Consider the following 72,089-nt stretch of genomic DNA (forward strand, 5'->3'; position numbering starts at 1 on the left):
GCCAACATAAAAAAGGAGTTGATGGATGTGATTACAGAGCAGCTACAGACACTGAAAGTGAATACCGCTAGCATATCCAACGTTGCAGGAGCAGGAAGAGATGTGATGCAGTCAAATACTTGGTGTGGTAAGTGTCATCAAGCAAGCCATTTAGCCACTGAATGTACACGAAAACCAACTATTCCTGGGGCCTTCTGTTCCTACTGTTTACGGAAGAACCATACAGAGGACATTTGCTCTCTGAAGGAGATGCATGATAGGAGAAGGAAGGAAGAAGATGCAAGATTTAACTTGCTGGAATCCAAAATGACAACACAAGATATTGGACCCAAGCCTAGAGAGTTTGGTCCTAATTTCGGACCCAGAAGATTTCCCTCTCAAAGTTACAGAGGAAGACAGTCTGGCGGTGGTCAAAGATCAGAAGTGGAGTGTTACAGATGTGGAGAAAAGAGACATATCTCACCAAATTGCCCAAATCCCAGAAGGTCAGTGGATTACAAGCCCTTATGCAGTCGATGCAAAGGAGAAGGCCACACTGCAAAAGACTGTCCAAGCCCAGCCCTAGTGGAAAACAGTGCTACTGATAGTCCGGCCAAGACTCAAAAGCCTACCTCCAATTTAGTGGAATTGAAAGTTGCTGCCATCACACGTGCAAATAAGAATGAACCACCTATCCAGAAAGAAAATAACCCTCCTACCAGAATAGTGAAGTTCAATCTTCCACCAGAAGAACAGAACAGAACAGAGCCTGACAGTGCCGTACAGAGCACTACAGTGCCACAGAGAGTTACAGAGACAGGACCAGAGGTCCAGGATACAGAAGAGGAGGAAGTGCCACAACTGGCAAAAGAAGTTCCTGTAATTCCTCTATTGGAAGAAAGAGGGAAAATGAAAATGGGTGTTGTCCCATTCCCTAACCGATTAGAGAAGCCAGTGGATCCTATTAAGGAATACGATCTAGTCAGAGATCTAGATACCTTTAAACCAAACCTCACATTCCGACAATTATTGATATTGTCTCCCAGTTGCCGGAAAAGGTTCAAAAGTATACTGACAAGAAGACGGGGTTTAAGGATTGCTCCCTCAACAGCAACAAAGTCCAACAAGGCTCCAGAGCCTGTAAAAGAAGTGGATGTGGCTAATGCTTTCCTAGATCCGGGTACTCCAGAGACTGGCGTGTGGATAGAAGGCTGCTTCATTGCAAATGCACTGATTGATAGTGGTTCATCAGTGAACATTATGACAGATGTGACAATGAAGGATCTAGGCCTACAAGGTGTGCAACCCACCCAATGGCTCATCAGACTGGCGGATCAGAGTAGAATCAAGCCTTTGGGCATTCTCCCATATGTGAAGACTACAATGGCTAGAAAAGATTATTGGCTAACCTATCTGGTGGTGAAGCCAAACTCTTATGGTACATCCTATCCTCTGCTACTGGGCAGACCATGGCTTTTTGAAGCCCGAGCAAGGACGGATTGGTTCAAAGGAACCTTGACCTTGGATAGAGGACCCAATAAAGTGGTGCTGAAACTGTATGGTTCTCAAAAAGGATATGGATCCACCTCCTTGGAATTATCTTCTAACTCCCTTAATGAGGCTACACATGGAACATCAGCCGACGAAGATGCTGTCAAACAGATCCTCCCCAAGAAAATAGTCGCACATTCCTTAACAGTGGATACTGTAAGTCGACTTCCAAAAGATGCAAAGCCATTATCAATGGGTGAATACTTCCTGCATGAACCAGGAATGACTTCTGAAATCACTTCTGACAGTGAGATAGAAGCATGGATGTACTGCTTGTCAAGATTGTGGGAGAGAAGGAAGGAGTCTCGCTTGAAGCTTTCTTGCTTGCACAATGGGGGAAGACACACAAGGGTGGAGGCTGAAAACAGTTTTCCTCTTCTTAGTTGTGTAAGCCAAAAGAACTCAAGTACAAAGAAATAGAAGAACCCTCTATATGGGTCTCAAACCAAACTCAACTAACTAAGGTGGCATACTAACTGAGCCACGAACTAGAGTAGATAAGGATAGCTATCATGTAGCTATTATTCATGGGCGGTGTACCAACCGCGTCTGCAACTGACAAGTCGGTGACATAAATACACAACGGTCACCCTGGCGTATCACGAGTGGAGCTCGATATCTCAACACTCCCCCTTGAGCTCAATCCCAATTCCTGCACACCAAGCAGGTCTCTGAACTTGCGCAGCTTCTCTGCACCCAATGCCTTCGTGAATATGTCAGCTACCTGATCCTCTGTGCTGACATAAACTAGATCAATAAGACCTAGTAAAACCCTCTCTCGCACATAGTGATAATGCACCTCAATGTGCTTTGTTCTAGTATGATAGACTGGGTTATTTGCCAAGTGTATACTACTCATGTTGTCACAATAAATGACAACTGGTCCATCTGTAGACTGATGCATATCATAAAGTAGCTTATGCAACCAAGCTACCTCACATGCAGCCATTGCTGCACCTCTGTACTCAGCCTCTGTGCTCGACAAGGCAATTGTAGGCTGTTTCTTGCTACTCCAAGTGACTGCAGCACTCCCAAAAGAGAACACATATCCACTGGTAGATCGTCTATCATAGATACTACCAGCCCAATCAACATCAGTGTATCCATGCAACTGTATCTGAACCCCAGTCTCATAAAATAGTCCATACTGCAATGTGGACTTCACATACCTGAGTATGCGTCTAGCCACATCCAAATGTGGTTTCCTTGGAGCCTGCATAAACTGACTTACCAATCCAACAGCATAGCTCAAATCTGGCCTGGTAATAGTCATATAAATCAAACTTCCTACTATGCGTCTGTACATAGTAGGGTCTTCTAGAAGCTCACCTGCATCTGTGCTCAGCTTCACATTCTGCTCCAAAGGAACTGAAATAGGATTACAGCCTGTCATCCCATATTTGGACAGCATGTCCAATCCATACTACCTCTGCAAGAGCTGTATCCCACTTGGTGATCTAATCACCTCAATGCCCAAGAAATAACGCAGCTCTCCCAAATCCTTCATCTCAAACTTCTGCTTCAATAGCATTTTCACATGAAGGATATCTTCATCACTGTCACCTGTCATAATCAAATCATCAACATAAATGACAAGTAGCATAATACCTTTCTCTGTTTTTCTCACATAAAGTGAGAAATCTGCCTTGGAAATCTGAAAGCCAATAGTGACAAGATACTGTCCTATCTTGTCAGACCATGCTCTAGGTGCTTGCTTCAAACCATACAAGGCTTTCTTCAACCTGCAAAAAAACTCAGGATGAACAGCATGCACATAACCTGGTGGCTGCTCCATATAGTCCTCTTCTTGCAAATCACCATGCAAGAAGGCATTCTTTACATCCATCTGATGTAAAGACCATCCCTTTGATGCAGCCATAGCAATGACTGCTCTTACGGTTGCCATCCTTGCAACCGGACTGAATGTTTCTTCATAGTCAATGCCATATGTTTGTGCATACCCCTTGACTACAAATCTTGCCTTGTATCTGTTCACAGAACCATCTGCATTGTGCTTCACCTTATAAACCCACTTACAGTCAATTGCATTCTTACCTTTAGGCAAAGGTACTAACTCCCATGTAGCATTTGCTTCCAAGGCATCCATTTCTTCATCCATGGCTTTCTCCCATTTTTCTTTTCCCATGGCTTGCTCAAAAGAAGTGGGTTCTGGTTCCTGTATCACTTTGACCATATATGCATAGTGAATGGCTGTAAATCCATCATATTTCAGCCTATCCACAGGATACCTAGCTCTCGTAGACCTGCGCAAAGTAGGTTCACTCCCAGGTGCTCTCAAAACATCCCTGGTCTTCCTTACTCCAGGTGTAACAATAGAAGGAATACCCAACTCATCACCAATGCTCTGTTCTGAGCCACTGGATTCACCATCCACATAAGAGTGACCTGCATTCACATCAAACATGGACTGATCAACCTTCTCTTTTCCTTTTCGTGATACCTGCATACCACTATCTACATTACTTTGAGAAGATTCTCCTGATCTCAATCTGCCTGTCCATGGTGAAGAATGTGAACCACTACTAGAGGACGCTCCAGGTCCACTAATATTTTGTGACTGCTGCTGTGAATTTTGTGCAGCATTACCATTTTGTGCATCTACATCATCAATCACATTTACTGGTTTATACCAGCTACTCATCTCATCAAAAACAACATCTCTGCTCACTGTAAACTTACGAGTAGAAGGGTTATAGCATCTATACCCTTTTTGCTGCAGAGAGTAACCAATAAAGATGCACTTCTCAGCTTTTGGATCCAACTTGGATCTCAACTCATCTGGCACATGTACATAGGCAATGCAACCAAAAATTTTCAAATGAGAAATATCTGGTTTCCTACCAGTATACCTCTCCTCTGGAGTCATTCCATGTATTGCTGCAGTGGGAGTCCTGTTCATTATGTAGACTGCTGTAGCAACTGCTTCAGCCCAATAAAAATCTAGCAAGTCTTTTTCATTGAGCATGGCATGAGATACCTCTCCAATATGCCTGTTTTTTCTTTCTGCAATTCCATTTTGTTGTGGGGTATAACTGCATGAATATTGCTGCTTTATGCCATGCTCCTGCAATAACTTTGCAAACTCATTTGAGAGGTACTCTCCCCCTCCATCTGACCTTAGGCATTTTATTTTCAGACCTGTTTCTTTTTCAGCCATAACTTTAAGGGTTTTGAAATGCCCAAAAACTTCACTTTTCTTTTTCATAAAATACACCCAAACTTTTCTGCTATAGTCATCAATAAAAGTGACAAAATAATGACAGCCTCCAAGAGATGCAGCTTTAGTAGTCCACACATCAGAGTGGATTAATTCCAATGGCTTCTCACTCTCTTGAACATGTCTAGGAAATGGTTTCCTTGCCTGTTTTCCAAACTGACAGGCTTCACATACCTTATGCATTCCTGCAACCTTGAATTTCGGCAAACCTGCAACAATATTTTGGGCCTTCATTGATTTAAGTCGATGTACATTAACATGACCAATGCGTTTATGCCAGATATCAATATCTGCAACTACACCGGTCCCATGTGCAAACATTGCTGCACTCAATTCAGACATGTCTGCATCCAATGTAAACATTCTGCCCTTCTTCTTTCCTTTTGCTATCAAGCGACCTTTATTTTTCATATCCTCAACAAAGCATCCATGAGGATTAAATCTGACCTGCAAGCCCTGCTCAACCATTTGACCAACAGAAACCAGATTCTTGGTGATATTGGGAACATGAAATACATCGGAGAGGTATTTCTTTTTCCCATCCTGCATAGACAAAGGAATTTTTCCAATCTGCACAATAGGATGTGCAGTATCATCACCAGTCTCCACAAATCCTGGTTTTTCCATTTTTCTTGTATCCTCCATCCATTCTGCATGACCTGTCATGTGGTTTGATGCACCTGAGTCAGCATACCATACATCATTGCTTTCTTCTGCACTTGTCACAGAATTGTTCATGTGCTGCACCATAAACAGATGCTCATTTCTGTCATCACCCTGTCTACTAGAGGATGCATAATTTCCTTGTTGCAGTTTTCCATTCATGATGTCATTCTGCTTTTTATAGTAGTCTTTAGCCATATGACCCATTTTACCACAATAGTAGCATTCAACATTACTGTTTGCATTTTGGCCTCTTTGCCATCCACCACGACCTCTTTGGCTCCCCCTGCCTCTAGAGTTACCACGTCCTCCTCCATAGGACTGGTTTTCTTGAGTTTGCTGCATATTCTAATTTCTACCACGGCCTCCAAATCGGCCTCCTCTACCTCTGCCTCTATCTCTTCCAGCATTTGAGTAGAAGACAGCTTCTTTTGAAGTTCCTCCTGAAGAAGATGCACCACCATTTCTTTGCTCCTCAGAAATTAGAAGAGCAATCAGCTCCTCAAAATCAGGAAATCTTTCACGAACTGAAATGGATGTTTGAAACTGTGCATAATCCTTTCCTAGACCATTCAAGGTCACGGAAACTAAATCATCATCTTCCACTGGTGACCCAATGGAAGCAAGTGCATCTGCAATCTTCTTCACCTTCATGTGGTAGTCGTTGATGCTCATATTTTCTCTTTGCACATTGTGCAACTCTTGCTTGAGCTGCATTTTCTTGGCTTGCGTATTTGTGCTATACATTTTTGACAAAGTATCCCATGCCTCCTTTGGCGTACTTGCATCCTGAATATGCACAATCATAGAGTCTGAAATACTGATAGACAGCCAATACATAACTTTCCTGGCTCTCTCATGCCATGTTTTGAATGCCTGCATTTGCTGTTGATTGGGAATATCAGGAAGAACTGGTTCTTCTTCATTTCCTGCAACAAATTTCCAATATCCTTTTCCCATAAGGAAATTTGTCATTCTAAACTTCCATGCTTGGAAGTTGTTCTTGTCAAGCTTTTCAGTGACAATCTGTGAAAGAGAATCAGACGCCATTACAGAACACTGCAAAAAATTATGTCACTGCAAAGAACACAGCTTCACCCTCACAAGGGAAAATTTGCAAAACTGACGAAAGTGGTATTTGACTACACAGTCACTTCCTAGTGACGATTTTGCATCAACAGGCAACAGGGATGATTCTGTAACTCCCAATGTCTCTGCGCACAGGCATACAATGCAATTTCTACAGTAACTTTTCACCGACCTGTAGAACAATGGTCGCACAGCATAAAACTGGGCCTTTTCTTGAGTGCGTGCAGAAAACTTCCGCCTCCAAAACAGGCCCCGAAATGGCCTCAAATAAAAAAAACAAGGTCGCCAAGGGCTAAAGCCCTTACCCATAGCATATATTGCCCTCTTTCTTCACCGCGAAGGGCGTCTCAACCTGAGACAATGCACTCCTGCACTTTCCGGCTGTGCTACCTGCAGAGATCTGCTCCCAAAATAGAAAATGAAAGCAACACTACTCCTCTTACCAGAACACCGCGAGCTTGGCTTGCTTTCTTGAGCTCCTTACCACGAACAAGGCTCTGATACCATGTCAAGATTGTGGGAGAGAAGGAAGGAGTCTCGCTTGAAGCTTTCTTGCTTGCACAATGGGGGAAGACACACAAGGGTGGAGGCTGAAAACAGTTTTCCTCTTCTTAGTTGTGTAAGCCAAAAGAACTCAAGTACAAAGAAATAGAAGAACCCTCTATATGGGTCTCAAACCAAACTCAACTAACTAAGGTGGCATACTAACTGAGCCATGAACTAGAGTAGATAAGGATAGCTATCATGTAGCTATTATTCATGGGCGGTGTACCAACCGCGTCTGCAACTGACAAGTCGGTGACATAAATACACAACGGTCACCCTGGCGTATCACGAGTGGAGCTCGATATCTCAACACTGCTCTCCCTATTACATGGCCACAGCAGAGACAGAGGCAGGAGAGGAAACAGAGAATCTGTTCTTCTGTTACAGAGCGCCTACAGAGACAGAAGCAGAAGCAGAAGCAGAAGCGGAGACAGAGACAGAAGCAGAATCAGAGACAGAGACAGAAGAGGATGGATATGATATGGACGAAGAAGGTTATGAACATGAGCCAGTAGAATCTGTCCCATCCGAAGAGGATATATATGAAGAAGAAGTTCCAGAAGCTTCAAGCAGACGAGCTCATGCTATGGGACAAAATGGTGATGGTACCATTTGGTCTGGTAAATGGATCTTCTTATATGCAAAATTCTTATAAGACGTGGGTTAAGAAGAACAAGCCATCTTTTAGCAGTGGCTCATGCCGTCCTAACCCATCCTTGCTGAAGAAAGATGATGATGATGCACCGTGCCAATGGGCACCAGTCCAACAAACCCAACAGGCATCAGAGGGTCCCTGTTATGTGACGTTCTTGGATGTGTCATCTTCAGAAGAGGAGTCTTCAAGCCAAGAGGTAATTAATTTTGAAACCAAACCTGAAACAACTCTAATCCCATTTCAACATCTCAAGGAGCAACCTAAGTCTCCACCAAAAGAAGAAGTTGGTTCTAGTGGGACCTCAGAAGAGGACACCACTCCCTTGAAGGAGGCGGATCTGTATCCAGAAGCAGTTCGTGGGACCTTCATCCGTGAAGTAGAAGGTGAAAGGCAGTTAACCTTTGTGGATGCAGATGGCATTGAACGCCACTTGAAGGTGGGTAGCAGTCTCCCAGAAGAGGAGTTGTCAACCTTGTACAACTTGTTGAAAGAAAATTTGGACGTGTTTGCGTGGTCCTACAAAGACCTAAAAGGGATTGACCCCACAATATGTCAACATCATATTGACTTGGAGCCTGATGCCAAGTCAGTACGGCAACGACAAAGGCGAATGAACCCGAATTATTCCACATTGGTGAAAGCGGAGTTGCTGAAGCTTCTGGAAGCAGAGTTCATCTATCCGGTGGCAAATAGTGAATGGGTTTCACCCATTGTGGCTGTACCCAAGAAGAATGGCAAATTGCGAATATGTGTGGATTTTCGAAAGCTTAATTCCAAGACAAACAAGGATCACTTTCCTATCCCTTTTATAGACCAACTGTTGGACACAGTGGCAGGACATGAGCTTTATTCCCTTCTGGATGTATTCAGCGGATACAACCAAGTGCAGATAGCAGAAGAAGACCAGTCCAAAACAACCTTCACCACAGAATGGGGGACCTATGCTTACCGAGTGATGCCATTTGGACTCTGCAATGCCCCTGCTACTTTCCAACGAGTCATGATGGCCGCATTTCAAAATCATCTGCATGACTTTATTGAAGTATATTTGGATGACTTCTGTGTCTATAGTTTAATACGTGAACACTGGGAACACCTGGAACAATGCTTTGACCGATGCCGGGAGTATGGGATTTCCCTCAACCTCGACAAATGCATCTTTGGGGTCTCTTCTAGAGTTCTGTTGGGCCACATTGTCTCTGCACAAGGGATATCAACAGACCCTGCAAAGATCGAAAAGATTGCAGCTCTGACAGCACCCACCAACCTCAAACAGTTGAGGGGATTCCTAGGCCATGTGGGTTACTACAGAAGGTTCATAGCCCATTTTGCAACAAAGGCAACCTCCTTGCACAAACTTCTGAGGAAAGATGCAGAGTTTACTTGGACGGAAGAATGTGACAAAGCCTTCAACACTCTGAAGCAGTGTCTGATTGAGGCACCCATTTTGCAACCTCCTGATTGGACGAAAGAGTTCCATGTACACACTGATGCATCTATTGAAGGCTTAGGCGCAGTCCTATGCCAAAAGGGCTCCTCCAAATTGGATCAACCGATCTATTATGCAAGCCGAAAAGTCACTGATAGGGAACGGAACTACACAATGACCGAGCTGGAGTGCTTGGCAATGGTGTTTGCCCTAGAGAAGTTTCGCCACTATCTCCTATCCACCCACTTTAAATTTAATGTGGATCATGAGGCCCTATCCTTCCTGATGTAGAAGAACACATTCATTCATACCACCAAGGTGTGCTAGAAATTTAGGCGTAGACACAATGCATGCACCTAGGCTGATAGTTGAGTTAGCTGATGGAGAAGAAGTTTCTTCAACACAGTAGACAAGTAAGATGGAGTTTAATCTGGGTGGCAATCGGACCAACATGAAATTAAAAGTGATGAACCTAGGAACCTATGTGAAAGGACGAATGATGAGATGGCTCCTTTTATTCCAGGAGTTCAACTTTGAGGTGATTACTAAGCCTGGTCGTTCCCATGTTCTGGCTGATCATCTGTCGCGTATCCCACAAACTGCAGATGAGGAGCAGGATGATCCAGACCTCCCTGATGCTTCCCTATTCTTGGTAGAAACTGTAACTCCCTGGTATGCAGACATTGCCAATCTGCTGGCAACCCAACAGTATCCTCTTGGTATTTCTAGTCGGGAAAGGAAGAAGCTTATGCTAGAATCAGCCCCCTACACCCTGCTAGGTGGCGCACTGTACAAGAAAGGCAAAGATGAAGTGCTCAGAAGATGTATTGCAGGAAATGAGATTGGGATTGTTCTAAAGGCTTGCCGTGACGAGCCATGTGGAGGTCACTTTGTAGGAGAAGCTACAGCCAGGAAGGCTCTGCTAGCAGGTTACTGGTGGCCTACCATCCACAAGGATGCCTATGATTACTGTAAAAGATGTGATGCTTGTCAAAGAATGGGGAAACCCATGAAGACAAGTGCCATGCCACTGCAACTTATCCTTCCTTTAAAGCCGTTTGAGAAGTGGAGCATCGACTTCGTAGGCCCAAATCGATCCTCCTACCAAAAGAAAACAGAACAGATACATCCTCGTATGTACGGATTATGTCACAAAGTGGTGTGAAGCTAAAGCCCTAAAGTGAGACGATGGTAATAGCGTGGCCCTGTTCATGTAGGAGAATATCATCACCCGTTTTGGCAATCCCTTAAAGCTGGTAAGTGACAGAGGCACTCATTTCCTCAATAAAGTCATGGAAGAATTGACAGAGTTGTATAAGATCCGCCATCGCAAGTCCACTCCTTATTACCCCAGAGCCAACGGCCAAGTTGAAGTCACCAATCGCATCCTCTGCTCGATTCTGACAAGAACAATTGCCGCACATCGTCGTGATTGGGATGATCGACTTACAGAGGCCCTCTGGGCATACACAACCTCCCATAAAGCAGCAACAGGACAGACATCTTTCCAGTTGGTGTATGGTACAGAAGCTGTTTTCCCTGTTGAACTGGAACTACAGAGTGGCTATCAAAGAGCATTTGGGGGACGATGATTCGCTGCAACGCCGTCTCCTGCACCTGGAATGTTTGGACGAAATTCGTAGGATGGCTCTACAGTGCATGGAAGCCACGCAAGCTCGACGCAAGGCTTACCATGATAGCTTCATCAAGCACAAGGAGTTCAAAGAAGGTGATTTGGTCCTAGCCTATAATTCATGATTTGGCAAGTTTCCTGGCAAGCTCCAACAGCGGTAGATGGGCCCCTATAAGGTACTTGCCGTCAACCCTAATGGCTCTGTCCAAGTGCAGACCATTGATGCCTCTGATGATCCCTTTCTGATTAATGGATATCGCCTGAAGAAGTACTTCCCTCCTTGGGGATCTTGACAATTACGGTCACTTGATCCTTTCCCTCATTGGCGCGGCACTGTACTTCTTATGCTGTTACTTCTGATAGCCGTTCTTCATTCACTCCTGATGAAGTGGACGTAACCCTCTGTCCCCTCAAATCCCCCCTCCAGCCTTGATCTCTTATCCTCTATTTTCCACCAGCGACAGTGGCGAGGTTGGTTCTGACAAATGGTCTTTCTACCATTCCCTTGCTCAATTCGAAAAAAAAAAGAAAAAAAAGAAAGAAAGAAAAAGAAAAAAAAAACAAAACATATCGGTTATGGGAGAAAAGAACTTAGGTCCCTGTCATGCCGACCTATTCTTCGAGAAAAGGTGGAAACACCCTCGGGAATAGGGAAAAATAAAAGAAAAGAAAAATAAAAATAAATAAGAAAAACAAATCTGTTATGAGAGAAAAGGAAGAAATTCCCTGTCATAGCAGGCCTCGTTCCGAGAAAAGGTGGTAAACACCCTTGGGCGGGAAGCTGGCTGTGGAAAAGGTGGCAACACCCAGCAGTCCAGAAAGTGGATTCATCAATTGATATCTCCAGGATCCAATTCCGAAGCTGCCTCCCTTGGTACGATGTGTCCTGGGTCTTTTTGCAGAGTGTCTACCTGTCCTCTGGCAGACGACATGTTCCTCTCTAACACAACGTTCGATTTGAGGGCTACCTCCCTGGGTAAGCCTCTTCAACAACTGATGATGGGATCTTCATCGACAAACAATCAAGTGACGTGAGCTTTCATTCTAACCGGATGGGGGACATGAGTATGGTTGCCCTCTGTATCTATCAACAGAGCGTGAGACAGAGGGTGGGGCGAGAGACCAGTCTTTCCCCTTCAAATCAAATGAGAGGTGAGAAGTGTGAATGAAGTGTTGCACGCACGGGATGGGCCTCTCAATGCACAAAGCACAATTTGTTCTGTGCACTGCACCATAAGGCTCCGTGGCCTTCCTTCTCGCACCGTATGCCGGCACAGGGCGGGATGCACAGTTGCACCATTAAATGCGCACAAGGCATGCAACCTTTGCACAAGTGACCATGAGGATTACCTCAATGGGTTTCAGGAAAAGGCTGCCCTCCTGTATCTATCAACAGAGAGTGAGACAGAGGGTGGGTTGAGTGTGACTGGAGTGTCTTCATTCAATTATAGAGAGGTGAGATTGAGGGACGTTACGACAATTGGAGTCAAGTATGTTCCGTTTCCCTATGCACCCACGGGTTGGGTCTTTACCGTCAACACAAGACACGTCACCCTGTTCTGTACACTACACTGTAAGGCTCCCTTGCCTTCCTCCTTGCACTTATGCCAGACGGGTTGGACGCACTAATGCACCATCAACTGTGCACCCTGGCATACTCCTTCTGCACCATTCCCCCTTGTCAATTCCTCAACCGGGTATGAGATATGGGTTTTAATCATTTTTCCTCGAGTGATATTAGTCATGGGGCGAGTGACTGTTCTTTCATTCCCTATGAGTGACTGTGAGTTGAGTGCACTATCCCTCATCATCGACAACGCATTTCCTGCGATTCCTTCCATCAGTTACCTCCCTGGGTGCTTCCGCATGGTCCCTTCCATGATGGACGTGTGCCGAGAAGATGCCTTGGTACCTCCAGAAGCCGACTACAACACTGGACGTGCCATCGACACTCAACCTTGCTTCTTGACGAAATGGGCCAAGTTTTTCTAACCCTCCCACTTTTGTTTCTTCGTGACGGTCATGTTTTAAGTGTGGGGATGTTAGTGGATGGTCTGTGGCATGGTCCTAGGTCCCTGTTGCTCAGTTAACCTTATCCATTAAGGTCTGAAGTGTGGGGACGCGTCCCTACGCGTCTACATTGCCTACCCTTCTGCGTATGCCTTAACCTGCTCATGCATGTATGCCATGACTTGCTTTTACCCTGATGGGATCCCTTCCCACCCACCCTTGGGACTGTTCCCTTGCAGTTTTCCTTCATTCCCTGATTTTGAGGTCCTGCCATGTGAATGCACCCTACGTTCACCGAAGTCCCAATCCAACCTTATAGCCCTATTCCTCCCTTTGACCTAACCATTTTTCCTTTTTACCTACCCCTCTTCCGGTGCACGGTTTTTGCGTTATTAATTTTTAAAGCATTTTCCGTAAATTAGCCGGTTTTCCATGTGCACGCGCTTTTCTTGCTTCGGAACCGTGATCTGCTGTCATAGCCCTGCCAACCACTTTTCCCCGGACATTTTTCATTTTTAGTCCGAGTCATTCCGATACACGGTTTGTCCATTATTCATTTTTCGGTTTTTTTACGACTTTTTCGTGTGCTATTTTGACATTTTTCCATGTGAACCTGCCCTGTTTGCATCGGAATTCCAATTTGATTTGACACCTGTGTCCGCTATGCCTTCCCCCACCTTTTTCCTTTTTCCTCCAACCTCTTTCGACTTCCGGATTTTTACTTATTAATTTTTCAGTGAGTTTTCGGACGTCTTTTTGGAGTTTTTCACATGTGAACCCCTCCTACTTCCACCGGAACTGCAGTTTCACATGATAAACCTGTGCCACTCCTTCTTGCGGAGATTTTTCCTTCTTACTGCATGACATTCCGGCGAATGGTTCGTCCAATATTAATTTCCGATCCCATTTTCGGGTTTGTTTTTTGGGTTTTTCCCATGTGAACGCGTCTTATCTCAGTCAGAATTAGGTTTTGATGTGATAGGCTTGTTGGGCACGTCTTTCTGCACCTCGTTCCGATGCACGGATTTTCCAATATTAATTTTTAATTGCATTTTTTGGTTCATTTTTTGTGTTTTTTGCATGTGACCGCCCTTTACCCCTCCCGGAACCTCAGTCGCATCTTTTCCCTATCTTCCCCCTGTTGTCCTGCCCACTTTCGGTTTTTATGCCATTTCGTTTTGACGATCTGATTGGGAGTTATTAATTTTTCTTTATTTTTACGTGTATTCGCGCGCCCGTCTTGCGCGTGAACGCGCCCTTTTTCGATTTTACGCGTCTTAACGCGCCCCGGTCGCATCCGTGTGTCTCGTCCTCGTATCCGGGTGTCTATTCAATCCCGTCACGGCAAATTTTTTTACCCTCGCCGCGCGCACGCGCGCGGGACGAGGGGGTATGCCCCTTGCATGGGCCCCTGCCCATTAACCCTTCCCTCTTCCCCTTGGGCAACCCCCCTATACCCTACCCACCCCTCCCCCTACCCTTCCCCTTGGGCACCCCCCCTACCCACCCCCACCCTACCCCGACCCCTCCCTACCCTAACCGCCTCCTCCCCTTCCTCTCTCTCTTCCTTCCCCCACCTCCCCTCCTCCCTCTCCCCACGCCGTCTTCTCTCTCTTCTCCTTCCTTTCTTCTCCCTCTCCTCCCCTCCTCCTTCTCTGCTCCTCCCTTCTCTCCTGCCTCCCGCCTGCGTGTCGCCTTCGTCGAGCGACGCCCGTCATCCGCCGCATCCGCCAGGGCATTCACTAGCCCCCTGCAGCCGTTGCCCGGGGGTCGCCAACACCGCCCGTCGCCTTCGTCGAGCGCCGCCCGTCGCCCGCCACATCCGCCAGGGCGTTCGCCAGCCCCCTGTCGCCGTCGCCAAGGGGACGTCAGTCGTCACCGCCCCTCGTCAGGCTGTCGGCGCCCGCCTGCTTCCCCGTGAGGCCGCCGCCACCTGCCGCGCCCGTCGCCGCCAATGACGCCTACTTCGCCGTCGCCCCCGGCCTCGGACACCGCCTGCGTTGCCGATTGATCGCAGCCTCGGGCGCTGCCTGCTCTGCCGTCCTCGCGCCACCTCCCGCCACGAGCCGCCCTCCCGCCTTTCTCCCGCCAGATCGCCGCCACGCGCCGCCCGATTCCTCCTCCTCCCTAACTAACCTAAGGTTAGTTTCCCTAACCTCACATTTGATTAACTAACTTTACCACCTGAAGAAGCTTCTTGGAGACCTAATTCTATATTGGATGAGTATCCTTACTTGAGGGATACATTGGTGGCTGAAGCCTATTGCTTATGGAGCTAATAATGATACAGATTGGTTCAGGACAACACACTGTTTTAGAACAGTTTTTATCGTGCCTGATTTTCAGAATTAAGCTATCTACATGGGCTTAAAGTACTCTTCAAGAGCTTCGTTTTGATAAATGGTACGTCCCATTTGGACACTTCTGCTAGAAGTTATGGCAGATTTGGTCCAATGGGTCTGTTTACACACCAAGCTGTCTACTTTGTTTCGAGATTATTTGTTGAAGACTTTATGGCTTCATATGTTTCTGAAGTATTCCAAATCATGTTTATAGTTGGGGCTTACTTCCGTTCTTTAATTTTAGCTCATGTAGTTGGTCATACTTCATTCATTTCCCATTTGTAAAGCTGTAAAAATAGAGTAGTACTCTGTTCTATCCATCTTTTTCTAGTTGTTTCCAGGTTTGTTTTTTACGACAAAAACTTTTGGGAAGGGATGGATTGTAAGAAGCTGGGAATAACAAATTAGTGTAAATAACATTGATACTATGCCATGTCATACTGACATTGGTATAAAAGGAGGAATAACAAATTAGTGTAAATAACATTGATACTATGCCATGTCATACTGACATTGGTATAAAAGGAGAGGAGATGTAAATTTTCACATCTTTTTGACACATTAATACAATTACAGTCTTTCTCTCCCTTCTTGCTCATAGCTTCTATGGCTTCTCCCTCTTTCCTGCCTTTCTCTCTCTAAATCTAGTCTTTCTCTCCTCGTCACTCTTCTTATCTCTCTTCCTGCAGTCTTTCTCTCTCTTCTGCAGTCTTCTCTCTCCTCTTTCTCTCTCCCTAGTTCTCTCTCTGACACCTGCAGTTTAGGAATAGACTTTCCACAGATCAGGAATAGTCTTCTTGCAGTTCATGAGCAGGCTTTCTACAGTTCAGAAACAATCTTCCTGCAGTTCAGGAGTAGTCTTCTTGACAACCTACTTGTTGTAAACTGTATTCCAACAATAAAAAAACACATTCAACAACTGAGCATAAACCAAGCTCAAATCGGTTCAAAACATTCTATGGTGGTGGCAAAACATACTAACAACAAACTATGTCTATACAAGCATCAATAGATGCATAGAACTGATGCTGACATTTACCAGACTTTCCCATAGTTTATGATAGGCAAGTAGCCTATTATGACCAGCAGCATAAAATCTACAATAATTAGGGTATTCTTAGCTCAAAAATATCCTTAAACCACCATAGACATGTCCTATACATTGGGGATTTAATATGTAACCAAACAAGCATCAATGTTTGCTCTTCCCACAGGTTGTTTATAGCCAGTCCACTACTATAACCAGTAGTATTTCAGCCCAAATTTGAGCATTTGATACTCATTTACATCCACAAAAAATCTTATATTCATGGACCAACATGCAAGCATTTATGGGTATCAAATAGGTGTCAAGATACTCCAGAACTTCATATGTAAGCTATCATATATTCAGGACAGCAACTAGCTCATTGTTTCCAACTTGCAAACAAGCTCAAAAACTGAGCATTTAACACTCCAATATCATGCCCATGTATATATAAGTGTTGATATAACACTTTCAGAGCATCTAGGATGATTGTCTACATCATTCTCAAGCCTTTCTTGATCAAACAATGCCATGTTTTAGTGCTGGAAATTCCATGATAGATTTTAGCCCGCATTCCAGATAGATTTCAGCTTGCTATTACCATTTAAATCTAAGTGTTGAACTCTTCAAATCCATGCCAAAATGCATGAGAGTAAAGGCATATACATTTCCAAGCATTAGTAGATATCATTAGAGGTCAATATAGCTCCTAATGAGCTAAAACCAAGTAGATGTATGTTGTCCTGTATGCCAATGTTTGATTCGAATATCCCACAAACAAGTTGAGAACCAAGATACCAATGCTATGAAGCTTTCTTCAATCCGTGACAAGTTGTTTATGGCTGTCAATGTTTGAGTTGGAGCAGGAGAAGATGACCAACAACAATTGGTGCAATTTGTGCGAGTCACATTTTTGACTGTGCTATTGTTTTTTTCCCTCAATGATTGCTTCTTGAAAGTTGATGGGTTTGTTTTAGTTATCTAATTAAGCAAGGAAAGTTACCATACTATGTGAACATATAAAAATATTAATCCATTATACATGGCCTATATAGTACAATCTTTAAGCATATAGCAAATATTTCAAAAATTAATCATTCATATTCATGGAAATTTTTTTACAAAACCATCATTCTCATGAGTAGCTAAAAATTGTTCTATCTAGGATGGGGCTGTGTGAGCTCTCACTTGACCGCCAAGACCCATGGACCACTTATTTATTTAAGCGTTTCACGTTGAATGCTATGGCTACCTCTCACATAGCCGTATGCACTCTCAACCCTATGAGTGTAGTGAGCTTAGCTTGATACCCAATTGAGTAGCCTCCTCCCTTAAGCACTCTAGTAGCTCCATGATCCAAGATGCAAGCTCAATCCTCTACCTCCAAGCTCCATCCTCCATAGCCATGTGTGCAAGACAAGACAAGAGAATAGAAAAGAATAAGAGAGGAGAACATGGGGAGCTTCTCCACCATGGTCCCTCGCCCTCACACTCACTCCCTCACACTCTCACACACTCTCTCTCAAACACAAGCACAAGCACAAGCAAGGATAAGAGAAGAAGAGAGCCACTTTAGCCACACACCAAGAATGAGCTTCTCTATTCACTTTTTGACTTTTATACATGTCCTCATCCCTTTGGGCACCCATTTCCTTTTTTACATTACTAGCCATTTTAGCCAAGGTCTTCTTTCCTCATGTCTTTCTTCTTCTCACGGTTCCTTTTTCCAATACCCTTCTACGTTTACAATTTGCACAAGAGGGAGCCTAGTGCTCTTTTTCAAAATGAATTACATTGCGCCCTATGCTTTCTTTGCCAGAATATTTGGTGCACTCATTGTCATGCACTTCCTACATTTATTCTGAGCTTGCCTTCTTTTTTGTCTTTCTCGCTTGGATTTGTCTTTCATTTCTAACTTGGGCTTCCTTTTTGGGCTGTATGGGCTATAGCATTACCCCCCTCCTAGTCAAGTACCAGTCCCATGGCACTTCTGGGTATGGGCTCGGGCGACCCTAAAGGTTTACCTTGTGGGTTGGTGATGGGGCTGTTGTGGGGATTGGACGTGGGAGAGAAGTATGTCACAATGGTTGAGGTTGTGGAGAGACTGAGGGTTTGAGCAGTTGAAAATGGCCTTCGATGTCAGTGGTTGGTCACATTTTCATTTACCTAAAAAGGAAAAGAAGAGTGCACTTCCTAGGGGGTGTGTCTATCTTACCATGTGGTGCATTGTGTCCGTGCTAGTGGAATTGGGAGCTAGGTTGAGTGAACCGCAATGTTATCCCACACTTGACGACCTAATTCGTGTGTGGGGGAGGTGCAATGAGTAGGGAGACAGGTCTGAGTGTGACCTCGCTAGGTATGTCCTGCCCTTGATGGGCCATAAGCGTGAAGTGGGGACAAAAGGGCTAGGGGGTTAAGAATGGAGCCGAACAACCTCAGCCACTTGACGTGCGTAACTTGAGGACCCCTATAGGTACAGTGATTGTGGCACTCATCAAGTGAGGTATGTTTTCTTGCATTTCTCTTATCTTTGTACTTTTTCTCATCCTTTCTTTTCTTTTGCTTTCTTTGCTCTTTTTTTAAAAACAAATAATCGAAATGAGGGATCATACTAAGGAGCATCCCGTTGTTGTGGAGCCGAGGCCAAATTGTGTGGTGGCTTGAGGGCTTTGCTGAGGAATGTCCTACTTTCTAGATACTCCTTTAAGATGATTTTGACATTGATTGGAGTAGAGGACAAAAATGGATGGTTACACCTAGTGAATATACTGTCACTCATGTACTATAAGAGGTTCATGCAAAATGCTAGCAAGAGAGTGTCTCTCACCATGAGGCACACCATTATTGCACAACTATCGATCCTAGTGTTGAGGTCAGAAAAGAGGGGCAATAGCTGCTCTTCCTCTGCAACAATAGGCTTGTGTTTTAATAATACTTGTAGTAGGCAGAGGTAATTACAAGTGGTGATGAAATTAGTTTCAAGTTATGAGGAGAATTCATTTAGGAAACTTGTTATAGAGGGACAGAGATCCCTTTCGATAAAAGCTAATCTCTCTTTAAGGATTGAGCCATTTACATTATAGATCAATGGAAAGTTGTATCTGTCATGGACTTCTGAGTTGAAATTAACTCTAATTCTTCTTGGACAGGGCATGTAGATAGGATCATCCCACTCGTAAGGTAGTGTGCTCCAGAAAGCAATCCAGGCCTCCAAGTTGGAGTCCCAAATGTTTTAGCACCACCTTGATTACTGGGCCTCATATCCCTCCACCCTCCAGGGTATTCTGCTACCTTGTCTTCCCAATAGTTGGTAGGTTCATGCCACCACCTAGTGGGGTGCCTCCTTTGGTCCTCTAGCCATCTCCTTCACAAACTAGCTGAGATCTTGATGACATCCTCCACCACCCTAGGAGATGGTACTCGTCCAATGAGAAGGTGAAGAAGAACTCAAAGGGGCTATGGTTTTCCCACTGCTCCCACACCACAAGCTCGTTGCCCCAGTTGATGGGATTTCACTCTTCGCTTTGAGGGATGGCCACTTGAGGAACTTGCGATATCCTAGCTCAAAACTTCCTGTGGGCTATTTCCACTTGCTCCTTGTGCCTATGCCTTGCCTCCACCATTTGTTCAAGGGTGGCCCAACTTCCTCCCCTTGCTCTTCCATTTTCTCTTGTGACGGCATAGGGGTTTTTATTCCTTCATTAGCTCTTCCTCTTGATAATCTGCTTTGAAGTTAGATCCCTCCTCTTGGACCAGACCTATTGGCTCTTGTTGCGGTGGTTGTACTAGCCATTCTGGCTCCCCGGATCCTAGCAAAGTAAGTTCGTGCATTGTTAAGCTAGTTGAGATTAGGTGAGCACATCGCTCCTCTAGTCCCAAACTGGTGCTAGTCTTGGATGCTTTTTCATGTAGTCCATGCTGTAATGCCCTTCTTGCCACTTCTAATTTTCTATTGAGTTGTTTCGCCGTCTCTTCTCCTCTTGGCTGCGTGATATTCAACATTGCTTGTAAGAATACACATTGTTGCTCCATCATTCTTGTCTCAATAGCCATGCTGCTTTGCTTTCTACTAGGAGATGTTCACTCTCTGCATGGGCAAGCTTGTAGGCCTTTCTGACTCAATCTTCATTTGTGGCCGTCCATTCTTCTCCTCTTTCCTTCATCTACCCTAACCCTTGGTTTTGATATTGGGCCAGAGTGGCAATGACTTACTCTTGCCATAGTGTATTCATTTGCTTGAGCTCATGGGTTTTTCTCATAATTGCTCTTTAAATATGCCTTGCTCATGGAAAACCAATTGTAGCTAGTTGTGCAGCTCAACTAGTTTCCTCTTGTTCTCCATATCCCATTGGTTCCATACATCCTACAGCTCCTTTGTAGTTTGTTTTTTGCCTCTTCAGCTCCTTTATTTCTAGTTCTAGGCACTTGTTTTAGTAGGAGTTGAAGGCACACATTTTTTCCAAGGAGATGTAATTTTCCCTCTCTTCCTCATATATCTCCTTGAGACTCTGCTTTCCCTCTCTTGCCTTCAAGGCCTCTTTTAATGAAATCATTTCCCTATTAACGATTGTCATCACCCTTGCTTGCTCCATCCTATATTCTACGAATGCATCCTTTTCTTTTTCAAGCTCAGCAAGAGCGGCCTTTTTGTCCTTAGTTGCCTTGTGGAGTTGGTTCTAAAATTCCTCCACCAATTCATCTTGATCTTCGTTATGGCGGCACATGGCCGAAGGTACTGAAGTGGTTAAGACTTCCAAGCAGGGTACCTTTGGCCCTAGGCATGATTCAACATCAGTAGGTCATCTCTTGATTCCTAAAAGAGGGGTTCCTTTTCTGGGTACATGTGCAATCTCTTGTACCTTGTTGACTAGGTACTGCACCTAGGCCATGAGGCTGCTTTCATTGACTGTTCCCTCTATAGCACCCTGTGTTGGGGTGATCATCATGGTGTGGCCAAGACTGGTGGGATAGGGTGCATTGGGGTTTTTTTCTTGCCTTCCACCACCGACGTTGGTCCAGTTCCCTCCACTACTACACTTGTACTTGGCACAATTCCAATTCTTGGGATCGGGAGGGTTGCTTCATGGATCTTCAAATAGCAAGAGCAATCTCCTCTTATTCTTGTTTCCTCATCCTTTCCTCCTCCTCCTCTTGGCTCCTTTGGCACTCTTCTTCTAGTCTTTTTGACTCCTCTTCTACCCTTTGTAGCTCTGTGTTCTCCTCAATGGTGGAGCGGGCTTGCCGTATGGGGATCTTGAGGGTAATCTTCCTTCTTTCCCTTTGGCTTGAGTGCTTTGAACCTTGTTGCTCACTAACTGTTCTTTCACTCAAGACTTCTTGGAATTGAGGTGATTGGTCAGGCTCCTGTTCATTGATGACTTTTGTTGTATCATCATCCTATTGCTCCTTATAGGTTTCTTCTCTCTCATGTTCTCCTCCTGAAATTGAAATGGTCACAGGCTTGCTAGGGTGGGAAAGAGAGGCTCCTCACAGGCTGGTGATGGCTCTTGGTGAGCTAGTGATGGCTCTGAGGTTTCCTCCACCACCTCTTTCTCTGCCTCATGTAGTGTTGTAGTGCTTCTTGGATGATGGCTCCTTATAGGTTTCTTCTCTCTCATGTTCTCCTCCTGAAATTGAAATGGTTGTGGACTTGCTAGGGTGGGGAAGCGGTGCTCCTCACAAACTGGTGATGGCTTTTGGTGAGCTAGTGATGGCTCTGAGGTTTCCTCCACCACCTCTTTCTCTGCCTCATGTAGTGCTTCTTGGATGATGGCTATTTTAGTACTCCTCCAAAGACTATGGTTGAGGCCTTGGAGGCATGTTTCTTCCTTTCAGATTCTGTAGTGGTTGCTAGGGAAGGCTCCTACTGTTGCCATCCTTGGTGCTGTGGATAGCACCCTTTTACTAAAGCCTATATCCTTTTTTGGACGTAGGCATTCTAGTTTACCTCATCCAAGGCGTGGCTCCAAGGATTTCCAACACCCTGATTCTACTCATTAGAGCATTGTATCTTTAGCTTGAAAAGAGTGTATGGATCATCTTGGCCTTCAACCGAATGATGGGATCTAGGATATCTACTAGGCTAATACCTGTAGAACCTTCTCTTGTCCATCCCTAGAATTCCATATACGTCCCTCTTAGGTCTTCTTTTTGGCTTCTCTGCTAGTCCCAGTGCATTTTCTACAATCTCTAGGCTAAGGGAGACTACGTGTAACGTACCCACCCTTGATTAAATGAAGAGTAATGCTTTAGTAGTCGCCCAGAGTTTACCTTCTAGCCATCACCATCCGTACTCTAACTAGAACGATCAGATTTTGTCCGGATCTATAACCCTAGGTCTACCCCGCAGGGGAAGTGTCCTATCGTTACCCACAGAGGACCAACCTGAAGGTTCCTAATTGGCCTAATAGTCACCTATCAACAATTAGCATACACCCGGAGGTGTCCTTCGAGAGCTTCTTGTCCGAAAGGAGCAACTACCATTACCCTTGATTCATGGAGTACAATAATTTTTTCCAGTACCAAACTAAGGATTTATGAAATCCCTTGTAGTGCTCTGGCACAGCCACTGTACCTTTCCCCTAAGATAATTCACAGTTCGGGTTCTAAGACCAAACCCTAGGTAAGTCAGCAAATTGGCCCTTCCTGGAGTTTCTTCCTAGCATTTGTTTTGGGGGAAAAGTCTCCACTAACTGAGACCATCTGCCATATGATTGGATTTGTCAGGAATCCATCCACTCACTTCCCTCTATGGAAGTTCTTAGTTACCTAATTACCTACCACATTACGTGACACATATAAAAACAGCTTCATTAATTAAAAAGAATCATTTTATGCATAGTTGTTCATTTTTATAATTTACTCACAGACATACAATCAGAATTTAAAAAAATCATTGATTATGTTCCATAATGTGTATTCTCTCGCCCATACATGAGAAAAATTTCAATTTCACATGTTGCCTCATCTGGCGCATCTACATGTCACCAAGATCAAGTCCACCTATAGCTAGCATTTTTAGGTGTCCCAAGTAGAACTTGGGCCATACAAGGGACCAAGTAGTTCCTAGGTGCGTAAAGGATTTGGCTACAGCCAGAGCCCCCTGGCACCCTTAATACGATACTTGCTGGGAGACCTCTCGCCCATCGGAGCCGGTCCATGCTTTCGTGGCAGTAAAAACATTCGCTCTTAGTATGGGGGTTCAACACCTACCCTTGGGGGAGGTATAGGGCTCCTCAATTTTTATATGTTCCAATACTTAATTCAATGAGTATCTAATCTAGAAAATCATAAACAAGATTGATGTCTTCAAGCAGTTATGACTTCAATCAATCATGCAACTTTCAAGTGATGATTAATCTAGTAGCAATTGATACTTGAATTTCATATAATGAACTCTTCCCCTTGAAATTTAACTAAGGGTATCTAGATTTTGGGGTCTCTATCTTCCCAATTTAAGGTTTATTCTTGTAAGCAAGTTTCTTGGCCTTAGGTCAGTTTCTCTAACTTAGAGATATTTCTAGTCTTGAAATCTTCTATCAAAGCTTCTAGATTAAACTATATCCTTGACTAATTTCTTTAGGGTTCATTCTTAATAAATTCATCTTGAAAATTTTCTCATGATTTCTCTTGAATTCTAGAATTTTGTAGTTTTTCTAATAGTTTCTAGCCTATAAGATATTCTAATAATTTACCAACTGAATACTCTAATATTATCGTATTTCTTAAGAGACTTATTTTATTTCTATTGAGTTCGGATAGAAATTTTTAGAAAAACCTGTGGTATCGCGATTGGTAAAGGGTTCTTATCTACACCCGTAACTCCGTTAATGACTCTTGTGCTTGCAACTCCAACTGTTGCTTCCATGTTAGTAGGGTGATTCGCGATTTTTGCTTTTGAATTCTTTTTCTTTGGGGCCATGATGGAAATATGATTCATAAATGAAGAAGAACACAGCAGTAATACTAGTTGGCAAGGGTGTAAGACTCTTGATGACAATGATGTTTATTGTGGGATTCAATTATGTGGGCCTTGCGGATGGTTCTTCTTGCCTCGTGGAGAGCAATACTTCTCTCTCTCTAGTAGACAAAATAGGGACGAGAGTAGAGGTATGACTTCTAACCGGATTGATAGAATAGGATAAAGTTCTTCATTGTCTTCTCTTCTCAGATTAGAGTAGAAGAGGATGAGAGACCTTTAGCATATCCCCTTTCTTGGGTTGAATGGAATGATGTCTCTCCGTCTTGTGGAATAGATTCTTCTCCTTCTCGATTAGTGTCTCGTCCTCATCACGATTGCTCTTGTCCCTTTCCTGGTCATCCCCAAGCCCTCAATTTATAGTTTTGCAGGGGTTGTAAAAGAGAGGACACGCTTTTTAGTGTTTTTTATGACATCATTGATGACAAAGAGAGAAAGCTTTCTTTTAGTGCTTCTGATGACATCATTGATGACGTCAGAGAAGGAGCTCCATTTTTGTAGCGCAAAGATAAAAATTTACGAATCTATGGGCGAGCACCGTATGGCGCTGTCACTCCAAGGCGACGACCAAAGCATAGACCTTGGCATCTTGGCCTTGGCATACTTGGCAATGGGCTATGAAGGCTTCATTGGTGCCATTGGCTGTGCACGAGAAGCTCCCACTAGCTTGTAGGAAAAGCTTCTCGGGAGGTCACCCATCCCAGCAGTGTTGTCACCCAAGTATGCTTAACTGCCAAGTGACTATCCACTAGGTTAGTTCTTTTTTGTTGTTCTATACTATAAACATAGTTTTAATAAGCTAGTCATGGGAGGGTCTCCCAAGTTTTTTTTCCATGAAATGGCATATAATACCTCATTAATAATAATTATTATCTTCATAATGAGAGTCACTTTCATAATTAGAGCTTGTATTTTAAAAAATAAATAAATGCGTAATATAAATCAATTTTCTTTGGAATGTATACGCACATTAAAATAAACTAAGTAATGGGGGACATTACATTCTTCCCTCCTTAGAGAAATCGAGATGTCCTCATCTTGAGAGAAACTAGGGGTATTCTTTCATAAGGGTTACCTCATCGATCCAAGTGGCATCCTCTTCAGGATAATCCTTCCACTGGATGAGATATTCTCTAAGGGTCCTACTCCTAAGGATTCTTTCTTTTACATCCAAGATTCTATCAGGTTGAAGTTCAAGTAAACCTTGGCTCGGCATTACAACTTGTTGATCATCAAGAATATGATCAAGATTAGGTACATAGGGCTTCAAGAGACTGATATGGAATACATCATGAACTTTTAGGGTTTCAGAAAGTTGCAGCTTATAAGCATTAGGTCCAAGAGCCTTTATGACTTTGTGAGGTCCACAGTAGCTTGGGGTTAGCTTCTTGAATTTACACAAGGATAAAGAACTCCTCTTTGGGCGTACACAGATAAAAACATTGTCCCCTTCTTGGAAGATTTTCTCTTTTCTCCCTAGGTCAGCATGGGCTTTCTACTGATCCTTGGCAGCTTGTATATCTTGCTTGATGGTTTTGACTTGTTCTTCCATCTCTTCAAGCATCTTCTTAGAAGCTTCAATCTTCAAGGTAGGGTTGGAGAAGTTTAACGGAGTTAGACATTCTTGCCCATATAAAGCTTGAAATGGGATCATCTGAACACTTTGATGATAGGACGCATTGTAAGTAAATTCCACCAAAGGTAGATATTGTATCCACCATCTAGATTCTTTGCAACAATATGCCCTAAGTATGTCTTCAATGACTTGATTTACACGCTCTGTTTGCCCATCCGTTTGAGGGTGATAAGATTTACTAAAACAAAGCTGTGTACTGAGAGCTTCAAATAATTCCTTCCAAAAATGCAAAGTGAATAGAGAATCATGATCGCGCTGATAATTCTCTTTGGCAGTCCATGAAGTCTAAAGATTTCTTTAACAAATAACCTAGCAATATCTGAGGCTTTGTGCTGGTTTTGACCTGAATAAGGTGGGTAACCTTAGTCAACATGTCCACAATTACCATGATCGAGTTATATCCTCCTTGAATTGAGGGTAATCTAACTAAAAAATCCATACTAATGAATTCCTATTTCATCTAAGGAATATCAAGTGGTTGTAGCTTTCCTAGCAGCTTAACTCATTTTGCTTTTATTCGTTGACAACTCAAGCATTTGGTTACATATTTAAGTACATCAATTTTGAGATTTTCCCAATGATAGCTTTTCCTAACTACATTGAGAGTTTTGGCATAGCCAAGATGACTTGAAAATGGGGAATCATGAGCTTCCCATAGTATCTTCTTCTTAAGTTCTTGACTTGAAGGAATACATAATCTTTTCTTGAAGTAGATAAGCTCTTCGTCCAACGGAGAACTTAAGATACTTTGTCTTAAGCTTGGGATTTTGCTACTTATTCTGAATTTCCTTCAGCATTTGCTGATATTTGGGATCATTATTTGCCTTCTCCTTGGCTAGCTCAATGATGGGATTTCTAGGCATTGATATCATTGTAGCTAGTGTTTGAGCTCTAAGAGGTTCTTTTGAGATAAGTGCATTGAGAAATGATTTGTGGCTTAAAGCATCTGCAATTACATTCTCTTTGCTCGATCTATATTTGATCTCAAAATCATACTCTTGCAAGACTTTGATCCACCGACATTGCCTCATATTTAGATCTGGTTGAGTGAAGATCCATTTAAGACTTTTATGGTCGGTTACCAGTGATAATTTCTTCCCGAGTAGACAATGTCTCCATAACTTAAGAGCGTGGATAATTGCAAGTAATTCCAGGTCATGAGTAGCATAATTTCTCTCATGAGTCTTCAATTTTCTAGAGGAATATGCTACTGGATGTCCTTCCTGCATGAGTATGCATCCCAAAGTAAGAGAGCTCACATCAGTCACCACTTCGAATTCTTTGCTAAGATCGAGTAGTTTGAGGATTGGGGCTGTGACTAAACTTAGCTTGAGCTTGTCAAAGCTAGACTGTTCAACTTGGGTCCATTTAATGGCAACTTGCTTCTTGAGTAGGTCGGGGGTGAGGGGTGCAACAATCAAGGCATAATTCTTGATAAAGACCCGATACCATCTTGTTAAACCCAAAAAGCTACGAACTTCACTTATAGTGGTTGGAGGTGGCCAATCTTGTACATCCTTGACCTTGGCTGGTTCTACTGAAATTCCCTCTGTTGAAACTATAAACCCTAAATACTTTATTTGCTTCTTGAAGAATGCATACTTCTTCTTCTTAGCATACAGCTTGTGAGTCCGCATTGTCTCAAGAACTTTCCGCAGTTGTGACTCGTGACTTCCTTCATCCTTGGAATATGTTAAGATGTTGTCAAAGAATACAAGGATGAAATCGTCAAGATAAGGTCTGGATATATCTTGCATTAATCTATTGAAGGTAGTAGGGGCGTTTGTTAATCCAAATGACATTACGATAAACTTATAATGACTGTACATTCTTGTGCTAAAAGCAATTTTTGGGATATCTTCTTGCTTGATTCTGATTTGGTAATACCTTGATCTGAGATCAAACTTGGAGAAAATCTTCGCTCCTTGTAGTCGATCAAGTAGTTTGTCGATCCTTAGAATCGAATACTTATTCTTGATCATTACCTAATTTAGCCCTCGATAATCAATGCAGAGATGGAGAGTCCCATCCTTCTTTTTCTGAAATAACACGAGAGCTCCCCTGGGTGAGTTATTGGATCTAATGTATCCATGATCTAAGAGATGTTTGAGTTGTTCCTTTAGTTTTATCGCTTCCGAAATGGACATTTGATATGGTCACTTTGCAACTGGTGCAGCTCCTGGTATTAGCTTGGTTTCGTGGTTGACTTCTCTCTATGGTGGAAGTTTAGTTAATTCTTTAGAAAATACGCCAGCATATTCCCTAAGCCACGACGGTTCATCTTCAGCTTCTTTATCCTATTCAATTTTATTTAATTTGATTAGGTATATAGGTGAGCCTTTTCTTAAACCTTTAGCAATTCGAGAAGCTTTCGCTAATTGAATCTTTGGTTTTCTTGCTTCTCCTTGTGTGGTCACTTGTTATTCTACAAGATTCAAGAATGTGACTTGGCCCTTTTCACAATGAATTTGAGTGTCATTGGGAATTAACCAGTCCATTCCTAACAGGCACAAGGGTTTACCATTATAGGTTGATAGTGTTTGAATCACCGAGAACTATCGATTTGGTCCCTTCTTGTTGAGAGAGGCGTGAATTCTCACTCTCTCCATGTCGGTTTCCAAGGTGGGACCTTCATCATCTTCTACTTCCTTAAGGGTTATGCTGGTAACTCTTCCTCTAGCTGTGGTTGTTTGGCTCTAGTCATTATGGAGCTTGATTTGGTGTTCATTCTATTTGAGTTTTGGGCATTGCCTTTGGATGTGGCCAGGTTCGTTACAATAATAGCACCTGAAAGTATCCTTATTACCACCAGTAAAGTTCTCCACCACCGACATCTTAGCCTTCTTGATATTAGTAGATTGGAATTGACCTTGGGCTCTTTTTGCATAGCCCCTAATTATATTTATATTTTGGAACTTATTATTCCAAGGCTTATTGTTTCTTGGTTTGAGCTGGAGTTCCTGTGCAATCGATATTGCTCTTATCAATGTGTCTTGGAGGTCAGATGGATGCACTGCTTCAAGCTGTGTGTTTAGGGGATCATCCAACATGTAGCAAAACTTGGATACTTGCTGTGCAATATCCATAGTTAGTGCATACTTGAGAAGTGTTACAAACTTTGAGTAATAGGCTTCCAGTGTCATTCTAAGTTGCTTTAGACCAAAGAATTCATTCATCTTTTGTGTGAGATATGCTAGTGGGAGATATCGGCCTCGCACTGCATCCTTTAATACATCCCAACTAACAGACGCTTCGGAGATTCCTTGGTCTTTACACCGTTGTTTCCACCAAATTTGGGCTTCTCCTATTAGCCTTTAACTTGCCGATCATTGCTTGATTAGATGGGGTAATTCCAAAAGAAATGAAATAATTTTCCATGGACTTCGACCCATATTTCTACTTCAACCTCGACATTTTTGACTTGGCCATCAAACTCAGGTGGTTTGATTTGCTTAAGCAAGAACTTCTTTTCTTGGATCTCACTAGCATTAAGGGTAGGAACAACTTCATGTGGTAAAGTAAGATTTTCTCTAGTCACCTCTACGAATGTTACCATACAATTCGCTCGTATAGTCTCAAAAAGAGAAATCATTTCAGAAGGATATAAATACTTTATATTAAATTTTCAAATAAGGTTACATCATGATAGAGTTTTTTGAATTAACTTAAGGAATCTAACCGTGGATTTCAAATATATCTACTGACTCGTAATTCTTAATTGCTAGAATGGTAACCAATTTCATATTCAATGGATAGACAAAATAATTTCTTTTATTGTAGGAGAAAAATACATGGTTTATTTTGGGATGGCTAGTTATTTGGGAGAGAAAATTTTCTTAATATAATCTAAGCATGGCATTTGGATACATCCATTGGGTAATAATCGGGCTTTGAAGAATGGATATCTAAAAATCAATACTTTAAAGGAAGATTAGGAAGTCCATCTTTGATGTAGTTGCGGTGTTTAGAGCGACCAACAACTATAATTCGGCCTACTGGGATGACCTTTGGTCTCTTCCTCGTAAATATGTCAATTTAGTTTAACCTCCTAGCCTCTAGTGAATAAAGTTGATTTCACTCTGGCTTCATAGAATAAATAAACCTTAACGACTTTAAGGTTTTCCATCCATCTTATCCTCTTCAAATCGGTTTGAAGGAAGGCAAGACAAAGACAACTTGCGACGATATAACAATATCCACCGCTTATCATCCAGCGTCTTTCCCAGTATAATGGAGAAGGATGCAATCTAGAATCTGCATTTCTTGCATTCTCCATCCATAATTCGTAGAATCCATTGTCGATATAAACATTGCTCGAAAGACTAGGAATTTCTCCCAATCTTCATCTCTCTAGGTAATATTTTTTAAAAAACACACATATCAGCAAGAGAAAGGGAAAAACATCTCACATCTCAGGCTACAATTACCAAGTTTTTTTAATTTCTTTTGACTCTAATACCATTTGTAACGTACTCGTCCTTGATTATGTGATGCGTAATGTTTTAGTAGTCGCTCATAGTTTACCTTCCAACCGTCGCCATTTGTACTCTAACCAGAATGATTAGATTTTGTCCAGCTCTATAACCCTAGGTCTACCCCGCAAGGGAAGCATCCTCCTGTTACCCATGGAGGACCGACCTGAAGGTTCCTAATTGACCTAATAGTCACCTATCATCAACTAGTTCACATTCAGAGGTGTCCTTCGAGAGGCTTCATCCTTCGAGAGGCTTCTTATCCGGAAGGAGCGACTGCCATTACCCTTGGTTCATGGAGTATAACACTTTTTTCTAGTACCAGACTAAGGATTTATGAGATCCCTCATAGTGCTCTAGCGGCACAACCATCGTACCTTTCCCTTAGGATAATTTACAGTTCGGGTTTTGAGACCAAACCCTAGATAAGTCAGCGAATCCGCCCTTCTTAGAGTTAGGCTTCCTAGCATTTGTTTTGGGGGAAACCTCTCGGCTAGCCAAGAGCACCTTGCCATAGGACTCGATTCGTCGGGAATCCATCTAACCCACTTCCCTCTATGGAAGTTCTTAGTTATCTAATTACCTACAAGATTATGTGAAACATATAAAAATAGCTTCATTAATTAAAAAGAATCTTGTTATGCACAATTGTTTGTTTGCGTAATTTACTCACGAACATACAATCAAAATTAAAAAAAATCATTGATTATGTTCCATAATGTGTGTTCTCCCACCCATATAGGAGAAAAATTACAATTTTACATGCTGCCTCATCCGACGCATCTGCATGTCACCAAGATCAAATCCACCTATAGGTAGCATTTTTAGGTGTCCCAAGTAGAACTTGGGACATACAGGGGACCAAGTAGTTCCTTGGTGCGTAAAGGATTTACTAGCCAAAGCCCCCTTGGCACCCTATCCACCTCCTACTCAATACAATCCCTGCTGGGAGACCTCACCATTGAAGCTGATCCACGCTTCCACAATGGTAAAAACATCTCCTCTTGGTATGGGGATTCTGTAAAAATTACATGACGCAATGAACAGAATTTGAGAAAGAGATAGAGATAGAGAGTACACAACAGATAAGAGGAGAATTAGAAAAATTCCTTAGCTCCAAACAACTGATACAGAGATGGCTCTGTCCGCTCGTGAGCTTCCACATTGAAGCTTAGATGGCGATCTAGATAGAAGATAGGTGAAGAGCTTAAGGCTAGCTAGAACAACTCTGACTGGGTGAAAGATAGATGATCGATGGTGAAGGGGTTTAGCTTTTATAGCCCATGAAGGCAGTTAGTTCGACATGACCAACCTACCATATGAGCATCCACTAGTCAACCAACCTACCATATGAGCCTCCACTAGTCGGCATGACCAACCTACCATATGAGCCTCCACTAGTCGACTAGGGAATATTCTAGGGAATATTCTCTTTACCGTTGGGCTAGGGGTGCTGCCCCCGAACCCCCGCCAGGAGGGATGCTGACCCCCTTGGGACCTCCTAGCCAGAGGCCGCTTTTGTGGCCCTGGGATCCCAAAATAGGGGTCCCTTTTAACTCCCTTACCTCACAACTCGATGCAATGCGCCTCGAGTTGCTACTAGCTTAACTACTTAGTCCAACCTAAAGATTAGACCCGCAATGGTCAGCTTTTTGCCATCTGGTCACATAGACCTCATCTGATATACAAGTCAGGACTCAACCAATGTCTCGGCTCACATTTGGCTTCTCCTCATAATGGGGGCCTTACAACTTTGAGCACCATGGATCATTGGTGGCACCTTATGAGGGTGGGGCATTGAGCATATCTAACACCCTCCCTCAATGTCCACCCATAGGTGAACTATCTCCTCGGCCCAATGCATAGTCTCTGAAGATGAACTTGAAGGAGATCCTTCGTAAGTTCTTTGGTGAAGATATCTGCTCCATTCTCCTCTGTTGGACAGTAGACCAGTTCCATTATCCCGTCCTCCATCAAATCACGCACATAGTGATATTGGATCTCTATATGTTTGGTGTGTGCATGAAACACTGGATTTTTGGCAATCGCAACACAACTTTGATTGTCACATCTCAGCACAGTTGGTTCTTCATCCTGCACTCCCATATGCCATAGGATCCTTCTCAATCATACTGCTTCACATGCAATAAAACAAGCTACTTTGTACTCTCCTTTGGTAGAAGACAATGCCACTGTTGGTTGCTTCTTACTAATCCAAGAGAAAATTCTTGAACCCAAAGAAAAACAATAACTAGAAACTGACTTCCTGGAATCACTGTCTCCTACCCAATCTGAGTCACAATTCCCCACAAGAGAAGTTCCGAAACTGTATGTGATACCATAGTCAAGAGTTTCCTTCAAGTATCTAAGCACCCGCATCCCAGCCTTCCAATGACTCTCATGAGGTTTGTTTGAGAACTTGCTCAAAACATCAACAGCAAAATTGATATCTGGTCTGGTATTACACAAGTAGATTAGACTGTTGACCATCCTCCTATACCTCCCAATGTCTGCCAATGCTGATGTATCCTCAATGGATAACTTTGCATTCACCTCCATAGGTGTAGATATCTCCTTGCACTCGATCATGCCAAATGCCTTCAAGATCTCCCATGCATACTTCTTCTGAGAGATGAAGATCTTTCCTGACTTTATTCCCAAAAAATAGTGCAGCAAGCCCAAGTCTGTCATTTCAAACTCAAAACTCAAAGCCTTTCAAGTTTGGTTGATCATATCTCCATAGTCACCTGTAATAAGAAGGTCGTCCACATATAGGACAATCACTACAGACTTTTTGCCATCCCTGTAAACATACAAGTTAGCATCTGAGGCACATCTCTAAAGTTTTAGCTTAAAAAGAACTTATCTATCCGCTAGTACCATGCTTTGGGGGCTTGTTTCAGCCCATACAATGTCTTCTTTAGCTTACACAGTTTGTTCTCAGAATGGGGGGCCTCAAACCCTGGTGGCTAAGCCACATACACCTCCTCCTTGAGGTCACCATTTAAGAACGTTGACTTAACATCCATTTGGTAAACTGGCCATTGCTTGTGGGCAGCCACTGCAAGTACTGTGTGAATAGTGGTCATTCTGGCAGTTGGGGCAAATGACTCTTGAAAATCAAACCCTTCAACCTATGAAAATATACATTTTCTGCTTTTTGGTTGTAACTTGTTTCTCTTCTCATCTGGAATATGTGCATAACATTCGAATCCAAAAATTCTAAAGTGTGAGATAGATGGTTTCTTACTAGTGTACGCCTCATGAGGTGTTTTTCCCTTGAGAGCCTTTGTGTAGGTCTGATTTAAAATGTAGACAGTAGTATTAATAGCTTCAGCCCAAAAATGGTTAGGCAATCCCTTGCCCTTTAGCATGCATCTTGCCATCTCCACAATGGTACGATTCCTGCGTTCCACAACACCGTTCTACTGAGGTGTGTGACGCGTCGTCAGTTGACGCTTGATCCATTTGCTATTGCAAAAGTCTTCAAACTCCTTTGAGTTGAACTCACCACCACATATTTGTTCTAAATTTCTTCACACTTTTCCCTGTTTCATTCTCAACAAGTGTTAGCAATTCTTTAAACTTACCAAAAGCTTGAGCCTTATCAAGAAGGAATTACACCCACATCTTCCTACTTTAGTCATCGACAATCAACATAAAAAAATATCCCCCCAAGGCCCGTGTAGGCATCTTTCCGCACAAGTCAGCATGCACCAACTCTAGAGAAGCATGTGCTCTATTCTTGCTTTCTTGTAGAAATGCCTTTCTTTGTTGCTTTCCCATCATACAAGCTTCGCATGGTTCCTTCAATTCAGTCATTGCAGGTAGGTGAGCAACCATACCTTGCTTGTGCATCTCCTTTAACATTGCAAATCTAATGTGTCCAAAACTTTCATGCCAAAGTTTACTTGTGCCCAATCCAACGACGGTTGTAAGAGCCCTTAGCTCATATAGGTTGTTCTTTCTTTCTCCTTTGCCAACAACTTTGCCATTAGTATCAAGAATTTCTATACCTATCTTCTTGAACCTCACTTCATGACCAAGATCAATTATGGTTGATAACAGATTTCTCCTAATTTCGGGAACATACAACACATTTGAAAGCTTTTTGACATCACCATTTACAGCAACAAATGAAATAGTACATGTGCCTGGCAGGGCATTTTGCATCATTTCCAACCGTCACAGTGATGGATTCTTGTAGAACTGTATAGACCTGTATAGAACTGTATAGACCTTTCTTGTTGGGGGGAGGCCCCACTATCCAACACCCATGAGTCAGTGGTAGATTCTTCTTGCGCCTAGGAGCACACCTCCTCAATGGTCTCCATGAATAACTCCAACTCTCCAAGAATTCTCCTTGAAACTTCTTCTTACCGCCCTTCTTCTTTTTGTCACCATCATTTTTGGTGGAGGAAACCTTTACCTTCTCGGGCTTTCAGCCTCAACTCCTCCTCTAGCAATAATGCACAAAACTCCTCAAAACTCAAAGCTTGAGGTCTTGCCTGAGTATAAGGGTAGTTACTAGTCCATCAAACTTTTGTGGACAAATTTAAAGACACCTCCAAGTTAGCTCCTTGCTAGTCTTTTGTATCCCAACACCAGCCATCTGGTTGCGAAGATTCTTAATCCGAGTGATGAATGCTTCAGTTGTCTCTCCTTCAGCAAACTTCTCTGCTGCTAGTTGATTCTCCAAGTTTTGAATCCTTGTTTGGTTTCACATTTCATATTGACTGCTCAGTACTTTCCAAGCCTCTGATGCTTTGGTTGTATGTTGAATCAAAGTCAAAATACTGTTAGAACAACTTGTAACTAAGCCACACAATGCATCAGTATTCCTTCATTTCCAAGCTCATAGAAGATTTGCATTCAGAGGAATCATCACACTAGGATTTGATGGGTCGGGGGTAGGCTGTGGTTCTACATCAGTCCCCAGTACAGTCTCCAAAAGCTCATAAGAATCAATGATAGTTGTAATTTTGAACTTCCACAAGGTATAGTTTGTACCATCTAACTTTCCTTCGCTGAAGGTTGGTGGACAAATCCTCAGTGTTTGAATAGCTGGTACAGTAGCACCACCTCCTGCACCACTTCCTGATGTGCCAGAACCACTTCCGAAAAATGACATTGTTCCTCTTTGCTATTGAAGCCTTTGCCTCTTGCGCACTCTTTGATCCCTAGAGCCCCCTGGGCTCTGATACCATGTAAAAAATTACACAGCGCAGCAAATAGAATCTGAGAAAGAGATAGAGATAGAGAGTACACAACAGATAAGAGGAGAATTAGAACATTTCTTTAGCTCCAAAAAACTGATACAGAGATGGCTCTATCCACCTGTGCGCTTCCATAGTGAAGCTTAGATGGCAATCTAGATAGAAGATAGGTGAAGAGCTTAAGGCTAGCTGGAACAACTCTGATTAGGTGAAAGATAGATGATCGATGGCTGTGAAGGGGTTTAGCTTTTATAGCCTGTGAAGGCGGTTAGTTCGGCATGACCGACCTACCATATGAGCCTCCACTAGTCGGCCAAGGAATATTCCAAGGAATATTCTCTTTACCGTCGGGCCAAGGGTGCTACCCTCGGACCCCCGCTAGGGGGGCCACTAGCCCCCTTGGGACCCCCCAGCCAGGGGCCGCCCGAGACCCCAAAATAGGGGCCCCTTTTAACTCCCTTACCCTGCAACTCGATGCAATGGGCCTCGAGTTGCTACCAGCTTAACTACTCAATCCAACCCAAAGATTAGACCCACAATGGTCACCTTTTTGCCATCCGGTCACATAGACCTCATCTGATATACAAGTCAGGACTCAACCAATGTCCGGGCTCACATTTGGCTTCTCCTCATAATGGGGGCCTTACAACTTTGAGCACCATGGATCATTGGTAGCACCTTATGAGGGTGGGGCATTGAGCATATCTAACAGATTCGGCACCTATCCTTGGGGGAGGTATTGGGCTCCTCAATTTTTATCTGTTCCAATACTTAATTCAATGAGGATCTAATCTAGAAAATCACAAACAAGATTGATGCCTTCAAGCAGTTATGACTTCAATCAATCATGCAACTTTCAAGTGATGATTAATCTAGTAGCAATCGATACTTGAATTTCACATAATGAACTCTTCCCCTTGGAATTTAATTAAGGGTATCTAGATTTTGGGGTCTCTAACTTCCCAGTTTAAGGTTTATTCTTATAGCCAATTTTCTTGGCCTTAAGTCAAGGCCTTAAGTCAATTTCTTTCACTTAGAGATATTTGTGGTCTTAAAATATTCTATCAAAGCTTCTATATTAAACTATATCCTTGACTAATTTCTTCAGGGTTCATTCTTAATAAATCCATCTTGAAAAATTCCTCATGATTTCTCTTGAGTTCTAAAATACTGTAGTTTTCCTAATAGTTTCTAGCCTGTAAGATGTTCTAATAATTTACCAAGTGAATACTCTAAGATTATAGTATTTCTTAAGAGACTTATTTTATTTCGATTGAGTTTGGATAGAAACTTTTAGAAAAACCCGTAGTATCGTGATTGGTAAAGGGCTATTATCCACACCTGTGACTCCGTTAGTGACTCCCATGCTTGCAACTCCAACTATTGCTTGCACGTTAGTAGGGTCATTCGTGATTTTTGCTTCTAAATTCTTTTTCTTCGGGGCCATGATGGAAATTCCTAGAAGAAGAAGAACATGACAATAATACCGGTTGGCAAGGGTTTAAGAATTTAAGACTCTCGATGATGATGATGGTTATTGCGGGATTCAATGATGTAGGCCTCACGGATGGTTCTTCTTACCTCGTGGAGAGCAATACTTCTCTCTCTCTAGTAGACGGAATAGGGACGAGAGTAGAGATATGACTTCTAACCGGATTGATAGAATAGGTTAAAGTTCTTCAGTGTCTTCTCTTCTCGGATTAGAGTAGAAGAGGATGAGAGACGTTCAATGTATCCCCTTCCTTGGGTTGAATGGAATGATGTCTCTTCGTCTCACGGAATAGAGTCTCCTCCTTCTCGATCAGTGTCTCATACTCATCAAGATTGCTCTTGTCCCTTTCCTGGTCATCCCTAAGCCCTCAATTCATAGTTTTGCAAGGAGGGTCTATATGAGAGGACACTTGCTTTTTAGCATTTTTTGATGACATTATTGATGACAAAGAGAAAAAACTTTCTTTTAGTGCTTTTGATGACATCAGAGAGGGAGCTCCATTTTTGTAGCGTGAAGAGAAAAATTTACGAATCTATGGACAAGCATCGCATGGCACATCATTGGGTGGTCATCACTCCAAGGCGGCGACTAAGGCTCTCTTCGTCTCACGGAATAGAGTCTCCTCCTTTTTTATTAGAGTCTCATCCTTGTCAAGATTTCTCTTGTCCCTTTCTTGGTCATCCCCAAGCCCTCAATTTATAGTTTTGCAGGGTTTATTATCAAGGTTAAGTAAATTTCAACCAACTGAGGCTTGTAAGAAGGCCTTATGGTTAGGTAATTTTGTTGCTGATATTGATATGACTATGCCTCTTACAATCTAGTCTATAAAGATCACATTGATGTCTGCTAGCACTTCATGAGAGAGGGGATTAAGAATAACTAAATATATCTTGTCAAGATCTCAACTGATGAGAATCTTGGAGATCTACACACTAAAAGTCTACTAGTGGAACATTATTCCTTTCTTAGAAAGATGATGATCATAGGGTGAGATGATGTCTATTCCTCATCCTGTTGTACTTATTTGCACACATTGTACTTTGTTACTTTTTTCTGATTTTCTCCACAATCTAGTACATTTTTCTTTAAGTGGAAGGTTATTGGTTATTAAAGGCCATCCATGCCTTTCCACTTATATTTACTTGTATTTACTATCCGCACACTTATATATTTTAGGTGGTGACCATCCTCACTATCACCTTATTCTTTATTCTTTACATGACAATAGAATTAGAGAATGCTAACACTTTATTATTTATTTTGCTCTACCTTTTATTTATGAGATATAATAGTGAGTAGTTTAAAATCCTTGCAAGAATATTTGTGTACTTTTTTCTAGAAAAATGTTCAATTTTCTAAGAGAATCTCACTTTTTCAACATGCAAGGTCTCTTCTTCTTTTCTTTCTAAATGTAGTAGATAATATATTTCCATTAATGTAAAAAAAGTTTTATAGCATTGTGAAAGAGAACATAGCAAAGCACTACAAGCTTCTTACAAATCACTTTGTAGATCCAATCTTTAGAGCTAAGTTTCCTAGTAACAGTCAAGGTTTCCATATACAAGATAGTAATATGACCCATGGGACTTTAGGTACATATCTACCAAATGTTGTTATGTTGCAAAATAAATGAATTAGGTTGTCCCCTCTTCTCTCTTGCACAATGGATTTCAAATATCTGGGATGGATGGATTAGCAACTTGGGCTCAATAATAAAGAAAAGGATTGTTGGAGTTTCACACATGCTCAAAGAGACTTGGCCCCATTGTAGTGGTAGTGAGAGAGTTGCACCTTCCCTAAGTTTCTCTCTTGTCAACCAAACTACCGTACTTTCCTCTCCCATGCTTGGTTCCATTTGATTTGAAAGATTCCAGGTTAATGATATGTTGTCCTATACTCAACCTTTGTAAAAGATAGATCAATGTTGCTCCATGATGTGCTTTAATGAGCCCTAAAATGCCAATTTCACATGTCTAGTTTGTTATCTTATCAATAGAATCCCCTCCCCATGCATCATCTTGTAAGATGAAATGCTCTCAAACTCAAAGTGTGAATTAGCCAATCAACACCCTCTCCATACATGATAGATTGAGTGCCACAAACTAAAAGTATGGCTTGCTAATGAATAAGGAGAGGTCTCTAAATGGGAAACATGAGGGTGTTCACTAACTCTAAAAAAATGGTTGCATGTGCGTGAGTAAAAAATACTTTCATATGTGGAAGCACCCATTGACTCACTTTAAATATCATGAGTAGCTTGAACTCTAGCCTCCCAATGAATAAGGAGAGTTCTTGATAGGGGAAACATGAGGTTAGTAACTAACAATAAATATGGTTGGATGTGAATGAGTAGAAAGGCCTTTGATATGTAGAAGCACACATCAACCTACTTCTATCCTCTCGGATTGGCTTGAACTCTAGGTCCATGAGGCATAATATGAATATTAGGGAGAGGTCTCTACATGGGTAATGAACAAAAAATGTGGTTGGATGTGAATGAATAAAAATCATTTTATACATGGAAGCATCCATCAACTCATTTTGAACCACATGGATAGCTTCCAACTCTAGTTCCATGAGACACAAAATGTGCTAATCAAAGCTAAGAGCAATTGTGATGTATATAACCATGAGATGTAGATACCTCTAGCCTTTTTCCTCTCATGTGAATCTAAATACATCCTACATGGTATCCAAGTATCCTTTGTTATGCCTAACCTATAGAAATACACCATTAGAAGATATACTCCAAGAACATGTACATATGGATGTAGTCCATACTTTATGAAATAGCCTAGCTATCCACCAAAAACTTGTATATAAGGATATAATCCCTATTCAATATATATCATGATATCATGATCTACAAGTCCTTCATAAGCTAACTTATCTAAGATCAAAGACTAACAAAACTCCTACTTAATCCATATTCAATATATATACATACTATCATAGCCTACAAGTCCTCCATAAGACAACTTATCTAAGATAATCCAAAGACTAGCAAAACTCCTAAAACTACTACGACATATGCAACTAAGGCTTAGTGGAATATGGAGACAACTTATATTTGCATATCATTTGTCTTGTTTTTCTCTCCTCCTTTCTTGTAGCTAAAAATGCACTTTCGGAGAAGGTGGGGTGAATGATGACCATTGAGGATAAAAGGCCCTTATAAAAGTAAGGAGAAAAGTTAGAAAATGGTGATGCTTAAATAAATTAGTTATATTTCCTAAAAGCCACTACCAAAATACGAGGTGAAGAAGATTAGAGCTTAGATTTTGTTTTGTACAACGAAGAAAATATCTAGAAACAACTCAAAGCATAAAATTCCTCCTTCATCAAGTTCATTCAAGAGAGGTTTACCTTTGATAACATTTTATTAAATTATAAAACTTAGTCTTACTAAAGTGCTTAGTAAAAGAGCTATCATATCTAATTTATGATTGACTATACAATGATTGATCAATATATGCACATGCATGCACATACGCATGCAAGTGTGCACACATGTACACATGCACACGTGTGTGTCCTTGCACACGCACACACATAGACTTCCTATCAATCCTTTCTCCTCCTCTATACTCTTACACACACACACATTGCCATAGGTGTGACTATTAGTTTAATTTAAATTGGATTTCATACACTCACATACTCTCTATGTGGTTGTAGGAATGAGTGGGTATAAGGAAAATAACACACACACACACACATTCTATGTGGCCTTTCTTTTTAGCTATACATATGAGTACATTCTTCACACATAGACACATGCACACATGTGTACGTGCACACACTCACACTATGCTAATATCATTGTATTACTTGTTTTCCCTTATATGGTGCACATGCATGTGCACACACACATACACATCTATATCTATTGTACCTATTTTAATTCATGGATTTACCAACGCTAATATTGTTCCTACATGGTAGCTCTATAGTTATCCTAGACCTCCTCAATTTTAAATGCACAAATTTTGTAAAAATGTCGGATCTAGAGCATGGCTATGGAGGTTGAAAGAGGAAGAGTGAGCTCATGAGGTAAGAGGCATCAAGACCAAATGTCACACAAGTGAATTAGGTTCTAAGATGGAATCTTGGACTCATAAACACAATCTTGTGTGTTGACAATGACACAGACACTTTGGTGGAAGTACAAAAGTACTATGACATTGCATTCAAAATGAGAGCAAGTACAATGCTTTATAGGAATAGACTAGGCTGCACTTTCCACCACTGTGCATATGGGATTCTGTATCCTGAGCCCACACTGCTCCATACAAAGAGTCTAAGCTAAGTGTGATTGCCAATATCTCAACACCCCTCCTCAATCACAACTAGAGAAGTACAAAGTGCATAGAGGCTTTAGTGAGCAACCACCTGCAAAGTGTGGGCACACCACAAACATGGTAAACACTAGAGGGTGTTGTAGAAAAGGCTAAGTGTGGGTACTAAAGACGTGGTGGACATCCAGAGGTTGTAACAAGGGCCTCACAAAGTGTACAAAGGCTGTAGTACAAGGTTAGATGAGGAGTTTATAAGCTTATGTCAGAAGCATTTGGGCTAGGCAATACAAGGCTAAAAAAGTTTACCAAAATAGAATGACTCATGAGGTTTTTCCTTCTCCTGGTGGTCTTCTTCTTCTTTTGCTCCATGGTCTTCTTCTTCTTTAATAGCAACTAGATAGGCCTTTTGGGACCTCTTCCTGGCATAACATAATTTCTTTGTGTGCCCGATTCTTTTGTAGAAGTCACATATCAATTGATCGTTCTTACCCTTGTACATGGTACCTACATATAACATTTGTTCATCTTTAGAGGTCCTTGGTTTTTCTTTAAATTTTACCTTCTTTTCTTCTTCTAGCAAGGAGGCCTTAATGTCAACCAGTTTGGGACTAGGCATGTTGATCAATGTGGTTGACACATTATTATAGTTAGGAGGTAGGATTTTTAACAACACACCAATATAAATATATTCATCTATCTTGAGATCAATTCTTGCAAGATGAGTTAAGAGACTTTCCATGTAGTTTAAGTGAGTTGCAAGAGATGTGTTTGATTTCATATCTAGCTTGAAAAATTCAATCAATAATCCATACTTAGATGACTTTGATTATGCACCAAACAAAGTATCTAATATCTTCCATGTATCATTAGAGGTTTCACAGGTATCCACATGGTGGATGTAGTTGTCATCCAATTCCAACTTAATGATGGCATGTGCTCTGTCATCATTCTTTTGCCAAGTAACTGCAAGGTCTGCATCCTGAGGCTTCTTCTCCTTGCCATTGGTAATGACCCAAAGACCCTTCTTCATTAGAATGAGCTTGATGAAGATTTGCCAACAAGTGTGAAACCCAACCCCTTTCAACTGAATAGTTGGAGAGTCTTTTCCCATGCTGGAGCAATAAATCAGCACCAAAATTCTCAGATTGGTATCAGAGTGTCATGCTTAGATTGTAGTAGGGAATCCTTTTATGAACAAAATAAGATGAGCCTGTGAGTTATCTAAATAATGTATTTCTATCCATTCGATTACCTTATACATCCGTTGTAACAAAGATTGATTGATACTTTATCAATTAGAGAAATAATAGAACCTTATTTTTCCGTGAAACCTCTGAAATTGGAGTTTAACTTTAGCAATGGAAAAAGAGTTTTAATTAAAATAATTTGAGTATCAAAATCTAATATTAACACTATATAAATTTTAAAAATTTTAACTTAGAAATTATTGAATATTTCCTAGAATTTTGCATCCACAATAATTCCCAACAAAGCTCAAGAGAAAATGAATCTTTTGAAGCAAGTCAAACCTCAAAAATTTGACGAGAAAGACAAGAATGTGGAAGCTCATGTAGAAATTTGGATCGAATCCATGGAGGATTATTTTACTGCTGTTGGAATTGTCACAGCCAACCAAGCCATGATAGCTAAGCTAAAATTAATTAGCGACTCTCGACTCTAGTGGAAGCAGTGGTGATGAGATCAGGTGTCCCTAAAAATATCATTACTTGGGATTTGCTGAAAGAAATTGTAAGAGGACGATATTTACCTCCAGCTTATCGCACCCAGAAAATGAATGAGTTCTTTAATTTGAAGCAAATGGGACTGACCCTAGAAGCATATTACTCCAAGTTTGTTTCACTTCTTAAGTATGCACCCTCCATGGATAATGCTCAACAAGTATTCAAATTCTGCAATGGGCTAAATTCTCCTCTAAACACTTGTTTGGAATCAATGTGCCCAATAAACCTCCAAGATGCTTTGATTCGAGCTACTCCTATTGTGCAGGAAGTACAATTAAAGCCTAATAATAATAAGTTCTAGAGCTACAATAACCAGAACAAAGGAGGATTCAAAGGTCAAGCAAAAAAAACCCAAGGCCAGGGAAACAAGGATGGTATTAGGTGCTTTCATTACAATGAACCAGGACATTTCAGGAGAGATTGTCCAAAGCTTGGTGGAAACCATCACCAAGGCCAATTTTGAGGTCAAGGCAGAGCTGCCCAAGGCCGTGGTCAAGTAAGTAGCTATAACAAGAGGAAAAATATCAAATATTACCCTAAAAGAGACTAATAAGAAGGAATGCCCTGCTATGGAAGAAGATATTGAAAGAGCAACTGTTCATGCTACATTCCACAGGAAGGGTCCAAATTGTCAATATTCGGTAATACAGACACCAGCTAGTCATCGATGTAAATCGTTTAAAGTTTTGATTGACTATGAAAGTACACACTCATTTATTTCATCCAAGTGTGCTAAGAAGTTAGGAATAGATACAATAAATAAGTTTAGATTCTTTATTGTTAGTTGGTTAGTTCGAAAGTTAGTTAGTAAGGTTACTAACTAAAGACTAACATTAGGGGAAAAAATGAACTCACAAATGGGCCTTTTAGCCCCTCCCTCTCTCCTCCTTAAAACAAGGAAAAGAGGAGAGAAGAATAGTAAAATAATCATATTCTCTCTCCACTTTTGCAATCTCTTTTTGTTAGTAATGTTACTAACTAAAGACTAACATTAGGAAAAAAATGAACCCACAAATGGGCCTTTTAGTCCCCCCCCCTTTCTCCTCCTTATAAAACAAGGAAAAGAGGAGAGAAGAATAATAAAATAATCCTCTTCTCTCTCCACTTTTGCAATCTTGTTTTGCCTTTTTTATATTATCTATAAAGATATACTTTGATTCATTCTCTCTCCTCATTCAAGAAGTCTTTTTCAACCAAATTTTATATTAAAAAAGGAGTTAGTTATGGGAGTGTGGTGCTTCATTTTCAATGCAAAATGATTAATAGATATGAGGTAATTGATTTTTTTATCGAGAAAAAGGAAAATGAAATTTTGGAAGTTACTTTTAAGATATTTTGGGGATTTTTTATGTTCTAGCTTTTGGTCAAAACCAACTGGTCAAATTTCGTGTTTTTTGGAGATGTTTTTGGAGGTAAAATAGAAATGTCTAAAATACAAAAAGTCTTGGACATCCCTACCCTCTGAGCTATTTTCCCCCATATCTATACTCTCTCATGGCTCTATTGTGACCTCTTCTCTGTGTTTATGCAACCTTCATTAACAGAGTGAATTACTTACACCCTCATTTCCCTTGGCACCTTTGTGTTCCTCTCTGTGCATCTCCACTCTACCTCATGTGACAACCAAGTAAGCTCCCCATTTCTATTAATAGTAAAATGAATATAGGAAAGAAGGAGTTGCATATTGAGGTAGAGATTGAATATGCCCCATTATTCAAAAGAACCCAGCATACTAGTGTCAACCCTTAGGTTTTGCAGACTTATAGGCAAATGGGATTGAAACATATAGATTTGTGGGTTGATGGGGGAATCTACCCAATTGACCCCTTGAACAATACACCTCCAGCTTTCTCAGGAATCACAAATTTGTTGAAGTATGTGTGCGAGGGTGAAAATGGGTTGCTCGGTTATACTAGGCGGCTTAATGATCAGGCATTCAAAGTATCTACAACTTGCCAAGCAACCATAAAAAATTGCCATGATGTGATCATTGCATATCAACTTCATATACAACAGCTCATAGGACAAGTGGTATAGCTGAATGACACTATAATTCAAAAAAATAATCAAATTATTTCAATGCAAGTCACTATCCATGACATTGGTATCTCATATGAGGAGGCAAAGGCACAATTGGATGACTTGAGAAAGATCAATAACAAGCTAACACAAGAGCACAAACAAAAGAAAAATCCAATTAATGAGTTAATTGTGAATAGTGGCCAGTGGAAGTGACATATCAAAGCATGTAAGGTAGCTTAGAAAGAGAACCTAGGTGAGGGTGAGGTCGGATCGTGTGTTAGTAGATTGCTAAAGGCAAGTACATTGGAAAACACTTTGAGCAATCCTAAGTTTAACATTGTGAAGGAAAAGGTGATTGAGTGCACATTAAAAGATGTGTCAAATGAGTTCTTGGCTGTGGATGCACAATCTATTTGTAACAGGGCCGGTATTAGCACAACGACTTACTCAAAGATATTCAAAGGTGTGAAGGCTGGGTTTGGTCAGGTGCTGAAGAGAAATAGAATTGCGCCTCTTCCTCAACCTTCAAAGTTAATAGAGGCCCGACGGAAACTTAATACAAAGGTTTTGGAGCCGATAGGAGATCCCATGCATGTTCAATACGTGGAAACACTAAAGGTTGGGACCAAAAATGCATATGAGGTGAAGTTCATCGAACTCAACAATTACTATTTAGATTTGTACAAGGTACAGTCGGTAATGGTAATGTACTACAATATGTTGTTGAGGAATGTAATGGTAAATTACAGTTTGTTATAAAATTAAATGAAAGTGAGGTCATCAAAGGAGTAAAGCTTGAAAGAGTTAGTGTGACTCTAATGAATAGAGATTTACAATTCGGCAAGAACAACCCAGGGAACTTTAGTGTTCAATCCAAGTGCCATGTGTGGTGGCTCGCTGCATTTGAAGCTCCTAAGGAAACATTTGAGGTGTTGCAGCCGTTCTTTATGAACATGGTGAGATGCTCTCGGTTGAAGGGTATCGTCAATACTTGGTTGAATGGCATCTTGCAAGAGACTTGAAAACTTTAAAATGCTTGTGTGGAATCTCCAATGGTGCAAATACAAAGAATCCATGCCTATATTTCTTGACAGAGAGGGTGGAAGGAAAGGACGGAAAGAAGAACTAGCAAAGGGTGACAAGTGTTGCACCGATGCGCAATAGAGAAAATCCCATTTGGCCCATCTTCAACATTCCATTGGATCATATTCACATTTTTTCATTACATGCTTTTTTCAAAATCATGGAGAAACTTGTATGTGAATACATTTGCTTTGCTTATAGGATGCAACCAGAAAAAGAAGCCCATTAGGGCCGAAAACGCTTCAAAAAATGCACTTTTGTTAATCACAGGATTAAGAAAAGGGCCAAAGAGAGTTTTCCACGTGTGCAAGAATATGGTATTCTTGTCTCCTCTTTTTTGGAGATAGTAGAGTCCACTTCGTGATTCTCTCCTCCTTTTTAGCCAAAAGCTCCAACGTCTGACATGTTTTGGTAGTCCCGAAGTCCTTATTTACTTATAAAATCTGACAAATGACATAATAAAGTTGCTGTGAAGTTAATGATGATTTTTTTGAAAGTCGAAAACTTTTTGGCGCCCAATATATTTTCATTAGTCTTCTTAATATTCCTTTTTAGTTCATTCACCTTTCTCAGTGAGCTTCTTTCTCTGCTTTTTAGTTTATTCATCTTTCTCGATGAGCTTCTTTCTCTGCGAATTTAATTTAAGTATGGCATCCAGAAGGCGCTCTTCTCATTTCGTAAACTCTTGCACTGTCTATAGCAGAGTTGATGAAAATTGGGAGCCAAAAATCTTTAGTATAAACGATTAGGTTGCCATGCTGCCCTCTTGCAAGGACTCTCACAAGGTGAAAAGAAAAAAACGAGAGGATATTAAACATCACTGGAAGGGACGTATCATTTCTTTCAAAATTATGCATGAAGGGTGGTTTATCAAACTACAACATGTTTATATGGCGAAGGATATCCACTTGCCTCCAAACGAGTATGTTTCGTAGCAAACACATTGTAAGACTTGAGTTGATAACGTTTTTTTTTTTTCATTTAAGCAAGTACTAATAATGAATTCTTGGTTGTAGATATATTTCTATCAACAAGTACGGAATGGAAATCTATGGAAAGCTTAAGTGGAACCTTCCATGCAATTCATAAGGTGTTCACAGACATTATCTATACTGATCAGATTGTGGGTTCTTTTATTATGCATGTTTCGTGGCTTTGTAGAGGGGAATCGGAATCAACTAGTATGATTACCCTATCCAAAATCAACTCAATACATTGCTCCCTTATCCATCGCATATATGAGTTAGGGTAATCTTAGCACTACGAGAAAAAATGTGACAAGTTGGTAAAAAAGGGTCCCTAAAAAAACCAACAATATGAAAGAGACTTGCATTCACTCCATCTATCTTGAGTATCTTTGAATCTATTGTCCTGCAGACATTTGAAAAGCACTCTCTTTCCACGAGTATATGTATGACTTTGTGACTTTGCGATGGTACTTCTTGTTAGAGAGAGTTATATGGTTTTCTAGGATCAACAATATCCTCATATGTGGTGTCCAAGAAGGTAGTCATGAGCCTGCCAGCACTGCAAATGGAAACATGTAACTAAAATAGACAATCAAATAAAATAAATAATTAACCAAAAAGAAAGCAGTATTCCATTCAACCCACATTCTTCCTTGGCCATGGATACCACTTAGAGAGTTTATGAGGATAATTTCTCTGGTGAGTGTATCTGGTGTAATTAAAAAAAATATGGTAGTTGTGATGGAATCAAAAGCTTTGAAAGAAATTGCTATATTTGAACCAAATCTCGAAAAAATTTCCATTGATAACAATGGATCAACAATACACATAATTTTAGAGATTTATTGGCTAAGAGATGCAATCAATGTCCTAAAGCTAATAGCAAAAATAAAGGGGTGTTATTTGCAATCAATAGCACAATTATTCTATATACTAAAAATTTTTAGAGTCAAAATGCCTTACATTATGCAATAATAAACTACAGAATCTAACAATTAAATATCCTTTTTACAACTAGCATGGACTTGTCCTCATGAGATATGCTAAGATAGTCCTCTTCCTCAGAAGTGCAAGAAACATTGATAACCATTTGCCCATACACCTCACCCATTCTCTTATAATTAACAGGTCTAAGTATATCGATTTTTCTCTTACAAACATCATCCTCGGTACCTTATTCTGCTAATCATATTAAAATCTTTGTTCATTAGGGTGATCTTATGAGCATGAGCAGCAACAATGTAAGAATAATTCATAAAGTCATAAAGTCAACCATGTGAGAATAAGTTGATATGACGCGAGAGCAACATAGCCAAATTTTCGCAGGTTCATATTCGCGATGTATCGTGGAGCAGCTCATACAGCGTGAGAGTGGCAAAAAGCATAATGTTTGGTACTATACTTCTCGCTCCGTATTATGGATGAGTTGATATGGTGCGAGAGTGGCACAACAAAATCTCCGTAGGGGTCCTTCAAAGCTGCTCAGACACCCCCCTTGTAATGACTTATTTTTTGTGAGACCTTAAACCCATCAAAAAAAATCAAAACAAATTCCATAAGTTTATTAGGCTCTTTAAAAAAATTAGACATTTTTTATGATTTTTTTAAGCTTGTTTACTATTTTAAAACAATTTCTTAGTAAAAAAGAGCCTAAAAAAGACCCCCAAAATCACAAAGAAAATGCTTGGACACCCCATTTTCGTGTCGTATCGGATATGCTATTTTTGGATGATTTTTTTGTGATTTTTGGGGTCTTTTTTAGGCTCTTTTTTACTAAAAATTTGTTTTAAAATAGTAAACAAACTCAACAAAATCTTAAAAATTTTCTAAAATTTTTTAAGAGCCTAATAAACTTATGGAAATTTTTTTGATGGGTTTAAGGTCTCACAAAAAATAAGTCATTACAAGGGGGGTGTCCGAGCATGTCCGATACGATGCGAAAAATAGCATGTCCGATACGACGCAAAAAATAGCATATCCAATATGGCGCGAAAATGGGATGTCTGAGCAGCTCAAACACCCCATTTTCGCGCCGAACACCCCATTTTCGCGCCGTATTGGACATGCTATTTTTGGGTGATTTTTTTGTGATTTTTTGGGTCTTTTTTAGGCTCTTTTTTGCTCTTCTGCTCAAGGAAGTTCATGTTATTTATTTATCTAACTTCACTGACTTGTCAAAAGTTCATGTTATTTCATGTAGAGAACTTTGTTTAACATCATATAATACTCTTTAAACTATTTTTAAAAAATAAATAAGATCATGAATGCTATAGAGTAAATGAGATCTATAATCACAAAGATTATTTTGATGGTCTTTTTTTGTGAAATTGAGATATATTATATTTGAAGAAAGATATACAAGGATAAAGCATCAATAATGTAGTGATGCTTTCAATTATAAAATCAGTCTGCATTAGAATCAGAGTTCTAAGAGAAAGAAATAGAGTCAAGTCCTTTCTATTTCTTCTTACAAATCAAGGGAAGAGATCTTAAGAGATTTGCTAGGATATGATAGCATGAGTAGTATCATCCCATGACATCAAGCCACCATTTAGGTATTGAAATCTGATAGTGCTAATAAGAATCACAATAGAAAATATTGAAACTTGAAACCCCATAGTGCTAATCATAGTTGAGGGTATGATGAGAAAAATACTCCCAAGAGCTAATATCAAATAAGAAGTTGTATCCTTCATATTCTTCGAAGCATCCTGCACACATAAAATCATCTTAGTCCTAAAGTTGATATGATACACAATATCACTAATACTTCTATCTATTACTTGTTTAATGTTTTTTATATTTTAATAAACAAAATTGAATTATAAACATTTGCATCAACACCATGGGACTCTTTTACCCATTTTCTTATGAATCAAATTGAAGAGATTGAAGAAAAAGCTTGGATTTAGTTGAAACAAAATCTTACAGAATGGATGTCTTAGGGGTCGAAGTAAAGATGCGGCTTGGATGTCCCAACCTAGTTGGGTCTGCTGAAAACTAATGAGATGATCTCGTCTCAGGTCCATGTGTCAGAGAGAGAACCAGGGAGAGAGAAAGAGGAGAGAGAAGACTGCAGAGGAGAGAGAAAGACTGCATGAAGAGAGAGAATAAGAGTGACGAGGAGAGAGAAAGACTAGATTTAGAGAGAGAAAGACAAGAAAGAAGGGGAAGCCATAGAAGCTGTGAGCAAGAAGGGAGAGAAAGTTTGTAATTGTATTAATGTGTCAAAAAGATATGTAAAATTACATGTCCTCTCCTTTTATACCAATGTCAGTGTGACATGGCATAATATCAATGTTATAGACTGCAGGAAGAGAGAGAATAAGAGTGACGAGGAGAGAGAAAGACTAGATTTAGAGAGAGAAAAACAAGAAAGAAGGGGAAGCCATAGAAGCTGTGAGCAAGAAGGGAGAGAAAGTCTGTAATTGTATTAATGTGTCAAAAAGATATGTAAAATTACATGTCCTCTCCTTTTATACCAATGTTAGTGTGACATGGCATAATATCAATGTTATTTACACTAATTCCTTATTCTCATCTTCTTACAATCCATCCCCACTCAAAATGAAGGTTTTTGTCCTCAAAAACAAATATCGGACTTATTGGTATAGCCAAGTGGGGGGCTGCAGAGTACTACTCTGTACAGCATTACAAGTGGTAAAGGAAAAGATTACCTAATACTCAATAGTAGTACTAATCTATACAGAAGGTCAAAATCAGCTTGTAGCCACCCGGATCAAAAGGAAAAGTTGTATCGTTGCCATGCATTGGATCAACTTTCATAAGATCGAAATCAAATACTGCTGGAAGCATGATCATCATGATGGTACTCACTAACGAAGTCACCATTGCATGATGATCATCCAAATCCACATGTTGTCCATGATCTACCTTCTTGAACTGAACTTCTTGTTGTGGACTCATACTAAAATGGTCTTCAACAAGATGTTCTCCATCATTTGAATCATAATATTCAAATACTAAGAATATTTTGGCAGACTTTTCCCTGCATGTGGCTTGGCGATTACAAGATAGTAGCTTAGCACATCGATAGCATAAGCCCGCAGCATGCAGTTCCCGTATCGTATCACTAGTAAGGTGTCTAACGCGTTTAGCCTTAGATAGCAATTTACACACATGTTCATCACCATTGGTCAGCTCTATAATAGTTTTGACATGCTGCTCATAGTCATCTTGCTGCTCATGTATAACAGATGGCTGTCCATGCTCATCATGTACAACAGATGGCTGTCCATGCTCATCATGTACAACAGATGGCTGTCCATACTCATGACCATATTGCTCATGCTGTCCATATTGCATATGGTGATAATAGCCCTTTTGCACATCAGAGGGACAGTTTGGTTGAGCATATGCATTTGCTTCCACTGATGTTTGCTGCTCACATACAAAAGCATGCTACCTTTGATCATTAGTCCCACAGCATTGGTCATAATTACTTGCTTGCTGTTGATCAAAGCTAGAAGTGTATTGATAAGCATAACCATTTCTGTCACATCCATAAGAACTGGGTTGGTCAACCAAGAGAGCTTCACAAGTATAATCATAACTATTTTGCTGAAGAGATGGATGCTCATAAGCATAAGCATGTTGACCATAATAGCCATTTTGCTGCCAAGGTTCAATGGAATGATACTCTACATTATGATATGGTACATCATATTTATAAGCATTAACATGCTGTCCATATGTACTTGCATACTGCTCATATTCAATTGCATGTTGTTGTTGTTCATATTCATAAGATGCATGTAGATCATAGTGTGTATCATCAGCATATACATGTTGTCCATAAGCATAAGCATTTGATTCAGGTGTACCATCATTCAGCCAAAACTCCAAGTTTGTCAATTCTAGCTTGTGTTTGAAGCCAACCTTGTCCAAGTTTGTCAATATTAGCCTGTGTTTGAAGCCAACCTTGTTCACTAGAGCTGGAGCTATTGATCTCAGCTGCCATTGCAGTCAAGTTGAAGAGATATGTTGTTCCTTGAAAAATATAAGTCCAAGTAAGGTGTATGATAGCTTGACTCGAAGGTTAGGATGTCTAGTATCAAGTAGAAATCCTGGTTTGAATTTAGGAGTAGCAATACCCCTCTCTGTTTAAGAATTTCCAGAACTGTCCAAAGTGAACTGCTAGTGAATTGCCGGTACTAAATAGGCTCTAGCTCGAGAAATATGTGTCCAAATGAGACGTTTGATGGCTCCACTCGAAGCTTATGATGTCTAGTATCAATTCCAGTTGTTCCTTTGTTGTTAGAATGATGCTACTAATTTCTGTAGCAACTTTCCCAAATCTGTCCTTGTTTGGACTGCACCCTATTTAGCATTGTAATGACCCTATTTTGCCTCATAATCATTACCTTTCATCTAGGGAAAGTTGTAAGGCACTTAAGATCAGTAAGAACACTGATTAGACATGCACAAACCCTGCAAATACATCCTTGATACATCCAAGAAGTGTTCTACAAATAGCCCAACTGATCCTTACTACCGAAAGGGATGTGCAACCAGCCAACTGCTATGTTGTCTGTGCCTTCTGTCGGGCAGCCAGGCGCAGAGGAGGCAAGGGGGTTCACTGACAAGAAAACGTGGTTATGACAATATCAAAATTCCATGCAAGATCCTGAACCTTGGGAGCATTTTTCTGATCAATCAGTACACATATCCATAACTGATCAGGCTTTGTGTGCCTTATAATCTGATTCCTCCAATGTTCCACTAGATTTGGAGGGACCACAATAAGAGTTGCTCTGGAGAGATACAACCTTACTGCATCTGATGGCTTGTTGAGTGCATCCCTCAAAGCTGTGATGAGGGCACAGAAACACATGTCTTAGACATAGTAGCTGTTTATGTGAAGATCTGTTGAATCTTTGACAGAACTACATGTGCCATCAAAGAAGATGAGATTGTCATTGGAAGAGAATGTTGACCAAGGGACCAGAGAACATCAATTCACCCACAACTCTTGCCAGGACAGATCTTTCAAGGACATCATCTGCTGAAAGTGAGAGTCCATCACTTGGCTTAGTACGAATCCCATATTCATTATCTGGCCTAAAAGGACTGAGAAGTACAACAAGTGATACATCTATGAACAGTTTATTGTCAACGAGTACTCCATGTTACAAAGGGTTTTATGCAAAGACCTCAGAGCTCCATGGATTTTCTAGTTTGCTGAAGGGAAATCTGGATATGGAAGAGCCTCGAAATAGTTTTTCAGGAACTTCTCATCCTAAAACTGGCAGCAACCACATGGATACACCATAGGAAAGAGTTTTGATGGAAGAGTGTGCAGATCTGCTTGCACTTACTTCAGCATTAGAGGTAGAGGAACGCAGCGAATGGAACGTCTAAAGTGACTAAGCTTTTCATCTCCCCTGCACAAGAAAAATTCAGGTCATGTCTCGAAGTTGCCAGGCATCTTGGTCTTCTGGGAAGTATGAAGAAGCATTCTGGAAGCACAAGCCACATACAAGCCCAAGGTGGACAGTTGCAGGCCAATCTCAGCAATGGCAAAGTTATCAAAAAAAAAAAGACCAAGATTGGTGAAATTGAAACTGACAACTCTTCGGTTCCAACATTCCAAACCTCTTACATTCAAGGTCCGAACATACAGACTGGTCAAGAGATTGCTGATGGGAAAAAGGGTGGTGACAATCTGCACATAGCCAGAAAAGAGCCCCCAGAAGCAGACATGGTATCACAGCGATGCCAAGACGTTCTTCGGAGCATTATTTCAACTGAAAAATTTGGAGCCCTCAGTCACTTGTTGAATCGCGGATCATCATCTGGGGTTTTGGAAGCTGCATTTCAAAATAAGACGCCTACCTTTTTTGGTTGGGGTTTTGGAAGCTGCATTTCAAAATAAGACGCCTACCTTTTCTAGTTCTCTAGATTTGCACTTGATTTATCTGAGACTATCCACGGGAGCTTATGGTAAAAAAAAACCAGAGATGTTTTCTGTGGTTCCTGTGAGGAAGTGGGCAAATCTTGGACTTCTTTGAACTCCTGATCCAGCGTGCCAGCGACTGGAGGTGGAGTAGTTGAACGTACTAGGTCTGGAAATGTTGAAAACACCATAGATGCTGGAAGGAATCCTTGAAGAAGGAGAAAAAGAAGAAAAGTTTGCTCTCTAAAGCCTCTTCAAAGCTTTCAATAATGGTGCTCCACTTGTTAAGAATGAAGAGTAAAGAAAGTTTCCAGCATGAAATGCCTGTAAAAACCTCATGTGGCTGAAGGCTAGTAGAAGATCTCTGCTGCAACTCCATGAAAGCTTGGCAAAAGCTTGGAGAAAGAGGAAAGGAAGACCTCTTTTGATAAGTAACCACAGTTGAACCCCAAACTAAGCCCGGTTAACCATCCTTTACCCTAGTTACCTCCATTTTTGCATGAAATTTGATGACATCCAGCCATTTAAGTATTTATCCACCATATCTGACCTTGGATATCTCCAGATGTAGTCTCTTGCTAACTGTAGGTGTCCTGCAGCACTCCACTAGTCACTGTCTTGTACCATTTTTGTCTGAAATTGATTTTGAAATAGAAAAATGGGACTGAAAATGGAAGAAAATAATGGATCAAAGACTCAAGCTCTAATACCACTTGTCAGAGAGAGAACCAGGGAGAGAGAAAGAGGAGAGAGAAGACCGCAGAGGAGAGAGAAATACTGCAAGAAGAGAGAGAATAAGAGTAACGAGGAGAGAGAAAGACTAGATTTAGAGAGAGAAAGACAAGAAAGAAGGGGAAGCCATAGAAGCTGTGAGCAAGAAGGGAGAGAAAGTCTGTAATTGTATTAATGTGTCAAAAAGATATGTAAAATTACATGTCCTCTCCGTTTATACCAATGTCAGTGTGACATGGCATAATATCAATGTTATTTACACTAGTTCCTTATTCTCATCTTCTTACAACTATGATGGGTGGAAAAAGTTATATTTTGCAGTTCCTGATCAAATTAATGGAGGAAAAACAAGGTTGGCCAAAGCTAAGGTTTGGATATGTCTTAACAAATTGGCTCCCTTACTTCGCAAGATGGTGTTTAACAATGAAGATAAGCAAGAATTTATCAATGTTGTGCACTACGAAAACATGGTGGAAGCATGGGGCAAAAGCTCTATCACACATTACATGGTGAATACTAAGTTAATATTTTAAAATTTTATGAATTGTATAAACTATTGAGCATAGTTTTACTCATGTATGATATGTGTCTTTGTAGCATATCCTTGAGGCACATGGGCCATACTTTGCAGAAAAGGGAAGCATCGGAATTTGGTCCACACAAGGGATGGAAAATTCACATTGGATAGCACGTGGTGCATACCAAAGAAAAATTAATCATGGTGGAGGGGTAAATGGTAGCAATCCAATGATCCAATTGATATCTTGGTGGTATAGGATTATAATAGCGGATGAAGCTAAACTCTGCAAAAGAAAGCAAATGAAAGTGTTGATGAATTGGCTATGCAGACATGATGGAATCACGTCATGTCACTAAAAGAGTGCATTATGAAGCCTCAAGTGCCAAAGAAAACCATGCCAAGTGGCTAGAAATAAGGCTTCTACAAGGCAGCAAATGGCTTCAAAGAGAGCTAAGATAGTAAGATTAACAATGTGTTCAATGTGGATGCAATTCATAGTTTAAGAGAGAAAGAGAGAGTGTGCATCTATGTGAACGAGTCTTACATTTTAGGGTTTTATAAAAGAGGGTTTCACTTTCCATCTTATTCATTGAGTTCTCACATCTCTTGTGCAGGAAAGATGGCTAGGTCCAAGGTAGTTGCAAATAAGCTTCCGCTTAGAGCCCCATATCGTGTTCAGCCCCTTGGAGCATCTACTAGCTCAGATGCACCCCCTTCTCAACCTAACCCACCTTCCTCAGGCTGCCCTCACAAGGGTTCTCCTTAGCATCCCCACAAGAGATGCAAGTGGAAGCTAGGTACAATGGCCTTGAGAGAAATTAGGAGGTATCAATGCTCTTTTGATCTCATCATTCCAAAGGCGAGCTTCTTAAGACTTGTTCGCAAGATTGTACAAGACCTCTACCACATAGAAAGCAGGAGGTGGTTTTGGCACAAGGTCAAGATAGACCTGATCGCTTCACAAAAGAATGTCTTCATGCTCTACAGTGTGGTGCAGAGGCCTTTTTAGTTGACTTGATGACTAATGCTCAATGTTGTGCAATACATGCGAAGGACATCACTGTAACTTCCAAGGACTTCCAACTTGTAATAAATCTTCAAGTAGTGAAGGATGCATTCGTTCCAGTGGAATGAATACAGTTTGTAATGTTATCTTTTTTTGCATAGTGTTATCCTCGTGCATTGGACATATGACTATGTCCAAGTGCAAAACTATTGTATGCGCCCTTAAAATATGAATTAAAATTTTACACTTGTCCTTCGCTCTCAACTTTGACTGTGCATCTTTGCTATTATACGATGGCTACTAGTGATGGTAGATACAAAAAGATAATACCCAACAAGAACTCTCAATTGTTCCTTGGCTTTTTCATCGATGGAGAGGAGGGGCCAACTTCCGATGAAAATATAAGTTCCTTCTTTGCTTCAAAAATGATGCACTCCCCCTTCAGCTCTTTCTCCAAGAGAAGCGGATATGACACTTTAGCAAGGTTACCTAACGTAGCAAGCACACATATTGCTCCAGCATGCGTTTGGTCAAACAAGTAAAGAAGCTTTGACTGCTTGATTAGCACCACCTTCTCCAAGCTAGATATCATAGGTATCGCTCAAAAAGGTCCAAACTTGGTCAACAAGCTCAAACTTTCATGATTATTTCTTGCCCTCCTGGTGAGCACTTCTTATGGAAGACTACCAAGTCTGCAACAAGGTTGCCAATGTACTCCTTCAGAGCTGAATCCTTCGGTCGATCCGCATGTCGAGCTCCTCCTTGCCTTGATGCAAACTCATCTATATACAATATGTCCTAAATGACAAAGTCAAATCAAATAATATATTTAGTGACTAACCTAGAGTTATCAGAAAGTGATGAAACTTGACAGTAGGGTGTGTTAGGTTCCCTGGAGTCCACCGGTGAAATATTAGCAAAATTTGATGCTCGGAGTTTGCCTTGTCCAAAGTCTGGTATCTGGGGCCACTGCAGCTGCCCTATCCAAAATCTGGAGTCTGGGGCCACTTTTTGGCGTTGCCCTGTCTGAAGTTTGAAGTCTAGAGCCACTTTTTGGCCCCAAATGCCAGACTTCAGATAGGGTAGCTGCAGGCATCATTTTTTGCCAAGATTTCACCAGTGGACTCCGAGGGACCTGACGCACCCTAGCGTCAAGTTTCATGGCATAAAAATATATGGTAGTTAAAAATCTCACCTTGTCCAGATCATCTTGTATCTTCATTTCCTCGTGTGTGAGCAAGGCACCTCTTTAGGTAAAGGAATCTACAAACTCCTTGGTAGGAAGTTGGGGCCTTGGTCCGAAATCATGGTATAGTGCTTCAAATTCAGCATTCGGCACAAGGTAATCTTCTTCAACCGAGGTAATATGATCTTGTACTGCTATGATGGCACTCACTGTATCTAAGCTTGTGCGATCATAACTTCCAATCTCTGCCATTATCGAACGCACATCCATGTAATTATAATCGATCAGTTCTTCCATCAAATCCATGACTAGGATGGAAAACAACTCTTCTTCCTTCATTTCCAAGTATTACACCACATGTGACAGAAGCAAGTATTGTACACCATCTGCTTCAATGGGCGTCAAGGAGGCAAGGTTGGGTTTGTCGACTTGTGACCATTCTAAAGAAGATGGCACCATGAGAGCCAACCCTTGCTCTGCCACCACCCAATATTCCTCTTCAACATTTATGAGCTCTTCAATCGATTCTTCTCCTATGTATGTGATAGAAACAACCTGTGGAGTTGTATCTTCATCGTTCTCCTCCTCTAGGTGTGTATCCAATGCAAGGAGGTAAATTATCAATGCGCAATCACACTCCACAGGATCCAAAGATGATGTACCTGGTGCACTGACCATGGGAACAGTGCATACTCTGTGCGAAGGATCCACATGGGCTAGACACCTATTCACCACTTTTTGGTGATTCTTCCATGCCTAAAATACCATGAGCTATTCCAAAGGCACTAAAGTCATGTCGGATCCCTCAATGGAGTATGTGCAAGTAGCAATGGTGCTCACAAAGTCTTCCAAAACCTAAAGGGAGGGATCCAGCTATAAGAGCATACTTTCAAGGTTGAATTTCTTAGAGAAAACCTAGAATATCTCGTCACCCTGGTTGGCAAAGATAGTGTCATGGATCCACTCATCAAAGTGTTCGCGAGCATCCATCGTGTAGCTACGATGAGGGATGTGGTGGATATAAAGAGATGAAGAGAGAAAGTGTGAAATGAAACAATCAAACAAGAACTAAACTAGTTCTACCTTAAGAACCTTAAGTTTTAAACCATTAAGGACTGTTTGCATACGATATTTAGTTATGGCTTTACTTATGTCTTTGTAAAGTTTACATGCATATGTAAATGTGTTGATGTGGGAAGTGTATAACAAGTGTACGATTTTGCATAAATACCATACTTTTTAAATATTGCAAGTTTGCAAGCGATAATATTCTATTGACCAAAAAAATCCAAAAATTTATGGGTGTTGGATATTACAACTTGTGGTATTGGGAACTTTAGGGAGACTCTACAATTTCTAAAATATGTGGAGCCACACACTTTTCGCTGGTAACAGTATCCTTAGCTCGGCTTCGAATTTTCTTGCCATCTAGTTTAAACTAGAAGCTAACAGGTGGATTCTGCATTAACATTGTAATTTTTTGGTGCATTATGCTCAAGGGCCAATCATTCTCCATTTGTAACACTTGGGACTCATGGCCCTCACAAATGACAATAACATCCACAGCTACACTTTCACGCATGTCTTGATCAAGGCACAACCATCTACCCTTGAGCATCCTCCATCTAGGATACTTGAACACTAGGCATAAAGTCTATTGTGTGACAAAGTACTTGTAATTGAAAATGAAAGTTAGCCGATTCATCCCAAAGTAAGATAATAGTCAACTAAGAGAGAAAATTTTTACCTGAAAGCCGTGTCCCTTGTTGTGACTCGATACTCCACTATGTCAGGACTGTGAGTTATTGTTTATGTCCAAGTTTTGCCTAGAATCCTTGTTACATAATCCTCTGAGGCACTTTTTATGACATATGTGCTTTTGGTACATCTCAAACCCTTACATTCCTTGAACATGTGTGCAAAATTTGCAATTGATATGAACCAACTTAGATGTGCATTCTTTGAGGTAGTGCTTGGCTTCATAGAATTCAATATGTCTACTAAATTTTTTGTGCTACACATGTACAAAATGTTGCTACTACACAATGGCCATTCTATGCAATTGAGATTGAATATGTGCATAGAATCAAGGGTTCCATATTCTCGGCCCTCCTTGGGCAATATATACTTGGAGACATAGATTAAAACAAGGTCCTCTATGAGCTGCTTAGCTGTACGCCCCTCAAAGAGCAATCTACCAATTTCGAGGTGGTAACAATTTAAAAGAACCTGTGAAACTCTCAACATTTTGCCACTCACAGCAATCCGAAGGGTATACTTTTGTAAATACGAGACAAGTTGTTACATAGGTATCATGAAATTTCTCATTCTCAATGAATTATAAATACTTAATGTTTGCAATGTTTCGTCGGAAGGGCACAATGGACGCAATATGTATTTGTTTTTGCATGAATACATGTTGTACAAACGCCTCTGTTACAAGGTGAGAATCAACATTCCTTTGTTTGAGAGCTAAAATTTTACCCTTCCAATGCTTTGATACATTTGCAATTGTAGATGCTTTCACCCTGAAAGCTCCCTTCATACTTGGACGCATGTGTACCCAAGATGAGCAATGATACATATAAGTGATCCAATTTCCTTCTTCATCTTTTCTGTTACGTACTTCTATCGAGAGAATGCTTGTTTTTCTCTCAAACATTATAACCTATGCATTAGATGTGAAGAAGCATGTATTAACCCCTAAATAATAAGCATTTTAAGTCTGTCTAGTAATCACCAATATGCCATACAAATCAGCATGGCATTAAGAGATGTTTACACTTTTGTAAACATACATAAACATTGATATCGAAATGCATATGGATATGTACATTGACACAAAGTATAGATTCAATTTCAAGGCATCACTTTAATCATACCATTTACATGAAATATAATGAAAAGAATAGCACAAGAATACTCAGAGAATTTTTTCAAAATAAAATTTATTATAATGAAGAGGAGTTTGATTTGACTCAATATATTGTATGAAATGTGGGTATTATAGAGTAGTTACAGGGATAGCAGCCACATGGCATGCAAATCTTAATAGGCATATTGGATTGACACCTGAGATATTCTAAGACTCAACACCTCAAGGGGGGTCACTCATGAATATATGTATATATAACGTGAGTTCAAAATAAGGGGTTTTTAAAACACCAAATTTATACATTTTTTACATATAGAAGGGCGCCATATAAAGGGGTTACGTACAGATTGAATAGAAAAGGGTTGTGTTTTATTCAAGAAAAATTCACAGATTAGGATATTTATAAATAGGCCATGAACACACGTTATATAGAGAATATATATATATAATGAACCTCCGAGCTCAACACATTGTGTATTATATGGATGATATAATACAAGAGTTTCATGGATCATAGCCAATTGGCATGGAGATCCAAATGGACACATAGGACCAATAAAGCAGAGGAATTTTGAACCATCAACTTCTAGCATATCCATATCATCCAACACAAAGGAATCACTCACCACATCAAAAGAGTCGATCGAGAATTATGTGCTTCACCTAAACCTTATACAATACCTGCATGTACAAAAAATACCTGCTTGAATCCCTTTTAACAAAAATACTTGCATGAATCCCTTTTAGCAAAAAATATCTAGATAACTACATGAATAGAAGCAATACAAAACACATAGAAGCAATACAAAAGAAGGCCAATTTACCTATAAGCCAATCTGTTGATTGAATCGTTGCTAATCAAAACCCATTACAAATGATGGACATAAGAAAACATCAATCCCATCAAACGTAAAAGTTACTAATTAAATGAATAAATTTTGGCACCAGAAAATATGGCAGATTTACTTGTAAATTGAGCTACAGAATCTTTGCTCTACCTTGTATTAAGTGCTACAACAACAATTGATCCTTAAGTTAGAACTAGCATCAAACCCTATTGTAAAGATAGTAGAAAAGGGATAATGCACAAAGGAAGAAAGAGAGTGTGTGTGAGTACGCGGGAGAGAGAAAGAAATGAGCACCTATCCAATCTTGCCCAAATTGATCTTTGCAAAAGACAATAGCAAGAGTTAGTATTTACATGAAGGTATATTGAAAAAACAGTAGAAAAGAGAAAACACAGAGAGAGAAACAGAGAGGGAGAGAGAGATGAGCACTTATGCAATGTCACCCAAAATGATCTCTGCAATTAAAAAACAAGGGTTAAAACTAACATTATGTTATATTGAAAAGATATCAACAAAAAAAAACCAAACAGAGAGAGAGAGAGAGAGATTAACACCTTTGCCTCTTGCTCCAAATAAACTCTGTAAGAAAACAACATTTATAACCAACATCGAATTCTATTGAAAACAAAAAATAAAAGAGAAACAACACATAGAGAGAGGGGAAAAGAAAGGAGAGAGAGAGAGAGAGAGAGAGAGAAAGAGAGAGAGATGAGCACCTCTGTCTCCTGCCCCATAAAACAACCTATTGAAAAAATAGTAAACCTATTGAAAAAATAGTAAACGACATCAAAACCTATTGAAAAAATAGTAAACAAGAGAAAATGCAAAGAGAGATGGGCACCTATGTTTTGCCCAAAATCTAGAGCTGCATGGAGAAGAAAGAGCAGAGGTAAGCAGAACGCTCAAAACCCTAATTACTCTCAGCATAGACCTTCAATGGAGACAAAAATTCACGAGTATAAAGAAGAGAGGGAAAGTGGCCTATTGCTCAACTTTTGGGTCAAACTAATTTCGTAAGAGGGAAAAAAATCAAAATTGAAAATTCTTCAAAAAATTAGAAAAAATACGAGGTGAGAGAAACTCAAATTTTGTGTACTATTCATTCTCCCTTTTTTTAAATCCCCCACTACTCCTTTTTTTAAATAGAAAACCCAAGATTTGGAGAGAGAAGATTCACCCTCCATGGATGTCAACATCTAGCCTTCCTATTGGACAATCCAAAAGGCCCACCTCTTAAACTATATTATTTTTAGGGGCCCATTTGTGAGTTTATTTTTTTCCTAATGCTAAAGTAAAAACTAACTAACATTAATAACTAATAGTTTTTATTTAATTAAAAATATTTAAAAATCAAGGATCATAACTCGATATTTTTTTCGGATTAACATGGACTATAGCCACTCATCACGAAAGTTACCATGTGAACGAGAGTTATGAGCCATATTAGTCATGTGTGTTAATATGTATAGTATGGATGGTCCAAAAATATTAGATTTTTAGAAAAAACTAACATATTTTAGATATTATTTATTATAAATATCCTAAAAAGATATAGAAATTTCTAGAACAATATGTCATGTAAGAAAAGTAAGTGATTTTTTCAGCCAGTTTTGAAAATTTAATGGAAAAAAAAGGATTGGAGAAATCACCCACGTCACAATCATAGTTCACAGACAACAAACAACACTTCGAACAAGAAGAAAAAGAAGGACTGATCTAGAAAATTTCTAAACAAGTGTCTTGGCTTGGGGTTTTACCCCCCTTTTAAAGCTAAGAAAGCTATCAGATTTATTTTTTAAGTATTAGATTGTAAATTTTTCCAAGATCCCCTCCACAAAGAGCTCTTCTTCTCATGCACAACCCTTCTTCTCTTGTTTAGCTATAAATATAAGGCATGGGGAGAAGTTTAGGAATATAACGAGACCCCGAGAGGCTATGAGAGAGAGGTACAGAGAGGGAGGTAGAAGGATACCCCTCCAAGAGGCTGCAAGAAAGAACTTGAGAGAGAGAGAGAGAGAGAGAGAGAGAAAGAAGTTACCTCGAGAGACAGTGAGGAAGAGAGTTAGCTCAATTTTCCCTATCTTGGTCTTCAACTAAGCCATATTCTCTTATGCTCTCCTATCTCGAATTCATTCCTCCTTCTTTATCTCTCGAATCCACTTGCGAATGATGGCTCCAAAGTGACGAGGTGGAAAGACCATGGGAACCACTGCAATCGGTCAAGGAACGGGTATTGCCACAAATACTAGAGTGCCCGAGGTTACCAAAGTTGCCACTACCAATGGAACATTGGGTGTGGCGAACGCAAGTGCGAGCAAAGACAAAATTCCCAATGTCGATGTGCCAAACCAGGTTATTCATTACTAGGTTATTATTTTTCTATATAAAATAATTACATAAAATATTAGCTTTTATATTTTACACTTACACAAATTGATAGTTTCATCTAGAAAGCATACTAGTACATGCATAAACAATTAATCACTATGATTTATAGTTAGATTAATTGAGATTCTAAATCGTGGAATCATGATGCAAATAGTTGCAAGAGGTTATTGCACATATGACTTTATGCGCACTTGAGATTAGTAAAATAATTCGATATAATTATTGTCAAACGCGATAAGATTAAGTGTCATCTAAAAAGTGAAACTCTATTTAAAGGATATGTAAGTCAACTCGTTAAGTTATTGGCACAATATAGTTCTTTAAGGAATTTCTCTTATGTTGGATAAGATAGCCCAAATGGAAAATTCATGCCTTGCCTAACATGTTGTAAGGGATGTACTCAACACTTCTTTATGGGTAGGAGAATCCTCATTAGAATGTAAGGTTACCTTGGAATAAGGTCTACCTTGGCTATGAAACCTGTGAACTGCATGATGATTTGATTGTCATTGTATCATTTGATATACATTTGAAAGAACTATTTGTGTTTGCTAGAATCTAGATCTCTAATTGGATATATTAATAAACAAAATAAAAGAAAGGAACGTGCTAGGCTACCCCCAAGCTAGTTGTGGGACCCTACTCGAAGGGGGTCATAGTTATCTCATTGTGAGGCTTAGACCGTGGCTCCATTAGTGAAAGGTCTGTCCGTAGGGATAGTCTCAAGTAGTAGGAAATGTGGGTGCCAGGGGGGGCTTCGACTGTAAATCCTGCATTTGTTCCTAGAATCTGACAAGCCCCTTCATGACCCAAGATGGGATCTTGGAACCCTAAATACTAGTTACAAGGGTGGAATCTTGGTGGAGAGAATAACCTCGTTGAATTCTGTGTATCTTCCACAGGTTCGAAAAGATGGAAATTATAATAAAAAATTTTGTCTTATTCAAGGATTGTTTAAATTGTATGCGTGTCCGTGAGATAAATTACGTGAAGGAACCTGTGATTTATTGGACTAATTAAGGAAGTTGGTTGTTTATATTCCAATAAATGTGTTGTAGGTAATTTTAAAAAAACTAAAGATGATTTCATCATCAAAGGAAAGTGGGTGGGCATGACCCTTGATGGGTCTGTCCAACAGTAGGGTGGTCCCGGTTAGCTGGGAGCTTTTCTAAATCGACAATAGAAAATAGGCTGACGATAAATTGACCAATTAGTCGTTAGGTAGAATCGACTTGCATTGTTTCAGGGGGCCGGAATGGGATTTTGCCTTCTGCGTAGGAGGGTTAATGTACTGCACTCCCCACTATCTCCCATTCTCTTTGAACCAAGTGCAATGGCAAGTCCTCTTCAGATCGAGTAATCCTATAGAAGTGGAAACTCAAAATTACTTATGCTAGCTAGCTGTTAGGACCCCATCTAATTTTAGGAAAACAAAAATTCAGGTCAATCCTAGTGGGTTCGCGGCTGGAACCTTCCATTGTTGCGATGTAGACTTAATGGGGTCTAAGTGACAAACCCCGTGAGGTTCCAAGGGAGCGTCAAGCGGCATCATTTGGAAAAACCTACTGATGGACTACTAAAAGGTATGCCTTGGAATGATCCTGGCGAACACCTCATATTAAAATCCTTAGCAACCAATCTGACCTTGTTTGCTAGCTTGGGGCATCCACGGGTACTCTTCAACTTGTACATCCACTTGCATAGCAATGCATATTTTCCATTGGGCAAAGGAACTAAATCCCATGTATAGTTTTTATGTAATGAGTCATAATCTAACTACATGGCCCTCCCCAAGAGTGATTATCACCTCTGCACATGGTCTCCTCATAAGTAAGGGGCTCATTAGAATCTATCACCATAACATAGTCCATGGAGGGCTTAAGCTAATCGAGTTGACTTCTATCGCTAGTACATAGGTTGTGGAGCTAACATCAACTCTACAAGTTGTCTAGCTAGTCATATAGTAAGAGGAGGCTCCTTCTAAAATATCACCATGTGTACCTCAACTACATGCTCATGCTACTTATGCATCTTCTCCTCATGAAAGACAACATCATGGATATGGATTACCTTCTTAACATGCAAATCCCATTTTTGATAGCCCATCTCACTTGCATCTCCATACCCAAGAAATATACATTTCATTGATTTAAGATTCAACTTATTGTGTTTGTCCTTGTGAACATGGAAAAACGCCTCACATCCAAAGATACGCAAATGAGCTTACAATGAAGGTTTTCCAGACCATATCTTCTCTGCAATTTGACAACCAATAGCAGCATATGGAGATCTATTTATCAAGTGTATGGTAGTAGTACCTACCTAAATCCAAAAATATTATAGTAAGTCTACTCGGCTAAGCATACTATGGACTCTCTCTTGAATCGTCATGTTCATGCACTTTGCAACACCATCTGGGATGGGGTGTAAGTGGCAGCAGCCAACTGACACCTAACACTTCACTCATTGCAAAACCACTCAAATGCTTTAGAGAAATATTCACCCCTATTGTCTAACTTTTGGCATTTCAGTCTATACCCAAACTAGTTCAGCAAGGCATGCATCAAAATGAATGAGAGCTAGAGGCTCACCCATGTGCATAATGCTAGACTTTTTATAAGAACTACATGCCTGCCTACCATAAAGACAATGGTCATATAAACCAAGACATTTGTAGTCAAGGAACAAAAGATATTGAAAACGATAAAGCATTTTTATTCCTTCTAAGGATATGTACCTAAGTTGATGATGCCATAAAAATACATGTGATATCCACAACCAAAACATGGTCAATAAACCCAAATACAAACAAGGCTCAAGCAAATATAAGATTTCCATAGGTGATCTTCTGCACGAAATCACCAAAAGATACATGATATCATGCATCATCCAACTGTCCAACAGTAGAGAGTAGACTTTTGGTCAAAGCTAAAACATTGCATATATCATGCAAAGCAAAAGTACTACCTAAAGAAAACTACTATCTTAACATCATCAATGCTAATAATATCCAATGCCAAGTCATTTCCTAGTCTCATAGAACATGTCATGCTGCAATAGGAATGAAACCAATCCTTATGCAAATTAACATAGAAAGAACTGCTTGAATCAAGTAACCAACATTGAGAAAAAGTGAACGAGACATTAGCCAATTGACTAGCATCAAGAGAAGAATTTGCCAATATATAATCATTATCATACTTAATCTCCAAGGCATTTAACCCCTCAATTTTCACATTGGGATTACTAGGAATAATTTTTTGATCATCAAACTTATCATGCACTTTAACCTTGTCTTTCTCCTTGCACTTATCATTGCATATCTTATAGCACTATAGCCTAATATGACCCTACTTCCCATAGTAATGACATATAAGAGAGACATTATAACCATATGACTTACTAGGAGATTGTCCATAAGACTAAGACCTCTATGAGTCTCTACCATGACAGTCATTACCACTCTCACTATCATGTCTACCCCTAACAGTCAATGCATGAGAAGTACAAGTTATATCCACATTTTTTCTCTTTATCTTCTTTGTGAGTAACACACCCTCAACATCTTGGAGTTTCAAACCATCCTTAGGCATATTATCACACATGATAGTACAAAAAGTGTCCCATGACTTAAGAAGTGTCACAAGCAAAAACAAGGGAGGAAGATTATCCTTAAACTCAATGCCCTCTAGAGTCAAGTGGCAAAAAATTGAGTAAAACTCATTCAAATGCACGGACACACTAGTCTCTTCCTTTATGTATAGAGGTCCATAAATACGTCTATGAAGCAGCACTTTGTTTGTCATAAAGATTGTGTATCTTTTTTCATAATTACCTAGCCTTTTCTTCAAGTGCCACAACATTGAAGTAAACATGTTTCAAAAGTGTTTTCAAGCTGCCATAGCTGTCCATGACTTCTACAACATGCTTTGTATCCCTCATAATGGATAAAATGGCTACTTCTTAGGTCAATACGTACTCAATAAGGTCTCACTAGGAAGCTCCTTGATAAGCAAGGAGCAATTTGGAACAAGCTAAGAGAAGAGAAAACTCAATGCATACCTCTAAAGGAAGAAACAATGGCTACCATAAAACCTTGAGCTGAAGCTTTGAATCTGAGCTGAAGCAAAGGATGAAGAAGCTCCTTGAATGGTTGGCTCTAATACCAATTGAAAAGCATAGCCTTGGTGGAAGCACACAAGCATTTTCTCAACTTTCACTTCTTCTATCAAGTTGTCCATCATCTTATCATACTCTAGTGCCTTCTTCCTTTACTCTAAGAAATTGATGTTGGCTACGTCACTGCTCTCAAGTCTTCTTTCCGACTAAGTGCATGTGTTATTTTGTTTGTGGAACCTTTAATCTCCATATCAGATTCTACAAGGAATTCTAGCCATCTTATTTGTTTGATAGAAAAATTGGGTTGTGACTTGAAGTCTTTGAGAGAGATATTGTCTGTGAAGACTATTGTGTAATTGTCTTGCACATAGTGCTTCCACTTCCTAAGGAAATGTATCACTACTAGCACCTCCTTCTCATGGGTGCTCCACCGAGTTTTTGCTTCTATGAATTTCTTGGATTCATATGAAACTAGGTGGCTATCTTACATCAACACTCCCTTAATGCCATATTTGAGACATTTGTTGAGATCTCGAAGGGTCAAGTAAAGTCTACTACTTTTAGTAGGAGGTCTTGCTCATACACTCTTTCGTAAGCTCAAAAGATGCTTGTTGGTCACTCTGCCACCTCAAATTCCATTCTTCCTTTTAGCAAATTAAGAAATGGGGACGTAACCATGCTATAATCTTTCATAAATCTTCTATAGAAGACTGTGAAGCATAGAAATTCCCTAACTTCTTGGACTATCTTTAGAATTGGCCACTTCTTCACTACTTCTACTTTCTTTGGGTCTCCTTTGATTCCTCCCTCCCCTAAAACAAGCCCTAAGAATTCTAGCTCATTTATTAGCAAATTCACTATTTTCTCATTTGGCACATAGTTTGTGATATCTCAATTTCTCAAATACTAACTTTAAGTGTTCTTTGATCTCCTCTAAGGTTTTTCTATAGACTAACAAATCATCTATGTAAATGATGATGAACACATTTATCTCTAGCTTGAATAATCCATCCATCAATCCACAAAAGATTCCCAGTAAGCCCAAACCTAGGACTAACATTTCAAAAGCTTCCATATCTAGTGCAAAATGCATTCATTGGGATATATTATTTAGCTATGTGTATTTGGTGGTAGCCTAATCTAAGACTATTAGGCTAAAGAATTTGACTCAATGGAATCTATCCAAAAAATTCAACTACTAAGGGCATGTGGTATTTGTTTTTTATATTGATCTTGTTAAGTGTCCTATAGTCTGTGCATAGTCTAAGTCCTCTATCCTTCCTCTTGAAAAATAATACTAGGGCTCTAAATGGTGACTTTCTTGGTTGGATGAAGTGTTGCTCTTCCAACTCAAACAGTTGCTTCTTTAATTCCATCAACTCGGTGTGATTCATTTGATACGGAGCCTTAGCTAGTGTATTTGACCATAAGGTCAACTCGATCTTATCGTCTACATCTCTCTTTGGGATAATCCTTTGGGTAGTTCTGAGGGCATCACATCTACATATTCCTTCAGTACTTCCTCTACTTCTTTGTTTGCTGACTTGTAGTTTTGGTACTTTGGTTGACTCCTTCATGGGTCTTATCATACATTGTTGCACATATCCCCTTGCCTAATTGACTTCTCCACTTGTTTGACGTTGCATATCATGATGCAAGGCGTAATGCTTATGATGATTGATTTTTGGGTCAACTAAGTTGGAGCTCTTAGATTACCAAGTCCTAACTTTATGGCTTGGTAAGAGCTCTTAGATTACCAGGTCCTCCATTTGCACTTTGATATGAGCTCTATTCAGGAGTTGCATTCTCTCACATGGGACTCGTACTCCTCCTCCTTGCATATCTAGCAACATCTCATTGACTCCTCTCTCAAATATTGCAATAGCATACTCGTCATAAAACTCAAGTCCTATAATGACTTCAAAGTCATCCATAGATATCACTAGCAAGTTGAGCTTGTTGGCCTTTCATTTCCTTGCTTCCACTTGAACTACAAATACTTGTTTCACCTCTTTTACTTCTTCCCGCACAAAAGTCACTATTAATCCTTATGGTGCCTTGGTCTATCTCAATCCATGCTTTGTTACACACTTTGGAGTGAACAAATTGTGAGCTGTTCTTTTATCCACCATGATTGCTTGATCCCTCTCACTTACTCTTTCCTTTGGATATAGGTGGTGTACTAATTCTACTCATGTCACCATGCATTGGGAGCATGCACTCACATTCCCACTCTTGGAAGATCTAGGTTCTCCTCACTCCCATTGGGAATCTCATGAATGTGTGGGGGCTTTAACTCATCTTCTCCATATACACTCGTGGCTACTACTCTAGATCCACTTGATGATGTGTCTTCCATGGGGCATGTATTCTAATAGTGTGGGCCACTACACTTGAAACATCTAACTCTTGTGGGGGCTGAGGTTTGGGGTCTCCACCATGATGTATTTGACTATGCTACCCCGTAAGATGCACTTAGGATTGGTCTATTGTGATTGTTTCCCGACCTTCTAAAGGCCCCCCTTAGTACCAAGGTGGATTGTGATTTGGTTGAGATTAATCCTAAGACCTGACTTCTAATTTCAAAGAGATGGGTCCTCTCAAGGGGTTTGATCTCGTAGTCCAAGTTTTGATGGTGAGGTTTGTATTGAATCTAGTACGGTTTCCTTGGGTTGTCCTCCTTCCTTCTGAGTCTACTAGTCTCTCAACCATTCTCATGGTCTCAACTAGACTCTCAAGTTCATTTCTCTTTACATCTCTTCTAGCCTACTCCTACATGCCAAATAGGAATCCATGTAACTTGGTGTTTGTATCTATGTTTGGGAGTTGAAGCATCAATTGTCTATACATGTTGGCATGCTCCTTCATCTTCCCTTGAGTACTTCTATGAGCACTCCTAGATTTCAAGCAAGAATCATTCTAATACTAAGTGTAATACACCTGCACTCAATCACTCACTTGAAATGGCATAAAAAGGTGATACTACATGTGAGAGCAAAGTATACTCTTGTATTATTCAATGAAAGAAACTATACAACATAGGTACACCCCAAGTATACACCCTTGTGATGCGACACAGTTGATGGTTCACCACTAGGTATAGAAAATCACATAAAGAGTGGAGACGAACGAGCTGAGCTCAGATTCATTACTACTATATATATAGGTACATCTGTAGGCAATGCTATGGTATAGCTACAAAGTCCTTATGAGGGGGCAAGGCACACACACACACACACACACACACACACACACACACACACACACACACACACAGAGAGAGAGAGAGAGAGAGAGAGAGAGAGAGAGAGAGAGAGAGAGAGAGAGAGAGAGAGAGAGAGAGAGAGAGAGAGAGAGAGAGAGTGTGTGTGTGTGTGTGTGTGTGTGTGAGCATATATAGAAATTGAACAAAAAGGCATGCCATAAACTAGAGTATTTTGATACCACCACTATAGCCTAAGGACCTATCTAATCTATGCAAAGCATAGGAAAACAAGCAAACCTCAATCCACTATCAACCCAAGGACATCTATAATTTAGTGAGTTTACAAAGTATAGGAAAATGAAAAGCTCAATCCATTTATACATCCTCAGTAAGTCCAAGTAGAAACACCACATATAATGATGTGAAAATGCACCGCAAGACAACAAATATTAAAAGATAACTAACATAAAGTATCATTAAAATGTATTATATCAAAACAATGCCCAATATCATGATTATTTGCATAATAATAACAAGCATGAGAGTGAGGTGTGTTAAGAAAATTAAGTATTAAAACAATGTATTTTTTTACTAAGAAAGATATTTAGAGAACACAACCTATCACATTACAAAAACGTAATAAATATTACATCCTTTGCATGATGTGTTCATGTGAATATGTTTGTATGTGAGCTACCCTCTCTCTCTCTCTCCCCAACACACACACACATAGATACCCTTAGTCCAATGATGGTCGCTTTGGGATGGGACCTTTTGCATAAAAGAGAGTAGTGTTCTTCTCTCTCTTCCCTTGGGCATGAGAGGGTGCTAAGCAAGTAAAATTAAATGGCTTAAATCAACAAAAGATTATAATGCATTTTGAGCTAATTTAACTCTACAAAAATAGCCCCAAAAAATTTTACCATTGAGAAATTCATTTATTTGGGACAGTAAGGCAAATGCCCAAAAGTCCCCTATATAAGGATATGTGGACATTGCTCACCATCCCTCATCATTATCTTCATTTTTCCATAGGCATCAACCATCAAATTGGTGAATAATTCATGAATATGGGGTGCTCACCAATGTATTTGGAGGTTGTCAAATGCTTCTTCTTGGTTTCGGAATTATTTTGAGCTTGAATTAGGCTCTAGCTTGGTCTTCCTTCACTGGCATTTGGCTTCAATTGGCATGCTTTGGACCGGTCTATGCCTATTGTCACTAC

Source organism: Lygodium microphyllum, chromosome 6 (genome assembly GCF_053477565.2).
Source record: "Lygodium microphyllum isolate KBCC chromosome 6, Lygodium_microphyllum_v1.1.10, whole genome shotgun sequence".
Lineage (NCBI taxonomy): Eukaryota > Viridiplantae > Streptophyta > Polypodiopsida > Schizaeales > Lygodiaceae > Lygodium > Lygodium microphyllum.